This window comes from Quercus lobata, chromosome 4 (assembly GCF_001633185.2).
Source record: "Quercus lobata isolate SW786 chromosome 4, ValleyOak3.0 Primary Assembly, whole genome shotgun sequence".
Lineage (NCBI taxonomy): Eukaryota > Viridiplantae > Streptophyta > Magnoliopsida > Fagales > Fagaceae > Quercus > Quercus lobata.
In genome coordinates this window covers 18,855,061-18,927,149 of record NC_044907.1, presented here as the reverse complement: position 1 = coordinate 18,927,149, position 72,089 = coordinate 18,855,061, and the positions used below count along the sequence as shown (strand labels likewise).

At 33.8% G+C, this 72,089-nt stretch overlaps 4 protein-coding genes across 9 annotated transcripts; 2 read left to right on the top strand and 2 right to left on the bottom strand.

The window, feature by feature from the left end:
* Positions 1–19,991: 19,991 nt before the first annotated feature.
* On the top strand, positions 19,992–23,461 carry LOC115987736 (MDIS1-interacting receptor like kinase 2-like). The gene is made up of 3 exons (XM_031111328.1): positions 19,992–20,563; positions 20,708–22,894; positions 22,975–23,461. The coding sequence occupies exons 1-3, from the start codon at positions 20,011–20,013 to the stop codon at positions 23,265–23,267; spliced, it is 3,033 nt and encodes a 1,010-aa protein (XP_030967188.1). The 5' UTR covers positions 19,992–20,010; the 3' UTR covers positions 23,268–23,461.
* Positions 23,462–36,258: 12,797 nt separating this feature from the next.
* Positions 36,259–41,247, top strand: LOC115983872 (leucine-rich repeat protein FLOR 1-like). Of its 4 annotated transcripts, none has more exons than XR_004090282.1 (7): positions 36,259–36,731; positions 37,374–37,638; positions 39,000–39,071; positions 39,179–39,322; positions 39,417–39,479; positions 40,929–40,965; positions 41,176–41,247. XR_004090282.1 is itself a non-coding variant. In XM_031106712.1 (4 exons), the coding sequence occupies exons 1-4, from the start codon at positions 36,685–36,687 to the stop codon at positions 39,469–39,471; spliced, it is 318 nt and encodes a 105-aa protein (XP_030962572.1). In that variant the 5' UTR covers positions 36,259–36,684; the 3' UTR covers positions 39,472–39,706. The 4 variants fall into 4 exon arrangements, 1 of the variants encoding a protein (XP_030962572.1); XR_004090283.1 differs by having other exon boundaries at positions 38,983–39,071; XR_004090284.1 differs by lacking the exon at positions 39,000–39,071.
* Positions 41,248–50,496: 9,249 nt separating this feature from the next.
* LOC115987165 (F-box protein CPR1-like) lies at positions 50,497–54,962 on the bottom strand. 2 transcript variants are annotated; one of them, XM_031110663.1, is made up of 2 exons: positions 53,749–54,962; positions 50,497–50,707 (listed from the first exon to the last, which is right to left on the bottom strand). In XM_031110663.1, exon 1 carries the CDS (start codon positions 54,926–54,928, stop codon positions 53,768–53,770), a length of 1,161 nt encoding a protein of 386 aa, XP_030966523.1. In that variant the 5' UTR covers positions 54,929–54,962; the 3' UTR covers positions 50,497–50,707; positions 53,749–53,767. The 2 variants fall into 2 exon arrangements, with proteins under 2 accessions (XP_030966523.1, XP_030966522.1); XM_031110662.1 differs by having other exon boundaries at positions 50,497–50,710; positions 53,769–54,962.
* Positions 54,963–57,251: 2,289 nt separating this feature from the next.
* LOC115987166 (F-box/kelch-repeat protein At3g06240-like) lies at positions 57,252–63,503 on the bottom strand. 2 transcript variants are annotated; one of them, XM_031110664.1, is made up of 2 exons: positions 62,224–63,503; positions 57,252–57,492 (listed from the first exon to the last, which is right to left on the bottom strand). In XM_031110664.1, the coding sequence occupies exon 1, from the start codon at positions 63,353–63,355 to the stop codon at positions 62,261–62,263; it is 1,095 nt and encodes a 364-aa protein (XP_030966524.1). In that variant the 5' UTR covers positions 63,356–63,503; the 3' UTR covers positions 57,252–57,492; positions 62,224–62,260. The 2 variants fall into 2 exon arrangements, with proteins under 2 accessions (XP_030966524.1, XP_030966525.1); XM_031110665.1 differs by lacking the exon at positions 57,252–57,492 and adding an exon at positions 61,286–62,014.
* Between the last annotated feature and the right edge of the window lie 8,586 nt (positions 63,504–72,089).

Below are 72,089 nucleotides of genomic sequence, written 5' to 3'. Positions count from 1 at the left end.
TTAAGTTTCCAATAGAGACAATAGGACTTTATATATATATATATATATATATATACACACACACAATAAGATTTGAACCTATGAAATCTAAAATATGCCTATTTTATAACTATTGATCTTTACATTAGGCTCAAAAACCAATTGATATTTTTGTGCAGGCAAGATATTAACTTAGGTCTCTTATGAGATGACAATAGATTTTACAAATTATTGATGTTAAGCTAATTGACACCCATAATATTAGGTTTATGATAAATAAAAAATTATGTTAATATTCTATATTAAAGAATTGAATAACATAATCTATAATCTATAATTGCCAAGAGCCTTGTAACTCCACTAATTGGTTCCTCCCACTGAATCCAATGAAGACATTTAGGGCACGTTTGGTTCATTAAATGAGGATTGCAACAAGAATGGTAATCTTTATTACTAGGGAACTTCAATGTGAATAAACTCTCATGTTGAATAATAATGACAAAGGTAGATGGGTAAAATAACTTTGATTTTTATCCATACTAAGTGAAATCATACAAAACAATAAGAACTATATTCTCAAGAATATCTTCAAGCGAAACTTGTAAATATGAAACAAAAAAATAAAAATAGTCTTCCTCGCTAGAGCATGAGCAACGGTATTGCCATTGCATTTTGAAAGCTCAAATAGTGTAAAACACTATAGCCAATTTAGACCCCCAATTTTAAAATACTGCTTAATTACTTTTACTTTAACTAAGTGCAGAACAAGTGTAAATGAATCGTAATATAACTGGAACACTACTCTAAGGCATAAGCATGTACAATAAACAATAAATGTAAAGCTTAAAGAGTAGTGAGAAGAGATACAAATACAAGATAACACCGAGACGTGTTATCAAATAGGAAACCAAAGTACTCGGCAACAAACCTCTCCGTAGCCCTCTAAGCCGAAATCAGGAGAAAATTGGCTTTTGCCCTTATTTTTAAAATTGTCTAGCACAATGTCCTTGTTTTGAAACTATTTAGCAAAATGCCCCTCTTTTTGTTAACTCAATTTTATTAAAATCGAGTTATGTATAAAACTCCAGTGAAACTTGACATTAACAATGTCGAGTTTCACTTAAATTTCCAAAAAATATTAAGTGGCAAAATATGCATAGAACTTTATATTGCTAATATCAAGTTCCACTTGTAACTCAATTTAAAAAAAGAAAAAAAAAATCAAGTTTCAAAATAGGGACACAGTGCTTAATAGTTTCAAAATAGGGACATTGTGTTAGATATTTTAAAAAATAAGGGCAAAAGGCCATTTTCTTTACCGAAATTGATCTATTAGTGAATAAATTTGGAGTACACGAATATCAAAAAAACCCTCCAAACCTAATCTACCCAATGTACTTGAACCCTCCAATTCCAGCTACCAACGGGCTTCACGAAGCCATGTTTTCACTCGTTATCTGAATCTCGCAATTAGCTCCAAATTGCATCTGTTAATGAATGGCTTCTTCCAATACTTCCCATATGCACCAAAACTTCTTTTGACACTTAGATTGGGTGAGGTAAATGTTTAGGCTAAGAACCTCTCAAGGATACGTAGATTGAGAGGTAGGAGTAGAGGAAAACTTTAGAGAAATAGTGTAGATGATTTTGGGTATACAATCCCTAACTCTTAAGTGCATAGTTAGGGTTTTCTCTCTCAGAATTTCTTTGAAAAAACTCCTTCCAATTTTGTACCTAATGAGGGCTTATATAGTGTTGGTAAAGGTATGAGATAAGCACACTTAAAAAGCCCCTAGTAGTGAGTTTCGCTGTTCACTCATGACTTGGCTTGAGTCGCGAGTGACTCACAAAATCCATCCTTGCATGAGACTTTTTAGATTTAAGCATGTGCTTCTCACGTGGCCTTTCGCGGTTTGTCACTCGCAAGCCAATCATGAGCCAATCGCGAAATCTCCTTCTTCACAAATGTTAATCAAACTCTCAATCACAACCCTTACATTAAATCTCATAATAAATATAGGGAAATGATTGAACATAAATACAATCAAATTTGACATGGAATTAAAGTTAACAAAAAAACATAGTTGTAAATCACAATTTACACATTTTACATGAGAAAAAGTGTTGTAATATCTCTGATGCCATCCCCAAGGTGTGGCTTCAAGCACATGATTGTAGGGGTGCAAAAATTGGATCATTTTGCTGTAATTTAAAGCTTGAGCTTTTGGATTAAGTGGTTTTCCTATATGTTAATTCGAATCTTATATACGTAAGTATTTTTCTTTAAAGTCATATTTGTTTGAATTTTTGAGCACTTTTTCCCTAATCTAGAGGTTCTGAAATCACGTCCAATTAATATACAACACATTCTAATCTAGAATTCTACAAATAATGAATCAGGAAAATCATGTGAATTCCTTTTATATGGTGTGACAAATCTCTAAGAGAGAGAGAGAGAGAGAGAGAGAGAGAGAGAGAGAGTAAAATTGAATATGGATGTAATTAACATCCCCAAACAATTTATTGGAAGCTCATAATCCAGAGTTTAGACCAACTATGCACATGGACTCTCAACTGAACCCCAAATGCACTTTCCTAGTGCCACAATCTCTCACAGGGACAAGCAAGGATATAGTGAATTGTTTGGAATGCAATATAATCTGTTAAATTTATGTCGCTAAAGGCAATTGTTCGTTTAAGATTATGTAATGCCTAGAGTACAATTGGATCTTTAAATGCAAGTATTAATAAATTGCTGCTAGTAACTATTAGGTTCTAAGACTTTAGGAACTAAATGGATTAGAACTTCAATGTATAATGTGTTGGCGAACCATAATAAAAAATTAGAGCCTAGATTTAGGCTGCTCAAAGTTTGTTTATGTGTAAAGTTATAATCGGGTGATTGCAGAATTTACTAGACTAAATCTGCAAGGCTTGATCGATTGAAAATTAGACTCGATTGATTGAATCTCGTGCAGATTGTTTTTTCTGCAGAATTTCCAACTCAACCCAAGCTCATATGACGTGTAGGGTTTTATGTTTTGCTTCAAGTATAAAAGGAAAAACCCTAGCTACGTTTTAGAAGTTGTTGATATGTTGTGTGTGAGAATTTTCTGTGAGATCTAGAGGTGTTTAACTTCATACACACTTAGAGTTGTCAAGATCAAGATTGACGTCAAGAACTTGGTGATCTCTTCAGTTGCTATTTCAAGAGCTTAAAAAAAAAAAAAAAAAAAAAAAAAAACCAGTAGAAGAATTTGTGGTTGTTGTGAAACAAAGAAAGAAGTAGTCCGTGAACTCGGAACTGTCACGTGGTCATGGTAGTAAGTTTTCTACTTGAGGTAACAAAAGGATGTTAGTGGTCTAAGTCTTATTGTACAAACTTCAATTCTTTCATAGTGGATTTATTTTACCTTGAGGATAGTTAGGTTAAATCCTCCCCAGGTTTTTTACCGGTTTGGTTTTCCTGGGTTATCATATCGTGTGGTCTTTATATTTTTGCACTATTTACATAATATGATTTGAATGTGTTTAACCTAGATCTTAATAATGAACTTGTTAATCAACTTGGCTTAATATTAGGTTAAATAACTTGTGTTTTAAGGGGTCTAAAAACGTATGGTAACACAGGTCACTGTACATGTATGATTGGTTTTTTTAGTATGCATTATAAAGATTTCTCTTACCAAAAAAAGAAAAAAAAATTTATAAAGATTTCGAATGTTAAATAAATATAGGGACGTATTATAGAGATCTTTGGTTTTATTCATTTATATTCCAACTGAATTAGTTAAGGCGTATTTAAAATAAATTTTAAAAAAAGTATTCAGGAAGTTTTTAGTTTCAATATGCTCTGTATATTCCTGTTGTGAAAATCACATATTTGGATGCCAAACCAATCCCTTCCAGGCCAATGATGGTAACATTTCTTGTCTGCAAGATTTCATTAAGGAATCCAAGCAATCCAAATATTCAATACCACCGCTCCCCCCCCCCCCCCCCCCCCCCTTTTTTAAGAAAAGCAATCCAATTCCTAGAGCTAACTTTTCACCCTAAAAATAATAATAATAAGTGGCGTAGATAAAATTTATTATTTGAATAAATTTACTAATATACCTTACTAGTTGTTACATAAAAATAAGATAGAAAATATAATAATAATAAAGGATAAATTAGAATATTCCATGTAAAAAAAAAAAAACCCTCTACGTTTTCCTCGTGTGAATCCAAGTACAAGGGTCAAGGTGAAATTTTGAATTAAAAGTAAAACTTCTGCATTCCTGCACACCTTCCAAGTCTTTTGACCTATCCTATATTTTATAAAGTAATGTTATAGTAACAATAATTTTTATAATAGTTGAATTGACAAAATTCTCACTAGTTTTTATATGACTATCTTTGTCTCATTTTTTTCACCCTAATAACAACTTAATATTTAGAGAGTTTATTAAATTTTTATGTTTTTAAAAAAAAAAAAAAATTCTAGATTACTTGTTGATAGTTGTCCCAAAAATTAGAGAGGAAATTAACTACTAATTTTCCATGCGAATCCGAGCAGAGAGTCAAGGTGAAGTAGAATTACATAAAAGTTAAAACTGAATCAATTTCCTGTACATGTGTAGTAACTTCCAAGTTCCAAGTCTTGCCTACTTTTCTTCACGTTCAAATGTCCAATGACCCATATTCAAAGCTTTTTTTTTTTTTTTTTTTGAGCACCAACTAAATGTCTAGGTAATTTGTGGGCCATTTGGAATAATAGCAAATGCACCAATTTTTCCAGCCACCTCTTACCAAATGTTCCACATTCAAAGCTATTCTCTTATTTTTATTGTGTCTAGGAGAAAACATAAAAGGCTCTTTTTGGAGAAAAACTTCCAATTTTGACTTATTTTTTGTACACAGTTAGAAAAATCCAATCTTAAATTAAGTGATTTGATTGATAATTTAGGGTTTGATTAATAGATACCTTTAAGACATTTGTTAATGGATCATTTTTAAAAAGTTTTAATATCACTTTTTATAGAAAATATAAAAATTTATTAAAAAAATCAACTATTTTCTTTTTTCTCTTAAAAATTTCTAAAAATATTTCTTAAATCAATGTCTAGGTAATTTGAGGGCCATTTGAAATAACTGCAAATGCACCAATTTTTCCAGCTGCCTCTTACCAAATGTTTCACATTCAAAGCTATTCTCTTATTTTCATTGTGTCCAGGAGAAAACATCATTATGTTCGAGAAAAAATAAAAGGCTTTTTTTGGAAAAAAACTTCCAATTTTGACTTGATTTTTTGTACACAGTTAGAAAAATCCAATCTTAAAGTAAGTAATTTGATTGATAATTTAGGGTCTGATTAATAGATACCTTTAAGACATTTGTTAATTGATCATTTAAAAAAAGTTTTAATATCACTTTTTATAGAAAATATAAAAAGTTATTAAAAAAATCAACTATTTTCTCTTTTCTCTTAAAAATTTCTAAAAATATCTCTTAAATCAATATCTTTAGTGTATCCATCAACTTTTTCCATTTAAAATAATTGTAAATGCAAATATTCCTTGAGTTAGGCACCTCTCTTACCAAATGTCTGACATTTAAAGCTTTTCTCTAATTTTTCTCTTGAGTACTAACTAAATGTCTAGATAATTGGATTGGTCATTTAGAATAATTGCAACTGCACTGATTTCTCGAGTCAAACCTCTTTAAACTCTTACCAAATGTTTGGTATATTCTTCTATGACTCAATTTTTGTACTTTTGTCACAAGTTATTGTTAGGACATATGTGGAACTCATTAGAACATATGTCATGTAGAATTAGCTAATCCTTTGACAAAATACACTTTACTTGTAATTGGATAGATCTAGAATGTGTTTAATACTTCAAGGAATAAAAGTTCAAGTCCAGTATTAAAGCCATGCAAGTCTGTCCAAGAATTAAGTGAAGAAATGTTGATCATTAAATCTCAACAGATGTATCTATCAAGATTTAATGTTTAATTCTCAACAGCTCTCGTTAGAAGCTGTATCTATCAAGAATTACAAAATTCAAAGAGGGGAAACTAGGTTGCCCATATTTTGGCCAAATACGCTAGAAATGTTGATAATGAATTGCATTGGATGGAGGATTCTCCTCCCCCAGTTATAGAAGCCTTGTATCAAGATTGTTTAAACATGAATGAATGAATATTTGATTTGCTTTCCAATATATATATATATATATAAGGTGTGATTTAATCCGTTTTGAAGAATAGGTGAGGATGATAGGAACATGCTTTTTTTTTCTAGATCCAACCCTTTAGATCAGACATAAAGGACCGTGGACTCAGCAATGGCAGTGATGGAGGCACTATGCAAAGGAGCGTGGACAACGTGGTACATCTCTTTGACAACAACAAGAACCAACGATTGTAGAGAGGTTTTGCATGAACTACTAGTTGATAGTTGAGAGAGTATGATAGGTGACAAAGTAACAAAGTTTCTCTCCAAATTAGTTTGGAGAAAAACTCTTCAAACTTCTTATATATATATATATATTTGGATGTGAGTTTTGAAAATCTAATTGTTGAATTTCATGTTCTTTATGTTCTTAATATGCATATCAACTTTCATTCAAATAAGAAATTATTTACTATTTGATCAATAAGCTTATTTTTTATACACGATTTTGGATCATAAAAACTTGAAATTTTAACATTTATTTAATGACATAGTAATTGATCTTTGTTTTCTTTAAACTTTGCAAGCATGAAGTATATAATAAGAACACACAATCAAACAAATAAATTTTCAAAATTCACACTCAATATAACATATTTGAAGTGTTTGAAAGGTTTCTCTCCAAACAAAATTTGTTCAAGACAAATTGAACAAATGTGAAACACCTGGTGATTGTTTGTGTTTTGGCCCTTTTGGGTGCTTCTTGCACTTATCATTAGGCTTAGGCCTACCCGTCACCTCTTTTAATACATCACTTAACAATACATTTTACATCACATATTTTATTCTTTTATCACTTTATTTAAATATAATCTCTTTATTTCTTTTAATTCTTGTTTTATTCTTTCTTTTTTATTGCAAACGTCATAGAAGGGAAAAAAAGTTAAAATTAAAAAAAAAATACCAAATATTAATAGCACGTCTTATTGTACCCTTTTATAATTCACCATTATTGTAGTTTATGCCAAATTGATTTAGTATTTGGCACATTTCATGGAGGTGATTTTTTGTGTTTGATATGCTAAATGCTAAAAATTTAGCATTTAACACATCTTATGCTAGTGCTCTAGGCTTGCCATTTGAGTCTTTGATCATTGTCTCACTAATTTGTTTGGTTTTAGCTCATGAGCTCAGCTTTAAGCTTTTAGCTTATATGTTAATTTTTGTTTTAAACTTCAATTTTCTCACTCTTTCAAAGTACAAGTATATTTTAATACATTTTCAGCAAAATATTTTCAGTAAAAAGCTAAATAAACTATTCTTAAACAGACACATGTGTACATTGTAAGCACAAAATGTAGCTGTAAAGTTGTGATTTCCAACTACGTTGTGTTGGCTTTAATTCCGTGCCAAATTTGATTGTAATTTCTTCAATCATTTTCCCTGTATGTATATGGAATTAATTGTAAGGGATGAGTGTGAGAGATCGGTGAAGAATCAAGCTTCAAAAGTTGATCAAGTGGATTTCGCGACTAGATCGCAAATGTCTTGCAAGAAGCTTACCCGCGAAAAGAGCCACATGTAAAGCACATGATTGGAAGGTGAAGAGTTATGCCAGGTTGGATTTTTCGCAACTGTCTTGCAAGTAAGGCCAACCCGCGAAGGACCCACGAAACTCTTTGTTTGGCAAAAAGTTGTGTTTTGCTTTATCAAGTCTTTACATACACTATATATACCCTCATTACCCATAAATTATAAGGAGTGCTTTTTAGAGTGAAAATCCTAGAAAATACACTTAAGAGTTGGAGATTATTATACCCACAATTATCTACACATTTTCTTGTGGTTTTCCTTAACTCTTACCTCTCCATCTCTATTTCTTTGAGAGGTTGCTATCCCAAACACTTACCACACCTATTCTGAGTGTAAAGTGAGATTTTGGTGCTGCTGGGAAGCATTGGAATGAGCTATTTATTGGCGGATGCAATCGAGCTAAATTGTGGGATCTGGAAAGCTAGAGAAGATAAGGTTTTGAAAGGTCAGTTGGTAGCAGGAGCTTGGATGGCTTAAGTACATGGGGTAGACTAGGCTTGGAGGGTCTTTTGTTATTTGTGTACTCCAACTTTATTCTCTAGTGGATCAATTTCGACTTGGAGGGTCACAGAGAGGTTTTCCGCCTAGTTCTTCGGTTTCTTCTTCGATCTTCTATTTGCATCTCTCTTCCCTACTCTTTAAGTTTTCCTTTTATTGTTGATAATGGATGAATATGGCTTAAAGTAGTGATAGCGGTTATTTGTGCTTATTTACTCTTGTTTCGCACAAAGTATAAGTTAGAGTAAAAGCTATCTAGGCGTAATTTTTAATTAGGGGTCTGAACAAGCTCTTGTGTTTTTTGCATAAATCCGAGCTTTCAGTAGCAACTATTACCCACTTTCTCCCAAAGTTACAAATATAAGCCACATTTTTAGATATTTTATTTTTATTTTAATGATTTATTATGTATCTATTTTAATAATTATATAATTATTAATTAATATTTATAATGTCAGTAATTTGACCACTGGTCCAACCATAATCAAATAAAAAACCGAGAACAATTTCTCTTTTTGGTTTTTATTTGGCCTAGTTATTAAAATTGTAACAACCTAAGGAAAAAGGGTTAGTCACATTTGTGCTATATCTCAAAATTCACTACAAAAAAACTGATCTACAACCGCATTTAAAAACACGACTGTAGCTCCTAAAAACACGATTATAGGTCCATTTGGTCTATAGCCATGTTTTCTATAACTGTGTTTTTAAGTGTGACCTATACACGGTGACAATAGCCGCGTTTGAAAGTTGTAGACCTATAGCCGTATAACATGGCTATAGGTTTACATTAGTTGCATTAAATAAACGTGGCTATAGGTCCTCAACCTATAGTCATGTTTTTATGGGCAAATCATTGATATTGTAAAGTTGTGATTTACAAATATATTTTATGTTGGCTTTATTTCATGACAAAAAGTGTTGTAATTGCATTAATTTTGTTCTTTGTATTTTGTGGGATTTTATTGTATTGGATTTAGTATTAAATTGGTGAAGAATCAAGCATGCAGTGAAGATTAGTGCAGTTTCATGACTAGCTTGCCAGAAGCTCATGAGTAAAGGTTCCTGTGAAAAGGGCACATGAGAAGCACATGCTGGAAGTTGAAGAGTCAAGTGCCAGGTTGCATTTCGCAAGTACTTCGCGAGACAGGCCATCTCGTGAGGTATCCACGAAACTCTTTGCCTAGAGGATTTTAAGTGTGACTTTCATATCCTTCACCCATACTATATATACCCTCAGTACCCAAAAAGGTAAAAGAGGCTCTTTAGAGAGAAAACTTTAGAGAGGTTTCTACAACACAACACACCCGTCTTTTAGAAAGAGAGCTACTCATCCTTAGTGAGAAATTATTATAATCACTTTTTCTTCCCTCTCCCATTGTCATACCTTGAGAGGAGATTTGTACCCAAACATAACCCACACATTTCAAAGTGTAGATAGTGTTTTGGAGCTTAGGAAGCTTTGGGGATTTGCCAAAAGAAGCTGGTGAGACTTGATGGATGCAATTGGACGTATTACGGGATCCGGAAAGCTAGTGAAGATAAAATTCTGAGAAGATCATTGGTAACAAGAGCTTGGAGAGCTCAAGTACATTGGGTAGACTAGGCTTGGATGATCTTTTATTATTCGTGTACTCCAACTTATTCACTAGTGGACCGATTTCGAATTGGAGGGTTGTAGAGAGGTTTTTTGCCAAGTTCTTTGGTTTCCTCTTCGATAACTTGTCTTAGTGTTATCTTGTGTTTGTATCTCTCTTCCCTTACTCTTTAAGCATTATATTTATAATTGCTTGTTTGCTTATGGCTTAGAGAGTAGATTCGGTGATTGTGCTTCATTTATTCTTATTCCACACTTAGCTAAGTTAGAGTAAAAGCAATTAAGCCATAATTTTTAATTAGGGCTCTAAACAAGCTCTTGTATTTTAGCACAAATCCGAGCTTTCAGATATCATTTATATATTTATACAAGTACACTTTTTAGCAAGGAACTACTTTCTCTACATACTATAGTACATTGTACTACAACTCTTAAGGCTGGATCTCTAATAATAAGGCATTAAAATTGTTCAAATATAAAAAAAACTTGAGTGTTGTCAGAAGTAGTTTAAACATTTGTGAAATAAAAATTGAGTGTATGTATTAGTACTATTTTAGAACTAGGTAAAGATAAGTGTAAAAAAAAACAAAAAAAAAAAAACACAGTTTCTCAAATTTAGCTTTTAGTGCCTCAAAAAACTAATTTATTTATTTTACCACCTCACTTTATAATACACCCAACATCAAATGTTCTATTTTGTTTTTTATTTTTTATCACTTCATCTAAATTAGTATAAATAACTCATTAAAATAATAAAGGAAAAGAGAAAATTTGAGTTTTTTAATTGAAGGTAGAGATATAATCTTAATAAAATGTTGTATTTTATTTTAACAACTTGCTATAGTTAACTGGTATTTATACCAGTTTACTGTAATTGCCAAAAATTTAGTTTTAACTTCTCCAATAACATATGGTTTTTTGGAGGTAAAATAGTTTTTTTTTTACTAAAATAAATTCATTATTGTGAATGTTTTTATTGTTTTTGTGAAGTTTTTGGGTTGGATATTTGCAAGTTGGGTGAGGCCTAAAATTTTGGAAAGAGGACAACTACAAAAATAATATATATATATATATATATATATATATATATATATAATAAGTATAAAAAAAAAAAAAATTGATCAAGGGGGCCCAGGCCCCCACTTGGGACTGTCCCTAATATAAGTTGAGTTCAAAATACACTTAGTGTAACTCTAAACAATATTACATTACTCAATAACTTGTTATAGATTTCATATTTTTGAAAATCTCACCATTAAATTACATGTTCTTTGTGCTCTTAACATTCAAACTAATTTTTATGTCAATTGGATGTTATTTACCATTCGATTCATAAACTCATCCTTTATGCATTTTTTTTAACCTACAAAAACTTGAATTTAGATAATTAATTGATGATATAACTATTAATTTTTGGTCACCTTGAAATTTTGCTAGTATGGAGAATATACAAAGATAATGTAATCTAAAGGTGGATTTGTCAAATTTTACATACAATTAAAAATTATTGAGTGATGTAATTTTACTTAAACCTAAACCCTAAAATATTTGTCAATCCCCTTTATTTATATATATATATATATATATATATATATAGACCCTATGCAGGTATGGCTTCTAACCCTTACAATTCTTTGCATTATATAATTTTTTTTTGTTTATTAAATTTCCATATACTAACATACTAAATTTTGATGATGTAGGTTAATTACGAGAAGCATGCTTTGAAGTGATGACTATAAAGATGTGATAGGTTGAAATATGATAAAAATGCACGACAGGATTAGAACTTAGCATGCTGAAATATGAGCATGAATGTTTAGTAAGAAGATGGAAAATGCGGTGACAGTAATATGTGTATGTGGTCATTAAATTTTAGAAAGAAAGGTAATATATCTACAATATTTTCATGACAAATTATAGGTAATTTGCTGTTATTGATTCTAATTTGAACATCTACCAATGAAATTAATTTTCTATCCCACTATAACAACAACCCGTATCAACTTGTTATATAGGATTTGTTGTGAAAATATTGTAAATATAATATTTCTCTTTAAGAAAACTGGTTTTTAAATTGAATGGACTGTGTGTCTTAGCATCTTCCTTAACATCTTTCCATTCCATAAACTAACCTCAATTGGTGCTTATATTTGGGGTTCTAAAACTATGTAATTTTCCATGTAATCTATCTTTAGATTATTACCAAGACCAAAAGCCTTGTAATCTTTCAGTAAATTCAAGTTTTCAATGAATAAAGCTGTACGTATTTTCAAAGGTTTTATTAAGTTTCATTTTCATTAAATTAATTGACAACTACATTTGTTAAACCGTCGATTTAAGCGGCATGGCATTGTCAGTTAGCTATTTTGAGGACCTGTACCTGTTAGACCCTTCACCCTTAGGTTGTGGTTCTCGCAACAGTGTACTACTCTGATCTATGCGCTCCTATATAATCATCTTTTTATGTTTATTGTGTTAAAAATGATAATGATATGTTTAGACACACTGAAACCATTAATCCAAAGTTGATTTCCTTTATTTATGATTAATTCAAAACCAAACAAAACCAGTTTCTCTATAATCAAACCTTGGCTTTTGGAGAAAAATCTTGACTCTACCACCGGTGGTGTTTAAGAAAAGATATTCTTATTTTTTTGGCCTGAAGGAATCACGTTATTCTTATTAGAATAATGTTTGATTCCTTACAAAAAAAAATTAACAAAAAGAAGAATAATAACGTGTTTGACTTCCATTGAATTGACTTGGAGAATAGACAGAGCTGTCCTATTTAGATTATATATATCACAGAAGTAATGATGTGTTAATTATTCATGCCTCTTGTAGCTAGCAAAAATGGGTCCCAAGACTTCCGTTAGGATTATCAAAATTCCGATGCTTATTGTCTTTTTGTTTCTCTCATCTACGTACACGATAGTGGTTGCCGAATCCAACAATGTTGTCCCACGAGCAAGTCCCTTGTTTTCCCATTGTTGCATGCAGATGCTAGACTAATTTGTAACACCCCAAACCCATAACAAGGATTTAGATGCACAACCTGTCTTAGAAATAATCAACAATAATATAATGGAACAGAGCATAATTAAACATCCACAAATAAACTTCAAATCCATCAATATCTTTCCTATGAAATCCATAGAAACAAAAACTTTAACAATAGTCTCCAAATACAATCTCAAAGAGTTCCACAATTGTCAAACTCACTATCCAAAACAAAAAAAAAAAACAAAAAAAATACTAAAACAGTTCCCCAACTAACAAAGCTCCAAAAGAAGTCTTCAATCTAAGGCTCCATTGATCTACCATCAAAAGACATACCACTGCTCTAATCTGAAAGGGTGGAAAAAAGGGGGGGGGGGGGGGGGTTGAGCTAGAAGCCCAATAAGAGACTACATAACATGAGGATGTCTCTCAAAACAAAATAATAGTATTTATGACAAAATATAATCTTTACAAAACACTTGCACAAAGATTTAATAGTAATATAATAAATTCTATAAACTGTCTGGAGTAAGACATTTTACTATAACACTGTAATCAATAAACAAAATAATAACCACTTTAGTTAGCCAAAATACACTAAATAGGTAGAAACAATATATTATAGTAATAAACAATTTTTCTACTTATACAGGTCAATAACACTAAAACAGTAGTTCGATATGGAAAACACTAGGCAGACAAAGACATAAGCTGCTAAACACTCGGTGGGTGATTCCCATGGGGAACAATAACACTAACCTCAAATAGGCAACGCTGGCTCCAAAGAGCAAACAATAACACTAGACCACACCACAATAACACTACATCGGTCGAAGACCAACACTTAACCCTGTGTTGGCAAAGGTTGTAGACTGTTTAGCTAATTGTTTGAAAACATTCTTACTTTATTACAATAGTTTCAATACAAATCATATACCATATAATAAATACTTTCTCAAAAATATAGTTTTAGTCATTCTTAACATATACAGTTTCAAAGTAATATAAAATAAATAATAAAATTTAGGTGCATAAAGCATTAACAATGATATAAGTTTTTGGAAACTTTACTTTTGCAATTATGTGTGTGTATATATAGATACATATATATTTATTTTTACCAATATATATATATATATATATGTAAATATATACTTCTTGAGAGACGTTATGTTTTGAAGTCCACTTCCCTCTAGTTGCAAATACTCGTAGTCTAGATCCAAAATCAAATGAGCTTTTCCTCCACACCTAAAAGTAAAGGAGTAATATAATTATATAATTAATCCACCTATACATATACCATAAGGATGTAAGGGACACTTCCTAATAATTTACTAGTCTTTAAACATCTCTACAATCCTCTATAACATATTACTTCTCCGTACTACTATTATGTCTTTGAGGCTAATAGAGGTGTTACAACCCGTAAGGATACCATCTAATGAGAATATGCATGCTGGTGGTTCACCAAGATTTTCATCAAGTCCTAACAGGTTAATACCAATACCACCATTGTCTAGTTAAGTGTTAGATTTATATTTTCTTTAAGATTTCATATAACACTTCAACACCACCATGAAATACTCTATAAGATCCAAATATATGTATAGCATCCATAAAAATCTCTACCCGTATAGCAATCTATTGCATGTACTGACTATTAGAAATTTAATCTAATAGTTATATCAACCTTTGTTAGACCAAAGGCCTGCAAATCCAACAGGTAATCAATATGATACGGCCCTCAGTACATGCTAAACATGTTTATTGAAACCCAAGAAAAGTTCAATGTACTATTCAATTGAATTAAATTAATGGGACATGGACCCATTATGATATTCCCTAACAATCATCCACCTTAGCCGATTGAGTACATTATCTATCTATTTTAAAATGCTATAATAGACTGAAAGATCAAGATCAACGTATAAAGGATTACCTCTACAGTTTCGTCCTTCCTCGTGAAGCTTAATGATTAGGGAAATAGCAAGCCGTTGCTCTCAAAATAAATAAAAGAAAAATCCCTTTCACATGGCTGACTTAAAAAGATCCAGTATGTATACCTCTAAAATAACACTCCAATTCAGTCTAGGGGTATCAATCCCACTCCAATTAGAATTCTTGAATAACACTCCTACTTGGGCTAGAGTTTAAGACCCACTAAACCTCAAATAAGCTTCCAAGACTTTAATTCACAATTAAACTCAAATTAAGGCTGTTTAGATTGGCTAGGACTCTAAAGAATTCCAGTAACACTTAAACTCCTAATCCAAATAGGTTTTAGTCTCTTATCATTGTCCTTAAACAATAAGGAGACTAAATAAATATGAATAATCCACACAAAAATAACTATACACGTTACCCCTTTTCTTTTTTTTTTAGAATATCATAATACTAAATAATATAACTTCCAAAATAAATTAAATAATTCATCAACTCCACTCTAAAAGCAATTAAAATAAATTTAAGTGAGGCGGGTGTTACAAATTAAATGTTTTCATGCACAGTTATATTTTATATTCATGCAATATCTTTTCATGTTTGCAGAGAAAAACAGTATCCAGCGAGCAACCATTGTCCAAATGAAAGTTAATGGGCGTTCCGGGGCGAAACCTTCCGCGCCTGACGGCCACCACTATTATTCACCCATTTAATGTCACAACTCACAAGCAATAACACGATAGCCTGACTCCCAGGAGTTCTCCCACCATTGGCTACATGATTCCCGGAAAGTATCATATATAGGTTTCCTTTCACGTTGCACATAGCTTGTCTTTGTTTATGTGCATCGCTTGTAATATGTTAACATGGAAAACTTGTAATAATACTACGCAATGTGAGACATTGATGTGGAAATCTCCTCGAACAAATTGAAAAGATTGGGTGCATAACAGAAGGGTAATAAATATTTGAGATTAAGATTTGACTACATTTCCTTGTGAATTTCCATTGTTCATGCTTGAAATTCATTTTGCTTTTCTTCATTTTCATTGGATATGGGTTCATACATGATATTCAATTTGCCTCTGTTTTTTTTTATTTTCATTAGATTGGGGAAAGTATTCATACCTGAAATTCAATTTGCTTGTTTTGAGGATCTCATCTCACGAATGAGAGGGAATTAAGTGCATCTTTTGGTACATTGAATGAGAATTGCAACATGAATGATAATCTTTCTTACTAGAAATAAATTGTAATTAAAGGACTAAACATATTCCCATGTTTGGTTTTGAGTCATAACATCTGAATAAAACTTGTGATCTATATTAAGGAAATACTTGACATATATAGTGTCCTAAAAATAAATCTTTTATAAATTTGAGAGAATGAAGTAATTTTATGATTTTTTTAATATAATTATTATGTGCATATGGATAGTTTATATGTTTTAAAATATATTAACTTTAGGGATTAATACACTTACTAAGGGATAATCATTACAATCTTGTTAAAGAAGAATAATTATTCTTTATTTTAAAGAATTGTTATTCATAAAAAATGATTATTCATGTAATAAAAAATATAACCAAATTAAATAATAATTAAATCATATATAGGAATAACTATTACATTACAATATCTATTACAATTTACCAAACATGCCCTTCAAGTCTCAGTGTACCCCTCTCCTCAATGGCCACTTAGGCATTACTCCTTTTGTTAAAGATATTTAGTTGTTTAGTTTATTATTTTGTTACCCAAGATGCCCAATTTAGTTTATTATTGCACTGCTCTTATATAAATTATACTAGGGCTTTTTGTATTTTGTACTCCACTTTTACATTAAAGATGTAACCATTAAACACTAAGCAATCTTTGTGTGCTCCTTGTGTTACTCTTTTTTGCTTCCTCTTTCTCTATCTCTTAAAATTAAATTAATACCTTTAAAAGGAATAAATTATAAAGAAAAATTAAAAAAAAAAAAAAAAAGAGGAGAGAGAGAAGCATTTATGGTTGTAACTACATCAATCCTAAGGAGGTGATGCTTTATTGTATTTTTTATCTTAAGAAATTTATAATCTAGTCACAATTTTAAACGTTGTTATTCTCATATGTATTTTTTAATTTAATTTAAATTCTATTCCATAATTAAATCATCCATTAGAATCCTTTACATTATTTTTTTTAATAGTAGAATATATAATTCCATATAAAAACATAATCATTGTAAATTCCTAATGATATTCATATATAAACACAATCATAATAAGTGTCTATTAATAATTATCATATTTCATATTATATTTCATATTTAGACCAAAAATTAAAAGAAAGAAAGAAAAATAATCATATTATGTTAAACTTTTGCAATTATCAACTAGTTATGCATGTTTTCAATGACATTATTAATAGTTTAGAAATGGGATCATTTTCATAAGTGTGCGTGCACATGATTAAATTTGATAGGCTTTAATGAACACCCATCCTTATAAGTGGGATGGTACTTTCCATGCACAAAGTGCTTGAAGGATTAGAGGGTCGGAGATTGGTTTGAGCTACAGAGTCAAATCAAAGACAAAAAACTTAGAAAAAAAAAAATCAAGAGGATACAAATCATTTGTCTCACTTTTTGTGTATGTTTGATGATGTAGAATAGACAGCATATGCCTTCCTAGAGAAGTAGGGGCATAGGAAGTCAAGACGCGCGCAAGATCTATGGGGGGTGCTAGTAGAGTCCATTGGGACGATGGTGTCTAAATTGCATAAAATTTGGCATGTTAAAGGGAAATGGCATTCTGATCCAGACACATAAAACACCATGAGCGTTACCAAAATTTAGACAAATTCCTTCGTTAAGGCCCCGAAAACAGTATTTTTGCTATTTATAGTAATATTTGTTTTTCTTTAATAACTTTTAGTTCAAAAGTCAGAATAAGGTCTTATCTGTTTTGGGACGATTTTAAAGGTCAGTAGTTTATGATTCTACATTTAATTCAATTTTGCCATTTTTGGTATATTTTGGTATTTTCTTACCTAATCACATAATTAGTGCGAATTAGGGTTTTAGATGTTTTTTCACAGTATTTATATGTTTTGTAGCTGTCAAAGGCAAATCAAACTATTATTAATAAACACAAACGTTTTGTCAAATTTTCTTTTGGTGGATTCTAGTTTTTATCTCCTTGTGGATTCAGGAAAATCTCTCATGGATTTAAGGTTTACTACCAGAAACTAACAGTTTAGTTTGTGTTCTATCAAGAGAGTAGTGTGTTTGCTTTCTTCAGGCTTCCATGACATCATTTGAGAACATCTTATTAGCTTTTTGCTGATTTTTTTTTTTTTTTTTTTTGCTAAAAGTATGCTAAAGTATACTTGTACTTTGAATAAATTTGAAAACATGAGAAAAGACATTAAAAAGTGAAATTTTAAAAAGCTGTACATAAAAGCTAAAAAATAAGCTTATAGACTGATACCAAAAAAATACTTAACCAGTAAATTTAGGCATGCTCATTTGAATGCATTTTTTTCAATGTTCAAAGTACATAGAATTGCTCCTCAATTTCCTTCCAATGTAGTACCATTTATTTTTCTTGGAATTTATGTTCGTGGATCTAGAATATGGAAAATTCTATCCACATGAATAGCCAAAGTTCCTATGAATAAAGTATTTAAGGGTTTAGGAGGGATTGATTCGAACTGCAAATTAATAGCCAAAAAATTAGAAAAAAAAATCAGGACCAGTAAAAATTTTGTCTCACTTTTTTTATTTTACTTTATGCTCCATTAGGACTATATATAACGCGTAAATTTAGGCGCGCTCTTCTGAATACATTTTTTTCAACGTTCAAAATGCATAGAATTGCAAATTTTCCACCAAATAAAAAGAAAAAGTGCTCCTCAATTTCCTTCCTCAATTTTTTTTTTTTTTTTTTTTTTTTTTTATATTCATGGATTTTTTTTTTTCTTTTGACTTTTTCTTGATTGAGAATATGGAAAATTCTTTCCACATGAATTGCCAAAGTCCCAATGCACAAAGTACTAGGAGGGATTAAAGGGATTGGTTCGAGCTACACAGTCAAAGTAATGGTCAAGAAAATTAGAAGCATAATTAAGATGAATACAAATCTTCTATCTCATTTTTTGTATTCTACTTTATGCTACATCTACTTATCGTATGTTTAATTAATGTATCGTAATGAAAATTACATAAGAAAAAGAATCAATATTATAAGGAATACAAGAGATAGTAAAGGAATAATTATTGTTATTCATCTGGATGACATGAGAATAAAACTCTAAATCTCTAGTTGGAATTTGAAATTTCCTAAATTACTCTTATTTATAAAACTATATTTTCACTTTTTGTGAGTCTAGATTGACATCATTTTATATATAAATTAAAAAAAAAAATTGTGACTAATATTATTGTTTTTTTTTTCAATATTAATAACCCTATAAAGAATATATAGCCATATCAATTTTTTTCTTCCTTCCTTGATCTATAAGTTTCCATTCTTTTTTCTTTTTTCTTTTTTTCTTTTTTCTTTTGTTTTCTTTTTCCCCCTTAAACATGAAGCTGCAATTCTTGATATCCAAAGAATGTGGTAAAAAATAATAGAAAATTTTTCTTGCATTAGCAAGAACTGCAAGGATTCTAAACTGCTTGGGCTTGTTGATGGACAAGCTTGGATATATATCGTATGGTCTTGACAAGACTATCAATGAAAAACATGAGAGAGAGAGAGAGAGAGACCTATAGATCAAGTGAAAAAAAAAAAAAAAAAGACAGAGAGGAACCTATAGATCAAGCGGAAAAAATTGGCAGGGGGAAATGTTAGTTATGCTTTCATTACAAGGAATAACTGGTACCAAATATGCCTTTAATGCGCTTACTAGCTTGAATACCTTTTTTTCAATGTTCAAACTTCAAAGTAATTGTTCCCATCAATAGAATTGCAACTTTTCCAACAATAAAAACAAAAATTGCTCCTCAATTTTCTTCTTGATGTATTATCTATTTATTGAGCGTGGAATGTATGTCCATGGGTCCTTTTTTCTTTGCAATTTATGTTCATGGGTCTTTTTTTCCACATGAGAATAGCCAAAGTCAATGATCATGTGGAAATACCTATTCCCTTTCCCATTAATGACCAAACTTGATTTGTATTTAAAGAAAATGAATGATGAAAATTAAATAATGGAGATACTGAATCAGATCCTCTTCACTAGCTTCCAAAAACCCATGGCATTCACTAGCTTCAAAACAATATTTTGTCCCGTTTCTCTATTTGTGTTGGCCATGTTACATTTTTCCTTTGTTGCTGATTCTGTTTCTGTGGACAACAAAACCGAGATAGATGTTCTTCTCAATTGGAAAGCCAGTCTTAAAAATGAAAACCAGTCACTCCTGCCTTCATGGACTCTCCTTCCTAATAATGCAACCAATGCTTCCAACAATCAAAATGTAAGCTCAAATCCATGCAGTTGGTTTGGCGTTTCTTGCAACCATGCAGGAAGTGTTATTAGATTAAACCTGACTAACTCAGGCTTGAAAGGTACGCTCCATGAATTTTCATTCTCGTCACTTCCAAACCTTTCATTTGTTGACCTCAGCATGAATGAACTCTTTGGTACATTCCCTATTGATATTAGTCATCTATCCAAACTCATATATCTTGATCTATCCTATAATAACTTATCGGGGAAAATCCCACCCCAGATTGGCCTACTGATCAACCTTGAGGTCTTGCATCTAGCTAAAAATCAGTTGAGTGACTCAATTCCTCCAGAAATAGGTCATTTAAAGTCTCTTAATGACCTTTCTTTGTATGCCAACCGTTTCCATGGATGCATTCCTGCTTCATTAGGTAATTTGAGCTATCTGACTGACTTTTCACTTGATAGTAATTTACTTTCGTGTTCCATTCCTGTATCTTTAGGTAATTTAAGCAACTTGGCTTATTTGTACCTCTATGATAATCAACTTTCCGGTCCCATTCCTCCACAAATTGGAAACCTTACCAATTTAGTTGAACTTGACATTAGTAACAACAGTTTAAAAGGTCTCATCCCTTACAGTATTGGAAAATTTGAAAAGCTAACGTTGTTACATATGAACCAAAATCAGCTCTCCGGTTCCATCCCCCTAGAAATTGGAAATCTGAAGTCTCTCATATTCTTAAGCCTTCATACAAATCACCTCTCTGGCTTAATCCCCACATCTTTGGGTTCTCTTAGAAACTTGACTGTTTTACACCTATACAACAATCAACTTTCTGGTATCATTCCTGAAGAATTAGGAAACTTGACATCCATAACTGATCTTGAACTGAGTAGAAATCAGTTGAATGGTACTATTCCAATTTCCTTTGGTAGGTTGAGTGGCTTAAAAGCTTTGTACCTCCGTGATAACCAACTTTCTGGTCCTATTCCACAAGGGATCGGAAACTTAATGAAGTTGACTGCTCTATTGCTAGATGCCAACCACTTCACTAGCTTTTTGCCTCAAAACTTATGCCAAAGTGGGTCTCTCCAATTACTAAGGGCAGACAACAACCATCTCACAGGTCCAATACCAAAAACCTTGAGAAATTGCACAAACTTAATTAGAGTCCACCTGGAAAGAAACCAACTCTTTGGAAATATATCTGAAGATTTTGGTGTCTACAGAAACTTGCAGTACATGGACCTAAGTTTCAATCGATTTTATGGTGAAATCTCACATAACTGGGGCAAGTGCACACAACTAACCAGTCTAAAGATTGCTGGGAACAATATTTCTGGTGGCATACCACTTGAAATTGGAGACTTAGTTCAACTCCAATTACTTGATCTTTCTTCTAATCGTTTGGTAGGGGAGGTTCCAAAGGAATTTGGAAAGTTGACTTCCATGTTGAATCTCTTGTTGAATGGAAATAAACTTTATGGTGGTTTACCCTTGGAGCTTGGGTCATTAATAAAACTCGAGTATCTAGATCTATCCGCTAATAGGTTTGGCAAATCAATTCCGAGAGATATAGGGAACCTTTTGAAATTACATTACTTGAATATGAGCAACAACGAGTTCATCCTCAACATTCCAGTTCAAATGTGTGAATTAACTCATTTGTCCCAGCTAGATTTGAGCCTTAACTCACTTGAAGGAGAGATACCTTCACAAATCAACAATATGCAAAGCTTGGAGCTGTTCAATTTATCTCACAATAATTTCTCAGGTTTTATTCCAGCTGCTTTCGAAAAGATGCGTGGCTTGTCATTTGTCGACATATCCTACAATGAGTTGGAGGGTCCTCTTCCGAATAGCCGAGCATTTCAAGATGCTCACATTGAAGCACTACAAGGTAATAAAGGAATATGTGGAAATGTTATGGGATTGCAACCTTGTAAGGTAGAACATATTTCAAAGAAGGGTCTTAAAATCATTTTCCCTCTCTTGGGAACACTTTCACTTGTATTAGTATTCTTGGGAATTTACTTCACTTTAAAAGGAAAAAGGCGAAATCCACAAACAAAGCGAACAAAAGACATGGACAAGGAAGAAGTGTTTACTCTATCAAATTTTGATGGAAGAAAATTGTACCAAGAAATCATTGACGCAACCCAGGGTTTTGATGCTAATTTTTGCATTGGGGAGGGAGGATATGGAACCGTCTATAAAGCCAAGCTAATATCAGGAGACATAGTTGCAGTGAAGAAACTCCCATCTTTGCGTGACAGTGAGACTTCACAGCATAAAGAGTTCTTAAATGAGATCAACGCATTATTAGAAATCCGACATCGAAATATTGTAAAATTGCATGGCTTTTGTTCACATTCACAATTCTCAATTTTGATTTATGAGTACCTTGAAAAGGGTAACTTGGCCTCAATTTTGAGCAATGATAGAGGAGCTAAAGAATTGGATTGGAATAAGAGGGTGAATATCATCAAGGGTGTGGCTCACGCGTTGTCTTACATGCACCATGATTGCTCTCTGCCAATTGTTCATAGGGACATATCAAGCAAAAATGTTTTGCTAGATTCAGAGTACGAGGCTCATGTTTCAGACTTTGGCACTGCTAAGATTCTTCACCAAGACTCATCCAATTGGACTTCACTTGCTGGCACATATGGATATGTTGCACCAGGTAATGTACTTATTTGTTCAATCAATATAGAACATATAGATCATATGAATAAATTGGCATAATATTCTTCTTTTTTTTAGAGCTTGCTTATACAATGAAGATAACTGAGAAATGCGACATGTTTAGCTTTGGAGTTTTGGCTATTGAAGTGATCAAAGGTAGGCATCCTGGTGAAATCATCTCCATTCTATCTACTTCATTCGTGGGGGAGAATTTGTTGTTGAATGATTTGTTAGACGTACGCCTTCCTCCTCCCACTCTTGAGGTTGAGAATCAATTGATACTCATCATAAAGTTGGCAATTGGATGCTTGCATGCTAATCCAGAATCTAGACCAACTATGCACATGGTCTCTCAGGTTTTATCAAGTTGAAGTGCACTTTCCTAGAGCGATCACAGTCTGACTAGGACAGGCAAGGATATGTAATAAGACACTATATTCTGTCAAATTCATGCTACTGAAGGAAGTTGTTTGTTTAAGATTATGTAATGCCTAGAGTACCACTAGATGTTTAATTGCAAGTATTAATAATGTGCATTTGGTAAAACAAATTTCAAGGCACTGTGATTGTACACATTTGATTGCCTATGGTTAGGGTTTTAGGCTTTGTTTGTAACAAAGTTAATCAATTCTTAACCAAGTAATTAATTATATTAATTATTCTTTCGATTTGAATTAAATAACAACACATAAACATGATCACATAAATACACCAAAACAATGACCCAAAAAAAACCAATGAAATAAGCAATTTTACTGTAAAAACTTGGGGGATTTAATCTTCAATTTCCATTGTAATAAATCCACTAGAATAGAATTGAATACTGATGTGACCACACTAAGCTTTGAGACCACAAACTCTTCTATTCTAAACTTGTTGCACATGAATGTCCCCTCACAACTTCAAGAACACCTCTCAAAGATTTTTACCAGTAACTTGGATGTAAACTAGATGCATAAACTTCACTTTTATCATTGGATATTTTGTATAAACATAGGTCTTTGGTTAATGCTTCAAGAAAGCCTGGAAAATTGCAGATTTGTGTGCAATACATTGCTTTCTCGTAGTCTTAGAAAATGTGCTCTAAGGCTTACTTATATAGTGTACTTGAGATGCAAGTAGCCCTAGATCAAATGGCTAAAGAAAAATTTTGAGAATCCAATCAACACAATTCTTGATCAATTAAGCTATGCAGTTCAACTAATCAACTTAAGTAACTCCCAACAAGTCAAGCTTGTAGTACCCTGATTTTTATGATCATCATACCATCATTATTATTATTATAGGGTTGTGGTGCTATACTCGTGCAAAGTAAGATGGGAGTAGACAATTTTGTGATGCTACATAATTTGTGAGAAAATTAAAGTTCTATAGCATACAATTTTGTACGGCTTTTTAAAATAAAAATGAAGATGTAACGTGGTGGGCTACTTTTCGGGTTATGCATATAATACCTTTAAATTTCATTCTTTTCAGTTAGTGAAAAGATAAGAGAATAAAACTTATTTGGAGAAGAAGTTTAAGAGTTATTAAAGATCCTTGGAGCTCCAGCTTATTTAAACAAATCAATAGTTAATAAACCTTAAATTAAGGTTAATTAGAAACTATAAAATCAGAGAAGTATATTAAGCTAAAAGGGTAGGAGGTAGAATTTTTCCCTCAGAGTTTAGAAGGAATACAATTGAAGAAGCAACCAATTGGTTCAAGGTATGATTTCTCATTGTTAGAAACAAAGAATTAAAAAGGTTATAATTTTATCATGGAATTAGTTAGTGATGACAGATTGTTTAAAGGGTAATTTCAGTCGTAGAATCTTGTTTACACTATTACTTTTTTTCTTTTTCTTTTTTTGGGAGGTAAAAGATAGAAGTGTTATTGATAAAAGCCAATACAAAATACAACGTATATACCCTATTCAAGCAGTCCGAAAACAAGGGAGAAAAGGAAAATTAGTACAAGTTTAAAACTCCAATTTCTTCAAAGACTCCTTATACCCTATGTGGTCCCACTCCACCCAAAGCTCCAAGTAGCCATCTCGTGGCTTTAGATGTGTTGTTGTGCTGCCATCAACATCTGGTGTTCCTGCAGGAAGTCGAGAGCCCACTCAAAATTTCTTTTGGATGGGTTTGGGTTTTTTCAAAGTAGTATTTGTTCCTTGCATTCCAGATTGCCCAAGTTGTCACTACCCACCTTTCAAACTCCACCAAAGGTAGCTTTTCCACCAACACCTAAAAAAGTAGGAAGAAGTCGCAAAAACTGTTTGCACATTTTTGGAGTCCACCTTTGCAAAGTGTCCACACGTTCCTTGCAAGAGCGCATGCCCGCAACAGATGGCCTACTGATTCTAGTCACTGGTAGCAAATTACACAATGAGGATCCACTTGCACTCTTCACTTATGGAGGTTTTCCCTAGTTGGAAGTGCATTTGATCATGCACGCCAGAGAAACATGCAGACTTTGGTGGGGGAGACATTTAGTCGCCATATCTTCCTTCATAGGGGTTGTTCTGTGCTTGCTGTGGAGTGTTCATTTTGTGTGTTTGCATTCATCCTAAAGGCCACTTGATAGGCAGATTTTATTGTGAACAATTACAACTTATTCTCCTTCCAAATCAGCACATCCCGAGTCTTATTTCGTTGCAATGGAATAGACATAATTTCCATGCTAGTCTTGTATGCAAATAGATTGGAAATTTTCTCTCTATCCCATTGTCCCGTATCTCCATCTATTAAGTCCTTTAACAACAATTCCGACTGTTCTCCCAGGAAAATTGGCTTATGAGAGTGCCACTTATGCATGGTCACACTAATGGTTCTACCATCACCCATACCCCATTTCAATCCTTCACAAATAATCTCCCTGGTTGCCAATAAACTCCTCCATACATATGATGGGTTATTCCCCAATTCAACATCCATAAAAGAACAATTAGGAAAATACCTTGACTTGTACACCCAGAAAAATAATGAATGAGTATTATGAAGGAGTCTCCATGCTTGCTTTGCCAACAAAGCCAAGTTGAAATCTTGTATATCCCTAAAACACATACCTCCTCTTCCTTTTGGGCTGCAAATTTTCTTCCATTTGATCTAGTGAATTTTCTTCTCATCCTTTGTCTGGCCCTACCAATACTTGGCTAGTGTAGAGTTTAGTGTGTCACATAAGGCCTTTGGGATTTTAAAAATCCCCATAGTGTACGTAGGGATGGCTTGAGCAACTGATTTAATAAGAATCTCCCTCCCCTCCTTTGAGATAAATTTTTCCTTCCAACCCATCGCTTTCTTTGTTATTCTCTCATGTAGGCCTTTAAACATGTTCAACTTTGATTTTCCACCAACCATAGGCAAGCCAAGATAAGTTTCACAATTCTCCAAAACGCTAGCCCCAAAGAGTGCCTAGATATCCATTTTAACTATTTGCCTTGTGTTATGGCTAAAGAAAATGGATGTTTTTTGTCTATTGATGGCTTGACTAGAAGTGGCTTCGTATCTTCCAAGAATATCTAGTAGGTGTTGACTCTCCTCCACCATTGCTTGGTAGAAAATGAAGCTGTCATCTGCAAATAATAAATGGGATATACACACTCCATTGGTACAAGATAGGATGCCACACAATTGCTTCCTTTCCATAGCCTTCTTGATTAGAGAAGAGAGGCCTTCTGCAAACAAAAGGAATAGATATGGAGAGAGGGGATCTCCTTGTTTTATCCCACGTGATGGATTCATGTACCCATTTGATTCTCCATTGATAAGCACCGAGTATGTAGCTGTGTGTACCGTCTCCATGGCTAAGTGAACCTACCGTTCATCAAATCCTAGCTTCAGCATGATGTTCTGTAGGAAAACCACTCCACTCTGTCATAGGCCTTGTTGATGTCTAGTTTAATTGCTATTTGTCCCTTTCTTTCCTATTCTTTTGTTTCTCATCCGGTGTAAAACCTCAAAAGCTAAATTTGTATTATCTGTAATCAATCGGTTAGGAACAAAAGCACTCTGTAAGTCCAGTATTATATTTGGCAGAATTAGTTTGAACTAATTAGCTAAAACTTTGGATACAATTCTTGATACAACATTTCCTAAACGAATTGGTCGATAATCAAAAACAGATTTAGGTTCATTTATTTTTGGAATGAGTACAATATGGGTATAGCTCACCTTGTGCAAAAGGTGGCAAGATTGCAGTATAGATAATATAGCATTTGTAACGTCAGTGCCTACAATATGCCATAATTTTTGGAAAAAGAAAGGGGACATACCATTAGGCCCAGGCGATTTGGATGGATGCATACTGAACAATGCCATTTTCACCTCTTCCGAAGTGAACTGCTGTAGTAGCATACGGTTCATATCTAGAGTTACCACTATGTCCACCACATCCAATACTTCTTCCAGGTTTTTTGGATTTGACGAGGTAAACAAATTTTGAAAGTAGGATTCTGCCACTCTATCAATGTCAAGTTTAGATGTGCACCACCTACCATCATCATCCATAAAACCTTGTATATGATTCTTTCGTCGTCTTTGGCTCGTCTTTGGTGTAAGTATTTTGTGTTTTAATCCCCTCCAGGTAACCAAATGGATCGTGACCTTTGCCTCCAAAATAGTTCATCTTGGAATAATAAGGAATTGATCTCATCTCTCACCCTTTGAATCCCCTCTTGATTTTTGGTCAAGTTCATAGACGACAAAGCTTCCAATTCTTTGTGTTTTTTCTTAAGCTTATCCTTTTTTTTACCCAAATTTCTACTCCATGCCACCAAGGCCATTCGGCAATTTTTTATTTTGTCAAACAAGTGATACATAGGGCTACCCATGGGAGCCACTGCGTTCCATGCCACTCAGATGACCCCTTCACATTCTGGATGTGCTACTCATCTCTCTTCAAATCGCCTTGGCTTTCTTTTCCCTTTGTCAACTATTCCATCTACTTGAGTGGTGAGTAATATTGGGTCATGATCAGAATAGGCAACTTTAAGATGGTGTACCTTGGCATGTGGGAATATGTCTCGCTATCCAGTATTTGCACTAGCTCGGTCTAGCCTCTCTTGAACGAAGGCACTCCCCAGTCTACCATTTCTCCAAGTAAAGATATTTCCAGTGAAGCCAAGGTCTATTAACCCACAATGTAGTAGTGCACTCCAAAACTCCTCTATACACCAAAGTGATCTCAAGATTCACCCTTGTTTCTCATCCAATGATATAATTTCATTGTAATTACCTATACATATCCAAGGTAGCAAGTCTTGTGAGTGAAGATGTCTCAAATACTCCCAAGACTCATGTTTTCGGTGCTCCTCCAGTTGCCCATAAAATCCCGTAAGTCTCCATGGTGAAGAGGAATCAGTCATTATTTGTGCATCAATATGGTTTTGAAAGTATGTTTGCACATCTAATTCTACGTCTACCTTCCATAGCATAGCAAGACCACTAGCTTTGTGGACTCCATAGCATAGCAAGACCACTAGCTCTGTGGACACATGGAACTGCTCTCATGGAATCATAATGTAAGTCTGCTTGAATCTTCTTCATCTCGTCCACTGTTTGTTTTGTCCCCATGAGAAACAAATCTTTGGGAACTTTTTCCCTCACCAAGTGAAAGAGTATAGTGCCTGAGGTTCCCAAGCCTCTGGTAGTTCCAACTTAGGGTGATCATTGTGCTTGGCAAGGCTGGGTATCAGCCTCCACCATTGAGTTTGTTTTGTTTTTGGTATCCCCCTTTAAGCGTTTCCTATCACCACCCTCCTCCTTCTTCCCATGTCCACATTTTTTCCCAACAGTCCCACTGTTATTTTCTGTTGCCTTGCTTATCGTGGCCCCCCTTGTGATTTTGGTCCACTTTGGGACCTTTGCATATGTGCCTTTAGTTCTTTCACGTGACTGCCCATTAAGAGTTAGGCGAGCTAGGTTTTTATTTTCAAAGGAGTGCACCTGGCTGACCTCATTGTCCACATACATGATAGGTACATTAACAAACAACCCAACATGATTTTCGGGATTTATTCCAACATTAAATTCTGAGATTTGCTCCTCATTAATCCCGATCCCATTAATTTCCCTGCGTTCAGCAATCTCCGTAATTTCCGGATTTCCTTCCGTATTTATTGTCCCTGAATGATGGGAGTGTCCGTTTCTCTCATTAACATTCTCCTGTAGATTCGTTTCTGCACCATCAATGCCGTGACTGTTGGGCTTACCGTTCTGGTGAGCTTGTGTCGTTGGAGAATCATTGGATTATGGCCAAACTCCCTCCGTCTTCTTCTGCCATGGTGGACATGGTGTGTCGCTGCCTGGCATTGCTTTTGGCTTCCGAAATCCAGCTCGCAACCATTTGCTGTATAGACTTTGCTCCCTCTCCTCCAGTGTTGTGTTTGTGCAGTTTTTTGCGTCATGCCCAAGGCGGCCACAGTGGAAACATAGGCCTCATAAGCGTTCATACTGGAAAGCCACCCACACTTTATCACCCTCCGGACTGAGTATTGGGGCTCCCCGTTTGTCTAAAGGCACGTCCACTCTAACCCGGAGAAACCTTGCCTAGTCTGAGGCAATGGCTTTGCAATCAACCTCAGTGACTCTGCCAATTCCCTGTCCAATATCTCTCCCTGCTTCCTCGTTGATCAAATCAAAGAGTAGACCCCAAACTTGCACCCATATTGGAATGGTTAGGAACTTAACCGAAAGGCCATCATTCCTTTCTCCCACCGTCGAAGTAGTAGGATGTGATTATCGAAACTCCAAGGGCCATTGTTAATAACCCACTTCAATTGACTTTCCATTGGGAATTTAAACCGAAACAGCTTGCCACCAACATCTGTGATTTTTAAATCATTTCCAATCTTCCAAATAGAGCGTAAGTGGTTTTTAGCTGCTCTGAAGTTGATGAGTTTGGTCATATGGAACCTTCCTAGTAAACTGAAGGACCAGTCTTCGAAGGTTTTCTCATGGTGCGCCGACCGAACCATGATCACCTCATCCTCCTCCGCCGTCAAACTGACCCTTCTTAGCTGTTCTATAAAGTCTGAGTCCATGCTGAACAAGTAATTTTCTGTGAAAAGTAGGATACCTACACCTAAGGTTGACGCAAAGAGCTCCTGGGAGTCAACAATAATTTTAATTGGGGATATATTAAATCCTATGTCTAGAAAATATCGGCTACTGCCTCTTTGATAGTAATATGAGATTCGACCCAGTGTAAGGAAACATTTTTGGTTAGAGAAACTTTGCATTAGTGTCAAGTACTATTAGTCTAGCAAAATCCTAGTAAGTCAGTTTGTATAATTCGATAAGCTTTATCTTTTGTGGAGGAAATTAAGTAATTTTCATGGATGATTATAGGTCCTATTTAAGAGTTTTTTAAGCCTTTTTGAAGGATGTTTTAGCAGGACTTTCAAAGGAATTCAAGTGCTGTAAGTAATTATGCATAATATGCACAAGCTTCCTCATCTTTATGCTCCATTGGCAATTGTATTGTATATTTTTCTTGGAATTTCTTCCCAGTTATTGGGATATAATGAAAGACTTAGGAGACTTTCCACGTTGGATCTTCCTTCTATTTTCTTGACTAAGAAAATGACAAAGTCTTTCCACATCAAAACAGTCAAAAAGTAAGTCATCCATTATGTCAAATCCCTATTTCTATTCGCCATTAAAAATGGAAATTGACCTCAGAGACTTACCAAATCTTAGATCCATTATGTCAGGAGCTTTAATATACAACGGTATGGGTATGTATGCTGGTGAAACCAAAAATCGTCAGTTGAGTAACTCGTCTAATTCAGAGCTTTTGACAGGCTTCTAAGATCTAGAAGAGAAATAAAGCTGGTCGAAGAGACCACTGGGGTGAGCCCTGGTGGAGGAGCCTCTAATGCTTAAGTCAGTATTTGCTTATATATTTTGTATATAAATAGCATTTTGTAGTCTTTTTGACATCCCTTCACAAGTGAGACAAATTGTCGGTTTTATAGGTGATTTGGATAGTTGTTGTACATAATTGGAGGTGATTACTACCCATGTGTAACGGTTATCATATTGATGGGCATTTAGGACTGATGAGTAACAGTTGCCATTAATGCGTTGAATGTGCTTGAGCGGTTACATCTTTTGGTCTGCTAATGATGCAAAGTCATCCATATTAATGGACAACCTTAATGGTTTTTCTGGACTCATCAGTTGCCCCCCATTCCCAAGTCTGATTTTGTGTTGGTCAGGCTTAGGGAATTTCCTTGACTTGTTTAGATTTAGACTTCTTTGTCTTTCAATCAATTTCTTCATTGGGGATGGTAGTTTATGACGTCTTCTTAGTGTTTGCCTTTTGAAGGTCCTTTTGGATGTTCGAAGGAGGCTTGATCTTGTGAGTAAGCTAATTTCTTTGGACGACTATTTTTTATCATTGCTGAAAAGCAAGGTGATTTCTTTGGACAACCATTTTTTATAACTACTGAAGAGCAAGCTTTTTTTTTTTTTTTTTTTTTTTTTTGGAAAACCATTTTTTATCACTGCTGAAGAGCAGAGTGATTTCTTTGGACAACCATTTTTTTTATCACTACTAAAAAGCAAGGCGATTTATTTGGACAACCATTCTGGATGCCCTCTACTGTAGATGACGATCATTTGGATTGATCATTTCCTTGGACGATCCCTTTCCATCAAAATTATTCTTGTATAAAAAATTTTATCCTTATTGTTTTGGATGATTTAATTCTTGCACAAAGAATTAACCGTTGAACACTTTTACTCTTGCATGAAGAATTTATCGTTGAACGATATTACTCTTGCATGAAGAGTTTATTGTTATGATTTGATTCTTATATGAAGAATTTTATCATTATTATTTTGGACAATTTAATTCTTGCACAAAGAATTTACCGTTGAATTACGATTTTACTCTTGCATGAAGAATATATCGTTGAACACTTCTACTCTTGCATGAAGAATTTATCGTTGAACGATTTTTCTCTTGCATGAAGAGTTTATCGTTAAATAATTTGATTCTTATATGAAGAATTTTATCATTATTATTTTGGATGATTTAATTTTTACACAAAGAATATACCGTTGAATGATTTTACTCTTTCATGAAGAATTTATTGTTGAACGATTTTACTCTTGCATGAAGAGTTTATTGTTAAATGATTTGATTCTTATTTGAAGAATTTTATCATTATTATTTTGGAAAATTTAATTCTTGCACAAAGAATTTACCATTGAATGATTTTACTCTTGCATGAAGAATATATCGTTGAACAATTTTATCATTTTTATTTTGGACAATTTAATTTTTGCACAAAGAATTTATCGTTGGACAATTTTACTCTTGCATGAAGAATTTATCATTGAACGATTTTACTCTTATATGAAGAATTTTATCGTTGTTACTTTGGATGATTTAATTCTTACACAAAGAATTTACAATTGGATGATTTTACTCTTGCATGAAGAATTTATCATTGAACGATTTTACTCTTGCATGAAGAGTTTTATCGTTGAATTTTTTGGGACGGTTACTTCTTGAGTAGACTGATGATCACGTGGATCGGTCTTGTAGCTTCTTCAGATATTTTGTAGCTTTAGGCTTCCTTGGGATAATGCCACTTTGGACCTTCTTGAGGTCATGCTATTGTTTACAGTAAGTAGCATATGTGCTTGCCAAAATTTGTTTAAATAAGAATTTTAGAACAATCCATACATGAATAATGAACTATCACTGTAAGTTTCTTTAAAAAACCTTCTCCCCTCTCCTTCTGTGTGTGTGTTAAAAATACTTAGTATTCTAAAAAGAAAAAACAGTGGGTTAATCCCACATTGGAAAATGAGTGTGAGTTAAAGAAGTTTAAAACTTGTGCTGTGTATCCAAAAGTTAGGTCATTTTGGATATACGCCACTAAAAGTTTCTTTAAAAAGACCTTCTCCCCTCTCCCTGTGTGTGTGTGTTAAAAATACTTAGTATTCTCAAAAAAAAAAAAAAAAAAAAGGAGGGGTTAATCCCACATTTGAAAATGAGTGTGAGTTAAAGAGGTTTAAAGTCTGTGCTATGTATTCAAAGGTTAGGTTCTTTTGGATATACACCACTGTAAGTTTCTTTAAAAAACCTTCTCCTCTCTCCCTCTGTGTGTGTGTTAAAAATACTTAGTATTCTCAAAAGAAAAAACAGTTGATTAATCCCACATTAGAAAATGAGTGTGAGTTAAAGAGGTTTAAAGTCTATGTTGTGTATCCAAGAATTAGGTCCTTTTGGATAAACATCACTGTCAAAAAACTTTCTCCCCTCTTCCTCTGTGTGTGTTAAAAATAATTAGTATTCTAAAAATTAAAAAAAAAAAAAAAAAAAAAAAAAAGGCCTAGTTGGACTTTTTTTCTTATTGTGCAAATATTCTGATTGGATCAAACATTCTCTTGTAATCCTATAACTTTACCTCTTTTGTAATTTGTCTCATAGTTCATACATTTTTGCATGAAACCTTATGACATTTACAAAAATAAGCTTTGTGACTATAATATTTCATGTGAATAGTTAGTTGTAAAATGATAGGGGGTAAGAGTTACACAGTTGCTAATCAGTGCATAAACATTATCAAGAGAATAATTAACATACTATAATATGTTTCCTCTTGTTGCTTCCCATTTAATTCATTCAAAACTGGACTTTTTGACAATTAATTCTAATCATCATTATTCAAAGAATATTGATAATCTTAAATATTCAAGTATAACATTCATCACAATTGCTGTGCTTTATGCATTTGATGAGTTTTCTGAAAATTTCATGAATTTTGCAAACCCAAAAAAACTATATACCTTTTTTATTTATTTATGCAAGATTGGTTCGTACTTGATTTTAATAAGATAATCATTCGCATTTCTAACTAGGTGCACATGAATAAATAAATGTGCTACCTTATGCATCACTAAAATGTGCATATAGAATCTGGCTCTCCCTTTTGGTTGAGAACAAGTTGATGATTATAACTTGTGACCAAAAGTGGCTTTTGCTCATTATTATTTTTTTACATTTTTAAAACAAACCCTAAGGTTGTCACTAGGGTCACGTCAGATCGATGCAACTCCCACACTCAATACAACATAGCACATTTAATCAATAAAAACCTCTAACAAAACACGACTCCACCTACAGTTACATAGTTATAGCAACTTATGTTTGGCATAATGCTATACTCTATTGACTTTACATTGATGCAAAACAATATATCAGTTACACAACACAGTATTAGAAGGCAACAACTGATCACAGCAGAAAAATCTAAGCATGCCTAATGAAATGGAAAATGAAACAAATTTTCATACAGAATATGGATTGGATGTGACACTTTCAGGCTCAGCATATAGAAAAAGATAATAACATAAGTCTTCATTTACATTTACCATTTCGTACTTGCGAATGACTCATCCTGTCATCAGCCAAAACCACAAAATCATATTTAACAATTTTGAACACTCTTTAAAACATCTTCTTCAACTACAATGGGGATTTTGGCGATCATCATTCCAATATTATTTGGGGAGATATCCCTCCATGTTTAATGTGGACTATTTGGCAAGAAATAGGCAGACTTTTGAGAGAACAGAACGTACATCATTGTAGTTGAAACTGTTTTTGCTTTGATTGTTGTATGATTGGAACAGGCTGTCTTTTTTCTCTTTCAAGGAGTTTGTGGACTCGTGTTATTTTTATTAGACTCTAAGACTCTCTCTAGTATACTACCTGTGTACATTGGGTTTTTTTTTTTTTTTTTTTTTTTTTTTTTTTCTTTCTCTAAATTGATAAAATTTTACTACATTACCTATAAAAAAAAATTTTAAAAATTATGATTACTCTTTAGTCTTTATATCCATTCAAGAACAAATTAAATCCAAAAGCCATATATTGAGGTTTGAAACTTAATATTTAAGTATAGCAACACAAAAATATCTAGTATATACCAAGAATAAGATAGAACTGAGGAATGTAAATGCTGAAATTTTGAGTTGAATACTTGAATCAAGCCTTTTTACCTGCACTTCCTCTTCTTACTCACTTTCCTCCTTGGAAACTACATCATTTGGTTTGTCGAGTAAGACAAGGTTCTCCACCTTATTATCAGCATAAGAACAACATGTGCTTTCACAAAACCCCAAATCCTTCACTTGTTGGCTCTCAGGGTCATATGAAAAGCGCATCAAACCACCTGATTGCATTTTCTACACTAATACATGATCATTCTTCCAGAAACCTAACACTTTCCAATCTTGCATATTGAGGTTGATAGTGAACTGTTTAGTCCAAGAATCCACAATGCCGTACTCTTTCATCACCCAAATAGAACAACTATAATGCTCGCCCATATGCCGACCCTCATAACATATTAGAGAAAGCAATCCATTGAATACTGAGGTACCAACATCGGCATCCAATCCAAATTTACCATTTGGCAAGGATATCACGTGGAAAACCTCATCACCCAAATCAAATGACAAAACTATTGAACTCGGATCTCCCCAATCAATTGCCACAAAACCCGCATCTCTCCCCAATCGATCGCCGCAAAACAAACAGCTCCATTTAAATAAGCTGCTTGTGTGTGCCAATAACTAAAAGTAATCCTAGGCGGATTTAAGTCACCACCACTAGTTACTCTCCAAGATCCCTCGCTAACAGAGTAAACCTCAACCAGAGGTGGTTTGGCACCTTCGTACCCAATATTTACACATTGAAAGGCAATTTTCACCACCTTATAATCATTGGTCTTCGAATCAAACCCAAACGCTAGATAACAAGCACTACAACAAAATGTATTTTTAGTGACGAAAATTAGTGAGGAAATATTTTTCGTCGCTAAAAATACAGCTTTAGTGACGAAATATGAATTTCGTCACTAATAATGAAAAAAATTATAACATTTAGTGACGAAAAATAAATTTCGTCACTATTGTGATTTGAAAAATGGGCACCAGTGGAGGGAAACTTTGGCGCGAGTTTAATTAATCTATAGTGACGAAATATTTCGTTGCTAAAAGTTGAAATTTTTAGTGACGAAATATTTCATCACTATAGGTATTACTATGGATAGTATTAGTGACGAAAATCCTTTCGTCACTATAAGGAAGAATTAGTGACGAAAAATATTTATTACTAAAAATAATAATAGTTTTGCACTTATATATTTTTAGTGACGAAATTACAATTCGTCACTAAAAATATGATTTAGTGACGAAATATGAATTTCGTCTCTAAAAATTTTAACAAAGCCCGGTCTTTAGTGACGAAACCGGAATTCGTCACTAAAGACTTAAAAGCCTAATTTCAATACCCAGCCCACCCAAAAAAAACCAAGAGCCACAAATATTTCAATACGCCATTTCGGTCAAAAAAAAAAAAACATAGAGCCAACCAAAAAAACCCAAACCACCGTCTCCGTTGAGCTCCCACCGTCGCCGATTAAGCTCAGCCGTCGCCGATGAAGCTCAAACCGTCGCCGATGAAGCTCCGTTAAGAGCCAACCGTCGCCAATTAAGCTCAACGGCGACGCTTCAGCTCGCCGTTGCAAATAAACACTCCGATACCCACTCCAAATCGCACCGGTGACCCTTCGACTTCCCAGTGACCCTTCGCCTTCCCGGCGACCTTTCCGGCAACCCTTCGCCTTCACGGCACTCTCTCACTTCTTCTTCGTCCTTTAAAATTGAAACAGCTGAAAGAAAGAAGACGACGATGCCTCGCAGCTGACTGCGAACACGTCTGCCGCGTTGGATTCGGAGCAGAGACTGATTCGCACTGGTCCACGCATCGACTCCTTCGATGTCGAGGCCCTCGAGGTCCCTGGCGCAGTCAGAAATGAATATGAGGTACTGAATTCTTATTCCTTTTTGGAACTATTGTGAATCACTGTGTGTGTGTTTGATTTTAAGTGTTTTTGTCATAGTTACTGTTTGGTTCATGAGAAATTTCTGATGAGATAAGTAAAGTTTGATTTTACTTTACTAGAACTTAGTGTGTGTTGAACTCAATTTAAATGGAGTTTGGTATGTCTTAGCGATTTGCAAACGTGATTCTGTGATTTGTATGAATCTTTCTTAGCGTTATATGCACTTTAAGGTGGGACTGATATTTGGGATTTTAAGATTTGTCTAAATTATTACTCTATGGAAGAATAATGAGAAATAGCTAAGGAATTGGTACCACCTTATTTTCAATTCTTCATTTTTTTTTTTGTTGAAGATCATTATATGGGACTTGGATCGGGGCTTTTTGGTAACAGTTCAGAGGAATAAAATAATCCCATTATTACAATTTCTTATACTCTATACTTCTCCTCTCTTGATGATTAATTAATTTTTTTAGTTGGAAGAAAATTTATATTTTTATTAGTGCAAACTTGCTTTGATCTTGTACTTTAGTGAAGGAGGAAAGGATTGATTATATAGCAGTTGATTTTTTTTTAAAAAGGGCCAGTACTTATCGTCTTGGTTATGTAAATATAATTGCAGGACTTTAGTATGGGAAGAAGAATTTCACTTGCTTTCCAGACCCTTGGGGTTGTCTTTGGTGATGTTGGAACAAGTCCATTATATACCTTCAGTGTGATGTTTAGCAAGGCACCTATTAATGGAAAAGAAGATGTTATTGGAGCATTATCACTAGTCCTATACACCTTAATCTTGATCCCTCTGGTCAAGTAAGTCCTGGTTGTCCTTTGGGCTAATGACGATGGTGAAGAGTCTTCAGTAGCATTTCAAAAGTATGGGGAAAATGGTACGCCTTCAATCACACGACTGGTTTTTTTTATAAAGCAAGCCATCTTCACTTATTTTGCTGAAAAGTCATCTTTCGCCTGGTCACGATGGGTCATGGGTCACATTTTGGTGGTGGATCGGATTTGGTGGTAGCTGAAATTTTGTGATGGCTGGCTTTTGTGTTTGTGATGGTAGTTGTTTTGTGATTTGGAGGAGGAAGGTTGAAGGTGGTGGCTAGGTTGTGGTTTTGTTTTTTTTAGTTGTGGGTGGGTATGGTTTGTGGTGGTGGTGGTGGTGGCTAATGGTGGGTTGATTTTGGGTTGGGGTTTACGGTGGTGGCAGGTGGGTGGGTGAGTGGGTTTTTGTGATTGGGAGTGGTTTGAAGCTATCGACGGAAGAGATTGAGATGGGTTTGATTAAGCCAAGGCAGTATTTTGTACATCATACTCTTTGTTCCTTTTTCTTTTTGTGGGTAGTGTAGTTTGCACTGTGGTCAGAATTAGTTCCATTTTGCATAGATCAAGAAAGCTTCAGTTTTGTTGTACCGTTGAATTGGTCGGTATTGTTTCTAATTGAGCTTTGACTTTTTAAAAAAAATAAAAATAAAAAATCTAAAAGAGGGTGGTAATATTGGAAAAAGTAAAATACAATTGCTTTAATGAGGATATGCATTAAAATCAAAATATCAACCAAAAAAAAAAAGTTTCCAGTACAGCATATATGGTGCAAATCGAAAGCTGTTTTAGCAAGTATTGCAGTTTTGGAGAAATTTCATCTTCCAACTCTTCTTTTTGTGGTAAAAGCTCCACGTTAGCACTTCCATTGTTTTATAGGGTCTTTGCTAGGAAGTAGGAACTGTCTTGTCTTGCAAAGTTATACCAGTAGAGCAGTAATTTGAAAAACAGAAGGATTATACACTTACACTAGCAGTTAAAGGGTTCTTTGTGTTTGATTGAATGAATGCAATCGTCTTTTCTTGGAAATTGTTTTTACTGCTAGAGTTGATTTCTAGTTTGCTTGATGTATGTATGTTACAATTTTAGTTATTTCAAGTAAAAACAGCTAGATTCTAACTTCTTCAATCAATTTTTATTTAAAGAGACTTTGTGATTTAGAAATCTATGGTTAGGGTGGAATAGGATCCTCTCCATTTCAAGCTGGTTAAGATTTAATTGTACAAGTTAAATACTTTTAACTCTAAATATCCTGTTTAATACCATGGATACTGCAATATATCATTCAATACACAAACCCATGGCTTAATTAATGGACATATAGTTAAATAGTAATGCTGTCATGACATATGGTACTTAAAGCATGTTAGTTTTCTGGTTGTGTCCTCTAATCATATTTTAAAGGTTAGATGTATAAGATGTGCAGGAACTTGAAAGATCTTTATCTTGGAGGAACATTGCCAACTGATCTTACAAAGCTAGTTCACATAAAGTCTATGTAAGCATTTATATGTTCATTACCTAGTTGTGTAATAATTTCTAGACTGTGCTGTTTATGATTTTATGTTCTTATGTGTATTATTATCATTTTACATTTCCCTGCAGTGTTTTGCGCAATAATTCTTTTACCGGAATTATTCCTGAAGGAATTGGTGAGCTAAAAGAGTTGGAGGTGTTAGATTTGGGATACAATAATTTCACTGGACCAGTCCCAGCTGAACTTGGCAGTAATCTTTCACTGACAATCCTGTAGGTTTTATACTGTTCAATTTTCATTAACTTCATCTTTTCTCTTGTTCTCCTCCTATGCATATGCTAAATCTTTTTACTGCCTACTTTGCAGCCTAGTGGACTATAACAAGCTTCTTGGTAGCTTATCTATTGAGATTCAATTTTAATCTTCAAGGTTTGTTGATGCTTTTACAGCCTTATACTTTTAAATCCTCATAGAATTTCGACTTTTTATGACCATTTGGCTCTCTGGGTCTTCTTTAAAATGTGCTAGTTTTGTTGGGTTTTGATGGATTTGCACTTGTACAGTTATCAAACAATAGGATTTGCATTTTCTGGATTGTTATCAAAGTATATGATGCTTGCCTTTAAATCTGAATTATGATGTTTCTTTATGTTTAACAGATTTTTTTTTAATAGTTTTGATTGCTTTGTTTTATTTTATTGAGTTTACCATTGGTTTGAGCTTTAGGAGGACAAAAGTTTTGTAGGAGTAGGGAGTATTTTAAGTGAATAATGCCCTTATTAGGTTGAGTTTTATCGATTTTGGCAGTGGTTTAAATCTTGACTTGGCCCCTAAAGAAGATGGAAGCTATAATGATATAAGGAGTCTGTTATTGTTTGGCATATTTTGTTGTTGCCATTAGAAAATAATTGGAATGTTGTGTATTTTGAGATGTATTCCTTCTGTAAAGACAAAACGCATTTGTATTTTATGATGTTTTCTGAGTAAATTTTTTTCTTAAAAAAAAAATCCAAATACTTAATTGTTTTAACCAATAAAACACAGTAAATCTTAATGTATTGCATTTAAAGAATTATATCTAAATTTTATCCATAATTTATATATAATATTACATTATATTGGTTAGTGGCTGTATGAGGGTAAAGTGAGTCATTACCTCCCATTAAAAAAAAAAAAAAGTGAGTTATTACCGAATGTAGTTGGTGTGTTATTATTATTATGGACAAACAAATTAGTGTTGTGAACCTTTACATAAAAAGAGGAATATAAAACAACACGACTTTATTACAAAGAGAGAGAAAAAACAGAGAACGAATGAAAGTTTTTACCGTGAGTTTGAAGTTTTGAAAGCTTCTAGAAAATGTGTTATAGCTTATAGGTAGAAGGAAGATGAGAGGATGTGGCCTTATATATATAGTAGTGTACGATAAATACAAGTAATGCTGTTTTGGGCAGATGGTGGATATTTTAAAAAGTACAAAAATATCCCCATTGGCCCAATAAAAATTGATGTAATAGTTTAATTTTAATGGCCCTTTTGATCAGGCCCTAAAGTGAAATAAAATAACAGTTCAAAAAAAAAAAGTGAAATAAAAAAAATAAAAAAGGGAAAAAAAAGAAGAGAGTATTTGAATGGATTTAATGCTGCTGGGCCCAAAAATGCCGTGCTTTATGGATTGAAATTCAATAATTATGGGCTTAAATTCTTTTTTTTTTTTTTTTTTTTTTTTTTGGGCCTCTTGGGTCAGATATGAAAACATTGTCTTTAAAAAAAACAATTATTTATTGTGTGTACACACTACAAATAGTAAGTGAATAAGTCAGTACTAGGTAGGCAGTGATTGTTCATGGTTTCTAACACATCAGATGTTTTGACAGGTTTCCAAGAGTGGCCCTCTTTTCATATCTTCAAAAGGTCGGTAGAGAAATATTTTTTTTTTTGCTTTTTCTTTCATTAATTTTATTTGTTTAGGTTCTCCAGCATATATATTTGTTGTGATTGTTATCACATATATTTGTTGAAATTTCTAACACTTTTGACAAGTCTTGACTTTGACTCCCATTACTCACATGTATCACTATTTGCAAGATTGAAGTACTTATAAATTTAACTTTTCTTTTGCAGGCTAATACACATTGTTTGCAATAACTTTGGATTTTTTCTGAAAGTTGTAAGCTTAGCTTGAGGAAAGTAAGTAAATTTTAGTTAAAAGCTTATAAAACTCTATACTGGATTTTTGGTTAGTACTTTATTTTAGCAATTGACCCACACTACATGGTGTGACATACTCTTAATGCATTGTTAGAAATATTACTTATAACATAATTAATGTTTTTACTTTACGATTTTAATGTAGTATTGTTTTTATATTTGTGCAAATTTTTTATTGGTGGCTTTTAGGAGATTTACTTTTGGCATTACTTGAAGACATATGAGGACATTTTCCGTTAGTTCTAATTATATTATGCTACACTTTTTGTATTGTTATAAAACATCTTGAGTTATTGTATATGTTGCAAACAATTATTGTATGGAAGGAGTTTGAATTTGATACTTGTTTTATTTTTTACTTGTGGAATGTATGGATCTTTTTTTTATAAATGTGTTGTTAAAATAAATATATTATTCAAATGTGAGGTTTTAATAATGTAATGACAGGTTACAGGTTAATATCAAAGCCATGAAAAAAATAAAAACATAAAATAAGTTTTAGTGACGAATTTTTTCGTCACAAATATAGCAACAAAAAATTGTTTTAGTGACGAAAATTTCGTCACTAAATATAGCAAAAATTTGTAAGAAATGGTTTTAGTGACGAAAATTTTCGTCACTATATGTGCTTGGATTTTCTTAAAAATAGTTTTAGTGACGAATTTTTTCGTCACTATATGTACCCGAACATAGTTTTAGTGACGAAATTATTCGTCACTAAATATGATTTAGTAAACTAAAGTGTTTTTAGTGACGAAATGTTTTTGTCACTGAATAATGTTTTTAGTGAGGAAAACATTTAGTGACGAAATGTTTTCGTCACTAAAAGTTTTTAAAAAAAAAATCAAATCGGACTTTTAGTGACGAAGTTTTTCGTCACAAGGACTTTTAGTGACGGGGCTACAGTGACGAAATGGGTTTCGTCACTAAAAGTCCAATTTCGTCACTAAAGGTCCTTAGTGACGAAAAATTGGACTTTTAGTGACGAATTTTTTCGTCACTGAAAATACATTTTGTTGTGGTGAAGGAAAGAAGCCAGTAACGGAAGGGTTGGGAAGGGTAATAAATTTTCTAATACAAGGATTCCAAAGAATAAAACGGTTTTCATCATAAAGACAAAACAATCCATTCGCGGAACCGACTAATTGAAAATAATCGCATATAAGACGGCTCCTTAATGGTAACTTAAGGTCTTGAATTTGTTCAGATGAGGAGTCATTATTGTCATTGTCTTCGTGAATTAATTTGTAGCGCTCTACATGGGGTGTAACATCCAAATACCTAACAATTAATTTGTTGGAATCGGAGTGTGATCGAGTGAGATTGGAATTGATGAAGGCAGGACTTGTGATTAAAGAGTTCCATGATTTGGAAACGCACCTGAATCGGATTAGGGATTTCACGGGTAGTCAATGCAGGATATCCGGCAACACATCGTATGGCAGATACTCCAGGTCCAACATTTGGAATTTTTTTTTTTTTTTTTTTTCGGCTTTACCAAATTCGACGTAGTGGGAATTTTTCTATTTAAAGCACTTGCGTGGGCCTTGTGATAGACTATCAAGTAATACTAGCAAAAGGTAAAAATATAAATTGACCATCTAACTTTTAGTTTTTGTCATTTTGGTCCTCTAGTTTTCTGTTTTGCCATTTCAATCCTCTAAGTTTCAATTTTTGTCAATGTAGTATTTTGTTAGGTTTCAATTACGGCTACCGTTAAGTTTGACCTTTTTTAAAAAATAATTTTTATAATTAAAAGAAAATTAAAAAAAGCTTTAAAAAAAAAATTATATCTAGAAGGTCCCCTTTAGTCTTCATCCTTAGCCTCCATCATTTAACACAAGCACACGCTATACAACAACAAGATTTTCATTCTTCTTTTTCTCTCCCTGAAACGATGTCGTAGTGAGAATATGAGCGACGATGAGTGGGTCAAGGAGGCCATGACCAACGACACGATGGTGGTGGATTTTCTGTTGAGGCTCTTCCAAGCTCAGCCTCCTCTGCCAAAGCCTATTTAGGCTATTCTCTGCCTCGGCTGGACTATCCACTAGCGCCATTCCAAGTCGACACCCAAACACGGTGACTCCACCATGAAGAAGAAGGCCAAGCCTATGCGAGCTAGTCCTACCATGCCGCTGTCATGGAGCGGCGCCACATCTACCAGTAGCGGCGCTCTCGATGGCTTTGAGGAGTCAAGCTGTCTTTCCAAACCGACTGAAAGCCCGAGATCTAAGGTTTGTTGCTCTGATTTTTCTGAGCAACAAAAAAAAAGTTCCATGTGAGGCGGAGAACTTTATTCACTCGAGTAAGGTTTCCACATGATAATTGGCACATGAATCATTCAATAGAAGAGTTACACCTTGCTTTATATGCATATTTAATGAAAATGTTTTAATCAATTCAATCATGGATATTCAATTAGATGGGAAAAATAGAGTTAGAATGTGAGATTTATTAAAAGGTTTTCAAGTTTAGAAATTAGAGTTAATGAATTTTTTTTAAAATCTTCTCTACTCAAATATTCTAAAGAGGTTAGCAATCAATAGGATGAGATAGAGGGTAGTCTTTAGAGATTTGGGATATGGTTGTTACTGGGGAAGGTAGATTGGAGGAATTAATTCGAAAAGTACCCCTTAAATATTTGAAATTATGTCTTGGTATATTTTATGTGGCTATCATTAGAATTAATTATATTTTTTACTATACATAAAAAAATATTTTCTGATCTTTAGTTGGAATCATTAATGATTTGAACTAATTTTAATTGGTCTCCTATGTGGTGTCTTACTAGTTGCGTTTCTATTTAGATTTTATAGAATCACTTCATTCATGTGCAATTCTTTTGGGTTACTGTGTTTATCATCATGAACACGAAGTAATCTTGTCTTTTAATAAAATATCTTTGTTTATAAAAAAAATAAAAATAAAAAAATAAATAAAAACTATCCTAGAGTTAGAAAGACACTTCACATTTTTTTCTAAAATTTTAAATGATCCTTTTCAAACAAAGAAGGCTTGACAAAGATCCATAGGCCAAACAACAAATATGGACAAAAATAAAAAACAGCTGCCACATTACACGAATGCATCCTTCAGTCCTATGTATTGTTGTTATCTGCAACACAAATGACAATAATAAAAAATATTAATCTTCAATTTATAAAATCATTAGGAAAAAAAAAATCTTCTATTACCAACCATACTCTAAAATCACCTACCAACAACAATCACATTACCAATACAACAATAATAGACAAGAATTGTGTCACATTACAAGCCATATAAAATAATCCTGAAATTCTTTTCTTTTCCCTGACTTTTCCCTGATTATCCATGAAACAAACATAGCCAAAGTACAGTGATAATATATCTATATATATATATATATATATATAGTTATTTATGAATAAAAATGAATTAAAAAAAAACACAAAAGAAAGATCTACAGTGAAGTCCAAAACACCAAACCAGCAGCAAACAAACTGCAAACCCCATTTTAAAGACTAAACAGAACTAACTCCCCCAAACTAGCAAATTACACCAAGAAAGGGGTGCATACAAACTCTCCAACAAATATATTACACTCCACCTAGAGGATTAGTCAAATAACCTACTAGTAGCAAACAACATCTAGGCACAAGACCAGAACAGCAAACTAGAACAGAAGTTGCAACACTTTGATGGCAGTAAGCAGGGGATAAGTGATTCACCAGCCCCACTTTCTATTTGCAAAATATTCTTGTTTTTTTTTTTTTTTTTAACCACTAGCACATGATTACTAGCTCAACCATCACCAAACCAATCAACCATGCTACAAAAAAATTGTCTAACAAGTAATCTTTCACATTTACTTTTGTCAATTGTTGTGATCCTTTTTTTTTTTTTTTTTTTTTATAGGTAATAAAAGTTTATTGATAGCAAAAATGCAATGTGTTTACAAATGTAAACACATGGCTAGGGGTGTCCACAGAACCCGTTCACCCACTCAACCCGCCGGACCCACCCAAACCCAAACCGTAACCACCCGAACCGACCAATCCGACGATCGGTGGCGGGTTGTCACCCACAGAACCTGATCCCTTTGGGTCGGCCAGCGGGTTTCCTCCCCAAAAACCCGAGCCACCCGACCCAACCATAAAATCAACAAAATCCAGTGAGATTGAAAGGTTTTCTGACAAAGAGTTACTTGAAATCCACCAGATCTAGCAATATTTTTTATTTTTTGACGAAGATCTACTTGAAATACACCAGATCCGGCGAGATCTCGTCAAGATCTACTCCAGATTCGACAGATCCAGCCAAATATTGGCAAGATCTAGAACGATTTGGCGAAATATTGGCACCGACGGAGAAATATCGAAACCGACGGTGAAACCCGAAACCGAACCAACACTAACCCGAAATCCGACAGACCCGAATCGGATGACCCGACCATTAAAACGGGTCGGTTTTGGTTTCAATTTTTACCCACTCGAAAAATTCGAGTTGGGTCTGGGTCAGGCACAAACCCAACTCGGCCCAACCTGTGGACACCCCTACACATGGCAAAGAAAGAATACAAACAAAATCAAATTGCAGATCTAGGAGAAATAAGGAAACCAGACAAGGAAATAAAATGCGTGAGACCCCAAATACGAGACCACTCAAACAAAGTCCTAACAAGCAATGTCTTTAACAGTTCAATAGGTCTCTTAATGTACTCAAAAGTTCGGGCATTGTGTTCCTTCCATACTAACTACATAAGACATGCCGATACCATATTCCAAACATTTGGAGAATAATTCCCCAAACAATTCCTCCAAGCGAAAAGAAGAGAGACAACTGTATATTGCATCACCCACTAAACCCCAAACATAAGGAAAACCTCACTTCACAAAGCATGAGCAAACTTATAATCGAGTAAAAGGTGATCCACAGTTTCCTCATCACACCAACAAAGACAACACCAATTAACAAGAGGCAAGTTCTTCTTAACAAGGTTATCTATAGTAAGAATCTCATCCCTAGTAGCAATCCATAAAAAGAAAGACACCCTTTTAGGTACCTTAATACACCAAATGCTCAACCAAGGGAAAGAAACAAAAGGGGATTTTAATAAAGAATTATAAAAGGAGCGCACATCAAAAATACCACTACAATTCAACTGCTAAATCAAAACATCATCACCCTCCCCCCTTGGTATTCTAGTAGAAACATTCTTAAAAAAAGAGTAAAATCTCCCCATTTCCTAGTCATTAAATGCACAACGGAAAATTAAGTTTCAACTCCTACCACCCTTATCTGGAGCATAAAAAATCAATGCTTCTTGAGCCACAACATAGACAAATAGTTCCAGATATAACTCTTTCAAAGAACTAGGACCGCTCTAAGGGTCATGCCAAAATTGAATGCGACTACCCTCTCCCGCTGCATACACCACATGACTAAATAAACTGTAACAACCCAAGGAAAAGCGCTAGCCACATCTGCGCTATACCTCAAAAGGATTAGTCACAATTGAGACTCTTTGTAGTTGTTAATAAAGCTCAGATCGATCCAGTAAATACCCGACGTGGGACTCATCACACACCCTTACACATCACACAATCAATCAAATTGGGGCATCACAATCTCCCCCACTTAAATCCTTCACGTCCTTGTTAGGGCCCACTTTGTGGGGTAGTGTCTCCAAGCCCACACGGGGTTACCAGGCCGACTCTGATACCATTTGTAACGACCCAAGAAAAAGCACTAGCCACATCTGCGCTATACCTCAAAAGGACTAGTCACAATTGAGGCTCTTTATAGTTGTTAATAAAGCCCAGATCTACCCAGTAAATACCTGATATGGGACTTATCACACACCCACACACATCACACAATCAATCAAATTGGGGCATCACAGAAACTATCTGCATCTTCTCTAATTCTCTTCCTCTACAACCCACAGCCATCCCTCTAACAACTCTAGTGCACTAACCTCCACTACCCTTCCCATATTTGGTGGCAATAACCTGATGCCATAAATGGGTAACTTCCTTCCCAAAGTGCCATAGCCACATCCCAAGCAAAGCTTGGTTAAAAATCCCAATCCTCAGAATCCCCAAATCACTTGCCTCCACCGGCCAAACAACCTTATCCCAAGCAACAAGCAAATATTTAAAAACTTCATCAGATCTCCCCAAAGGAAATTCCTCTGAATCCTCTCTAATCTGTCTGCTACATGTTGTGGAATGGTAAACAAAGAAAGATAATAAGTTGGAAGGCTCGACAAAGTGCTCTTCAATAAAGTAAGCCTACCCCCTTTTGATAAAAATAATCACTTCCAATTTGAAAGCCTTTTCTCCATCCTTTCCATAATAGGGTTCCAAATCAAAGCATCCTTGAAATGAACCCCAAGAGGCATTCCCAAGTAAGACATAGGCAAACAACCAATCTTACAACATAAAACGCAAGCCAAAGCGTCCAAGTTCCCAACCTCACCCACTAGCATAATCTCACTCTTACCAACATTCACTTTCAAGCCTATAATGCTTCAAAGAATATCAACACCATCCGAATATAATAATTGTTCCCTAGATGCATCATAAAAAAGAATAGCAAAAAAGAATAGTATCATCAGCAGACAAAGATGAGAAATATGCAAACCACCATTATGACTAGCTTGGAAACCCCTATGAAAATCTCCCTCCTTTGTTCTCTCCACTAGCCTACTCAACACCTCCATCACCAACAAGAACAATAATGGAGACAAAGGATCCCTTTGACAAAGACCATGAGAGCTACCAAAAAAACCAACTAGGTACCTATTAATAAGCACTAAGAAACGTAATGTGAAGATGCACCCCTTCATCCATCTCCCCCACTTCTCCCCAAAACCCATCCTTTCCATAAGGTAAAGCAAAGCATTCCAATTTACATCATCATAAGCCTTCTCACTATCTAACTTAACAATAACACCCAGATACCACTCTTCAATCTACTATCCAAGCATTCATTTACTATGAGAACAGAGTCAAGAATTTTTCTTCCCCCAACAAAAGAGTTATGTGAGTTGGAAATAAGTTTATCCAACACACATCGAAGTCTGTGAGCCAACACCTTAGACAAAAGTTTGTACAAACTACCCACAAGGCTAATTGGAAGATAATCTTTAATGTTAACAGCATTGATCTTCTTAGGAATCAAACACAGAAAAGTAGAATTAAGAGACTTCTCAAAGATAAATTGTCTATGAAAGTCCACAAAGAAAGCCAAAATGTCCCTCTCAATCACACACCAACACTTTTGAAAGAATGCTATGGTAAAAGCCATTAGGACCAAGGGCTTTATCACCCTCAGCCTCCCGAAGAGGTGCAATGATCCCCTCCCTTTCAAATCCGTTTCAAGAGAAAACCATTCAGAATCATCCAACCTCGCAAATTCTAATCCATCAACAATGGGCCTCCAAGATTCAGGTTCCTGATATAAATTCTTATAAAAACCTACCACCTGATCCTAAATATCTAACTCATCCTCATATATAGTGCCCTCAACCTCCTCGCCTCTTATAGTATTAGCTCGTCTATTTGAATTGGCAAGCCTATGAAAGAACCCAGTATTATTGTCCCCCTCTTTTAAGAACAGGGCCTTTGATTTCTACCTCCAAGAAATCTCCTCCATGGCAGCAAAAGTCTCAATATCTGCCTTGATCTCAAATCTTCTAGTTTTGTCTACTTGAGACAAAACCTGTAAACCTTCTCTCAAATCTAGCTCCAAGAGCTCAACCAACAAACATTTTTTTTTTCTTCTAAAAGACAAATCACCAAAAACATGTTTATTCCAAAGCTTCAAAACATGTTGTGATTCTTTTAGACACAAAGGCCACTATTCTCCATTTTATTTCCAAAAAAAAAAAAAAAATCTTTTAACCATTTGTTCTTCAGTAAACATAATTTTTGAAAATTTACAAGTGTTCCTCGGCCTCCAGATATGATATACCGCAGCTGCTACGGCCATTTTCCCCACTCTTGATTGTATACTTCTACTTGTAAAATTTTCCCCCCAATCAATTACTACTCCACAGTGATCACGCACCTGCTGCCATAAACATTCTCACACTACTTGCTGCCACATCCTGCTTGAAAGGGAACATTCAAAGAAAGATGATCCCTGGATTCACACTTGTTTCTACAAAATCCACACAACAAATTTCCTTGCCAGCCCCACTTAACTGATCTATCAAAGGTGGGAAGCCTATCCTGAATAGCCAACCAAAAAATAAATACATGTTTTGGCATGATGGTAGCATCCCAAACCAATTTATCCCAATCAACTTCATTGCTTCTATATCTAAGAGCTTCCCAAGCAGATTTACAAGAAAATATACAATTTCTAGTTAAGAGTCCATACTAAAGCGTCTTCTCCATGAATAGGAACCAACATTCCTGCTGTAAAAGTGTCCAACATTCCGGATTTTTTTTTTTTTCTCAACTTTACCAAATTTGGATTGTTGGAAATTTTTTCAATTTAAAGCACTTGCTGTGGGCCTTGTGACAGACAATAAATTTTACTAACAAAAATTACTTTTTTCTATTTTGTGTGTATATATATATAATTTTAAAAAAATAAAAAAATAAAAAAAGGAAGAAGAAGAGTAGATTGGAATAACTTTATTCACTCGAGTAACGTTTCCACATGATAATTGGCACATGAATCATACTATAGAAGAGTTGCACCCTGATTTATATGTATATTCAATGAACAAAAATGTTTCAATCAATTCAATCATGGATAGTCAATTAGATGGGGTGAAATAGAGTTGAAATGTGAGATTTATTAAAAGGTCTTCATGTTTAGAAATTGGAGTCAATGAAATTATTTTTAGATCTTCTCTACTCAAATATCCCCAAGAGGTTAGCAACCGATTGGATGAAATAGAGGGTAGTCTTTAGAGCCTTTTGGGATCCAATGGGTATTACCAGGAAAGGTAGATTGGAGGAATTAATCCTAAAAGCACCCCTTAAATATTTGAAATTATGCCTCATTATATCTTATGTGGCTATCATTAGAAATAATTATATTTTTTACTATACATTTTAAAAAAAAAAAAAAAAAAAAAATCTAATCTTAAGTTGGAATCATTGATGATTTGAACTAATTTTAATCGGTCTCTTGTGTGGCGTCTTTCTAGTTGCATTTCCATTTAGATTTTATAGAATCGTTTCATTCATGTGCAATTCTTTTGGGTTACTATGTTTATCATCATGAACACGAAGTAATCTTGTCTTTTAATAAAATATCATTGTTTATAAAATAAATTAAAACTATCCTAGACTTAGAAAGACACTTAACATTTTTGTCTAAAATTCCAAACAAAGAAGGCTTGACAAAGATCCATAGGCCAAAAAACAAATCTGGACAAAAGAAAAAACAGCTGCCACATTACGTGAATGCATCCTTCAGTCCTATGTATTGTTGTTATCTGCAACACAAATGACAATCATAAAAAATATTAATCTTCAATTTATAAAATCGTTAGGAAAAAAAAAAAACTCTTATTACCAACCATACTCTAAAATCACCTACAAACAACAATCACATTACCAATACAACAATAATAGACAAGAATTGTGTCACATTACAAACCATATAAACTAAACCATAACGAACCCTAAATCAAGTGTTGTCCAAGCATCCAACCAACTAATGAATTCCAATCACTTCCCCCTTTTTAAATATTTGTATTTGCAGTCTCTGTTTTTCTTTTTTTTCTTTTTCTTTTTTATTTATTTATTTATTTTTTTATTGGTAGTAATAATAAAGATAATCAACAAATAAATACATAACAAACACCAAAATCAAATCAATAAACAGTAAAGGCAAATTTCCTTGTATTATCAACCATACTAGAAATAATCCTGTAATTCATTTCTTTCCCCTGATTATCCATGAAACAAACATAGCCAAAGTACAATGATAATATATATATATATATATATATAAATGTATAAAAAAATAATAAAAAAAAAAAAAACAAAAAAAAGATATAGAGTGAAGTGCAAAACACCAAACCAGCAGCAAATAAACTGCAAACCAAACTGCAAACCCCATTTTGAAAACTAAACAGAACCACCTCTCCCAAACTAGCAAATTATACCAAGAAAGGGGTGCATACAAACTCTCCAGAAAACATACTACACTCCACCAGGAGGATTAGTCAAATAACCAACTAGCAGCAAACAGCATCTAGGCACAAGACCAAAACAGCAAACTAGAACAGAAGGCGCAACAATTTGAAGGATGCAAGTAGGGGATGAGTGATTCACCAGCTCCACTTCCAATTTGCAAAATCTTCTTGTTTTTTTTTTTTTTTTTACCACTGGCACATGACTACTAGCTCAACCATCACCAAACCAGTCACAACCATGCTACAAAAAATTTCCTAACACCTAATCTTTCACATATACTTCTGTCAATTGTTGTGATCATTTTAGGCACAAAGCCCCCTATTCTCCATTTAATTTCCAGAAAAAAATTCTTTTAACCATTTGTTCTTCAATCAACATAATTTTTGAAAATTTACAAGTGTTCCTCGGCCTCCAGATATGATATACAGCAGCTGCTATGGCCATTTTCCCCACTCTTGATTGTATACTTCTGACTGTTAAATTTTTCCCCCAATCAATTCCTGCTTCCCAGTGATCAGGCACCTGCTGCCATAAACATTCCCACACTACTTGCTGCCACATCCTGCTTGAAAAGGAACATTCAAAGAAAATGTGATCCCTGGATTCACACTTGTTTCTGCAGAATCCACACAACAAATTTCCTTGCCAGCCACATTTAACTAATCTATCAAAAGTGAAAAGCCCATCCTGAATAGCCAACCAAAAAATAAATGCACATTCCTGCTGTAAAAGACTTTGCTCCATAGATCAAGGAGGCCTCCACTGCCAATGACCATTAACAATAATACCGGACACCCTAGCTGAAGGATAGCTGCCTGCAGCAAATATGGCTTCAGTATCAAATTTGTGACTAAGGACCCCTTGAGGAAGCCAATTATCATGCCAGAGACCCCATTCCCATTCCCATCTCCAATTTTTCATTTAAAAAAACCTCTCACAGATTCCCTAAGCTTCAGTTTCTCCATCCCCAAGAGCAGTACTGGGGGGGTTTTACCTCCCAAAAACTTTGCCTTCTAAGAAGTATTTGTGTATCCAAGCCACCCACAAGGAGCCAGCTTGCACAAGCAAAATCCAAATGCACAAGCAAGAAATATTACCGGTGTAATATTTCTAAACCACTTAGAACCTTTTTTAAAAAAAAATCATAAACGTGCCCAATCACATGAAATGTCAGTGTCCAGATTAGCATGTAGACCAAATTATGTCATTCTAAAAAATTTATGGACTCCATTACTATTTTAGAAAATCTAGCTAAATAGGAAAAATGAGGCAAACTTTAATGACCAAAAATGGCTTTTGCTCGATATATATATATATATATATATATATATTTTTTTTTACACTTTAAAATAAACCCTAAGGTTGTCACTAGAGTCACCTCAGATCGATCCAACTCCCACACTCAACACAACATAACAGATTTAATCAATAAAAACCCCTAACAAAACACGATTCTTCCTACAGTTACATGGTTAAAGCAACTTATGTTTGGCCTAATCCTATACCCTATTGACTTTACACTGATGTAAAACAATATGTCAGGTACACAACACAGTATCAGAAGGCAACGGCTGATCATAGCAGAAAAATCTAAGCATGCCTAATGAAATGGAAAGTGAAACATATTTTCATACAGAATATGGATTGGATGTGACACTTTCAGCATATAGAAAAAGATAATAACATAAGTCTTCATTTAGATTTACCATTTCATGCTTGCGAATGACTCATCCCATCATCAACCAAAACCACAAAATCATATTTAACAATTTTGAACACTCTTTAGAGCATCTTCTTCTACCACAATGGGGATTTTTTTCCATCATCAGTCCAATATTATTTGGGGGGATATCCCTCCATGTTTAATGTGGACTATTTGACAAGAAATAGGCATACTTTTTAGGGGACAGAATGTACATCATTGTAGTTGAAACTGTTTTTGCTGTGACTGTTGTATGATTGGATGGCTGCGTTGAACAGGCTGTCTTTTTTCTCTCTCAAGGAGTTTGTGGACTTGTGTTATTTTTGTTAGACTCTAAGACTCTCTCTCGTATACTACCTGTGTACATTGGATCTTTTTTTTCTTTTTTTTTCCCCTCTAAATTGATAAAATTTTGCTACATTACCTATAAAAAAATTTTAAAAATTATGACTACTCTTTTGTCTTTATATCCATTCAAGAAAAAATTAAATCCAAAAGCCATATATTGAGGTTTGACACTTAATATTTACTAATAGCAACACAAAAATATCTGGTATATACCAAGAATAAGATAGAACTGAGGAATTTAAATGCTGAAATTTTTAGTTGAATGCTTGAATCGAGCCTTTTTACCTGCACTTCCTCTTCTTGCTCACTTCCTCTTGGAAACTACATCATTTGGTTTGTCAAGTAAGGTAAGATTCCTCACATAATTAGCAGCATAAGAATAACGAGCGCTTATAGAAAACCCCAAATTCTTCACTTGTTGTTGGCTCTCTGGGTCATATAACAAGAGCATCGTACCATATGCTTGTATTTTCTCCACTAATACATGATCATTATTCAAGAAACCTAACACTTTCCAATCAACACAATGTAGCATATTGAAGTCAATAGTGAACTGTTTAGTCCAAGAATCCACAACACCATACTCTTTCATAACCCAAACAGAACAACTCTTGACGCTGCTCAGAAACTGACGCCCATAACATATTAGAGAAAGCAATCCATTGAATACTGAGGTACGAATATCAGCATCCAATCCAAATTTACCATTTGGCAAGGATATCAAGCGGAAAACCTCATCACCCAAATCAAATGACAAAACTATTGAACTCTGGGCATCACCCCAATCTTCCGCCGTAAAATAAACAGCTCCATTTAAAGAAGCTGCTTGACAGTGCCAATTACGAATAGTAATTCTATGCGGATATGAGTCACCACCACTAGTTACTCTCCAAGATCCCTCGCTAACAGAGTAAACCTCAACCAGAGGTGGTTTGGCACCTTCGCACCTAACATTTACACTTTGATAGGCAATTCTCACCACCTTATAATCATCGGTCCTCAAATCAAACCCAATTGCTAGATAACAATGAAAGACGTCAATAATAGAAGGGTTGGGAAGGGTAATAAATTTTCTAATACAAGGATTCCAAAGAATAAAGCGGTTTCCTTCATGAAGGCAAAACAATCCATTCGCGGAACCGACTAATTGAAAATAGTCCCATCTACTACACCTTAGTGGGAACTCAAGATCTTGAATTTGTTCAGATGAGGAGGAGTCATTATTGTCATTGTCTTCGTAAATTAATTTGTAGCGCTCTACTTGGTATTTGACATCCAAATACCTAACAATTAATTTGTTGGAATCGGAGTGCGATCGAGTGAGATTGGAATTGATGAAGGCAGGACTTGTGATTAGAGAATTCCATGATTTGGAAACGCACCTGAATCGGATTAGGGATTTCACGGGCAGTCCATGCAGGATATCCTGCAACACATCGTATGGCAGATACTCCAGGTCCAACATTCCGGATTTTCTTCTTCTTTTTTTTTTTTTTTTCGGCTTTACCAAATTCGGCGTATTGGGAATTTTTCTATTTAAAGCACTTGCGTGGGCCGTGTGATAGACAATCAAGTTATACTAACAGAAATTACCTTTTTCTACTTTGTATAAAAATATATATATTAAAAAAAAAAATAGATTGGGATAACTTTATTCACTCGGTAAGCAGTGGCGGATCCAGAAATTTTTCTCAAAGTGTTTCTTAAGAAGTTCATTTGAAATACTAATAAAATTATTAATTATTGTTATTTAGTTGTTTCATTAATTTGTTTGTCTTTTATAAATTATAATTTGTTATATTGTTATTTCATTAATTATAAAATTATTAATTGTTGTTTAGCCTAACATAATTTAATTTGTTTGTCTTTTATAATGTATTGGTTAATTAAATTATTAATTATTGTTTATTAGTTGCTTCATTATTTTTCTTGACTAACTATTAGCACACACCCCATAATTTAATTTTGTCTTTTATTGGTAAGCTACTGCCTCTGCTCTTAATGCCTTTACTTCCCCCAATTCAAATATCCCACCCAACCCCATGGCCCCATCCACCCCTCACTCAACAGACATGCCCTATGGCCCAAATCGCAGGAGCTAATCAGATGAATTCACACGTCACAATACACTAAAAGACAAACTCAGTAACTCACCCACACCAACACCAACACCAACGGAGAAAGCCAAAACAAACAGCAACTGATAGGGTGAGATGTAATTATACAATACTCTCAGGATACCATAAATACATACCCCTCCATCTCACATAATTGTGAATCTCACTAATTAAATTTATAGTAGGACCCACAATTCGTGTGAGAAAGGAGAGTATGCATTTATGGTATACTCGGAGTATACAATAATTTTCCAATAAAGGATAGTCTTTAGAGCCTTTTGGGATCCAATGGCTGTTATCAAGGAAGGTAGATTGGAGGAATTAATTCAAAAAGCACCCCTTAAATATTTGAAATTATGTCTCGGTATATCTTATGTGGCTATCATTAGAAACAACTAATAGGTTTCCCATGCGATACACATAATTTTGTGATATTTTATATAAGACGGTTTTGAATAATGTTGTGCATATATTATTAAAAAAAAAAAGTAAAGTAAATTAGAGTAAATAAATATATACATTTTGAGATATTAAAAATTAATTTAGTAGTTTCACAATATATTTATAGCCTTCTCAAGGTAAGATTTAAAAAAAAAAAAAAAAAAAATCATGAAACCAAAGATAAATGCAAAAAGTAATAGGACCATGAAAATCAACCAATTTATGTTGTGTTCACATATTTCATACCATGAAATGAAAATATGCCCAACTCTCTCACGGTCTTCTACTCATCGATAGTGCGACATTAAGACATGATGTGGGCAAATGTATATTCATATATCTTATAGATGATTTAAAATTAAACCATGATAGAATATGACTTTACATTGCACACCAAATAATCTCTCTACTTATATAATCAAAACAAAAACTATCTAACCAAAATATCTAAATCTAAATCATATTTTAAACCCCTAAATTTAAAAAGAAAAAAGAAAAAAAATTTACCCATAAGGGTTTCGGTGTCTTAAAGGTGATGGAAAGCCAATATAACAAAGGTGGTGACCCGTCAAATTCCCCCCTCTCTATTTTTCAAATGTTTTGTCAGTCTCAAGTCTTTTATTATAGTAATATATGGTGAAACAACACCTTTTTTTTTTTTTTTTAAACAATTCACAATATTTTTGGTTCTTTCTATCTCTCTTCAAAGCCTTATGTAGTTAGTTATTACCATTAGTCCTTAATTAATTATTATTTTTTTTTTTTGCTTTAAAAAAAATACTAAAACAGTGGATACGCTAAAAGACATGAAGAGTAGAGAAAGGTGTAGCGTAAGCTTAAACAATTAATGAAATATTAATAAGATAACAATAAAATAAGTTAATCTAATCTTTTGAGTAACAGTAAAAATAACTTAATGAAAGAAGTAAAAAAAAGGCTTAATACAAAATTAGAGTACCACTTAGCAGGATCTCATGCTTTTCCACATAAAGTCTTTACTTTTATATATATATATATATATATATATATATATATATATATATTGATTACATGTTTTACAATACTTAAAAAAAAAAAAAAAAAAAAAAAAAAAATCTAATTTTAAGTTGGAATCTTAATGATTTGAACTAATTTTAATTGGTCTCCTGTGTGGTGTCGTATTAGTTGCATTTCCATTTAGATTTTATAGGATTGCTTCATTTATGTGCAATTGTTTTGGGTTACAGTGTTTATCATCATGAACTAGAAGCAATCTTGTCTTTCAATAAAATAACTTTGTTTATAAAAAAAAATTCAAACTATTCTAGACTTAGAAAGACACTTTACATTTTTGTCTAAAATTTTAAATGATCCTTTCCAAACAAAGAAGGCTTGACAATGATCCATAGACCAAAAAACAAATTTGGACAAAAAGAAAAAATTGCTGCCACATCACGCGAATTCATCCTTCAGTCCTATGTATTGTTGTTATCTGCAACACAAATGAAAAAAAAAAATATATATATATATATATTATTTATCTTCAATTTATAAAATCATTCGCAAAAAAAAAAAAAAAAAAAAAAAAAAAAAAAAAAAAAACTCCTATTACCAACTATACCCTGAAATCACCTACTAACAACAATCACATTACCAATACAACAATAATAGACAAGAATTGTGTCACATTACAAACCATATAAAATAAACTATAACGAACCCATAACCAAGTGCTATCCAAGGACTGCCAATTCTACCGTACAAAGAATCCATTATTGTTGATTATCTTTATTATCACGACCAATTAAAAAAAATAAATAAATAAATAAATTCATATAAAACACCAAAATCAAATCAATAAACAGTAAAGGCAAATTTCCTTGTATTATCAACCATACTAGAAAATAATCCTGAAATTCATTTCTTTCCCTTGATTATCCATGAAACAAACATAGCCAAAGTACAATGATAATATATATATATATATATATATACACATACATATATATAGTTATTTATGAATAAAAATGTATTAAAAAAAAAAAAAAACAAAAGAAGATCTACAGTGAAGTCCAAAACACCAAACCAGCAACAAACAAACTGCAAACCCCATTTTGAAAACTAAACAAAACTAACTCCCCCAGACTAGCAATTTACACCAAGATAGGGGTGCATACAAACTCTCCAGCAAATATATTACACTCCACCTAGAGGATTAGTCAAATAAACTACTAGCAGCAAACAGCATCTAGGCACAAGACCAAAACAGTAAACTAGAACAGAAGTTGCAACACTTTGATGGCAGCAAGCAGGGGATAAGTGATTCGCCAACCCCACTTTCTATTTGCAAAATATTCTTGTTATATTTTTTTTAACCACTAGCACATGATTACTAGCTCAACCATCACCAAACCAGTCAACCATGCTACAAAAAAATTGTCTAACAAGTAATCTTTCACATTTACTTCTGTCAATTGTTGTGACCCTTTTTTTTTTTTTTTTTGCTAGGTAATAAAAGTTTTATTGATAGCAAAATGCAATGTGTTTACGATTGTAAACACAGCAAAGAAAGAGAATACAAACAAAATCAAATAGCAAATCTAAGAGAAATAAGGAAACCAGACAAGGAAATACAATGCGTGAGGCCCCAAATACGAGACCACTCAAACAAAGTCCTAGCTAGCGATGTCTTTAACAGTTCAATAGGTCTCTCAATGCTCCCAAAAGTTCGGGTATTGCGTTCTTTCCATACTAACCACATAAGACATGCCAGTACCATATTCCAAACATTTGAAGAATAATTCCCCAAACAATTCCTCCAAGCGAAAAGAAGAGAGAACTGTATACTGCATCACCCACTGAACCCCAAACATAAGGAAAACCTCACTCCACAAAGCATGAGCAAACTTACAATGGAGTAAAAGGTGATCCACGGTTTCCTCATCACACCAAGAGGCAATTTCTTCTTAACAAGGTTATCTATGGTAAGAATCTCATCCCTAGCAGCAGACCATAAAAAGAAAGACACCCTTTTAGGTACCTTAATACACCAAATGCTCAGCCAAGGGAAAGAAACAGAAGGGGATTTTAATAAAGAATTATAAAAGGAGCGCACATGAAAAATACCACTACAATTCAATTGCTAAATCAAAACATCATCACCCTCCCCCCCTGGTATTCTGGTAGAAACATGCTAAAAAAAAAGAGTAAAATCTCCCCGTTTCCTTGTCATTAAATGCACGACAGAAAAGTAAGTTTCAACTCCTACCACCCCTATCTGGTGCATAAAAAATCAAATCAAAATTCAAAGCTTCTTAAGCCATAGCACAAACAAATAGTTCCAAATATAACTCTTTCAAAGAAGTAGGACCGTTCTAAGGGTCATGCTAGAATTGAATGCGACTACCATCTCCCGCTGCATACACCACATGACTAAAGAAACTATCTGCATCTTTGCTAATTCTCTTCCTCTACAACCCACAACCATGTGTCCCTCAGACAACTCTAGTGCACCAACCTCCACTACCCTCCCCTTATTTGGTGGCAATAACCTGACGCCATAAATGGGTAACTTCCTTCCTAAAGTGCCATAGCCAATTCCCAAGCAAAGCTTGGTTAAAAAGCCCAATCCTCAGAATCCCCAAACCACTTGCCTCCACCGGCCAAACAACCTTATCCCAAGCAACAAGAAAATATTTAAAAACTTCATCAGATCTCCCCCAAAGGAAAATCCTCTAAATCCTCTCTAATCTGTCTGCTACATGTTGTGGAATGGTAAACAAAGAAAGATAATAAGTTGGAAGGCTCGACAAAGTGCTCTTCAATAAAGTAAGCCTACCCCCTTTCGGTAAAAATAACCGCTTCCAATTCGAAAGCCTTTTCTCCATCCTTTCTATAATAGGGTTCCAATTCAAAGCATCCTTGAAATTAGCCCCAAGAGGCATTCCCAAGTAAGACATGGGCAAACAACCAACCTTACAACATAAAACGCAAGCCAAAGCATCCAAGTTCCCAACCTCACCCACTAGCATAATCTCACTTTTACCAACATTCACTTTCAAGCCTATAATAGCTTCAAAGAATATCAACACCATCCGAATATATAATAATTGTTCCCTGGATGCATCATAAAAAAGAATAACAAAAAAGAATAGTATCATAAATAGACAGAAGATGAGAAATATGCAAACCACCATTGTGACTAGCTTGGAAACCCCTAATAAAATCTCCCTCCTCTGTCCTCTTCACTGTGAATTGGGGATTTCTTTAGGCAATTCCTCTAGAAGTTGAATGAAAGAGTCCAACAGCTTTGGTTATTTTTAAGGTTATGATTACCTTCTTTTACTAAGTCCAATTGCCTAAAGAAACCTAGGCTGTGATTGCTTACACTTACATCATTTTCCTTCTAATTTCTATATAATATACCATAAACATAGATATAATTTTCTCCCTACAGCAAACCGGGCCATTTAATAATCAAATAATACTATACAATATTTGTTTGATCAATAAAATAAAACTTCTATGGAAAAAAAAGGTCCCAATTACAATCCTATTCTATACTCATAATTCAATTCCAAAGTCCTCTTTGTAAAACCCTAATTAACTTTCCATAGAAAAGCCAATAAAATTACTGGAGAAGTAATACAAGGTCCAATTTACCCTCCTTGCCCCATTAATGTCAATAATCTGTCCACATCAACTAACAACCAAAGTGAATCAATAGACTGCAGTCTACTTCATATAGTTCAGCTAAACAAAACAATACTTATTTTTTGGGCAAACACCACTTATGGTCCTTAGAGTTTCTCCCATTTTTCAGTTTCGACCTTAGAGTTTCAAAATAGTTAAAAATTTGTAAAATAATCCAATTTGTATTTTCCCAACAGTAGAATAGAGAACTATACAACAAATTCAAGTTCAGAAAAGTGGACAATCTTATCCTCTTTTTTTGTTTCATGTCAATACCACGAAGCAATTATAAGCCATCTTGGTAGTCACATTGCACTTGTAATCCACCTAGATTACTAGTGTACAATTTCTAAACCATTTAGAACCTTTTTTTTAATCATAAACGTGCCCAATCACATGAAATGTCAGTGTCCAGATTAGAATGTAGACCAAATTATATCATTCTAAAAATTTAAGGATTCGATTACTACTTTAGAAACCCTAGTTAAATAGGAAAAATGAGGCAAAATTTAATGACCAAAAGTGGTTTTTCCTCATTATTATTATTTTTTTTTACATTTTTAAAACAAACCCTAAGGTTGTCACTAGGGTCACGTCAGATCAATGCAACTCCCACACTCAATACAACATAACTCATTGAATCAATAAAAACCCCTAACAAAACACGACTCTACCTACAGTTACATGGCTACAGCAACATATGTTTGGCCTAATGCTATACTCTATTGACTTTACATTGATGCAAAACAATATGTCAGTTACACAACACAGTATCAGAAGGCAAAGGCTGATCATAGCAGAAAAATCTAAGCATGCCTAATGAAATGGAAAGTGAAACAAATTTTCATACAGAATATGGATTGGATGTGATTCTTTCAGCATATAGAAAAAGATTATAATGTAAGTCTTCATTTACATTTACCATTTCGTGCTTGCAAATGACTCATCCCGTCATCAGCCAAAACCACAAAATCGTATTTAACAATTTTGAACACTCTTTAGAGCATCTTCTTCAACTACAATGGGGATTTTGGCCATCATCAGTCCAATATTATTTGGGGGGATATCCCTCCATGTTTAATGTGGACTATTTGGCAAGAAATAGGCATACTTTTGAGGTGACAGAACGTACATCATTGTGGTTGAAACTGTTTTTGCTGTGATTGTTGTATGATTGGAACAGGCTGTATTTTTCCTCTTTCCAGGAGCTTGTGGACTTGTGTTATTTTTGTTAGACTCTAAGACTCTCTCTTGTATACTACCTGTGTACATTGGGTCTTTTTTCTTTTCCCTTCTAAATTGATAAAATTTTGCTACAATGCCTACAAAAAAATTTAAAAAATTATGACTACTCTTTAGTCTTTATATCCATTCAAGAACAAATTAAATCCAGGAGCCATATATTGAGGTTTGAAACTTAATATTTAAGTATAGCAACACAAAAATATCTAGAATATACCAAGAATAAGATAGAACTGAGGAATGTAAATGCTGAAATTTTGAGTTGAATACTTGAATCAAGCCTTCTTACCTGCACTTCCTCTTCTTGCTCACTTTCCTCTTGGAAACTACATCATTTGGTTTGTCAAGAAGTTAAGATTCCTCACATAATTATCAGCATAAGAATAATGTGTGCTTCTATAAAACCCCAAGTTCTTCACTTGTTCGCTCTCAGGGTCATATGACAAGAGCTTCGAACCACGTGATTCTACTTTCTGCACTAATACATTATCATTCTTCAAGAAACCTAACACTTTCCAATGTAGCATATTGAATTCAATAATGAACTGTTTAGTCCAAGAATCCACATCATCATACTTATTCATAACCCAAACCGAACAACACTGGACTCTCCTCCTATGCTGACACTCATACTTATAAGATAGTAGAGAAAGCGATCCATTGAATACTGAGATACCAATATCAGCACCCGATCCAAAGTTGCCATTTGGCAAGGATATCACACGGAAAACCTCATCACCCAAATCAAATGACAAAACTACTAAACTCTGGGCACCGCCCCAATCATTCGCCACAAAATGAAGAGCTCCATTTAAAGAAGCTGGTTGTGGGTGCAAAACACTACAAGTAATCCTAGCCGGACATAAGTCACCACCACTAGCTACTCTCCAAGCTCTCTCGCTAACAGAGCAAACCTCAACCAGAGAAAGTTTGGCACTTTTGGCAATTCTCACCAACTTATAATCATTGTTCCTCGAATCAAACCCAAACCCTAGAAAACAAGGAAAGAGGCAAGGGGTGGGAAGGGTAATAAATTTTCTAATACAAGGATTCCAAAGAATAAAGCGGTTTCCTTCATGAAGGCAAAACAATCCATTCGCAGAACCGACTAATTGAAAATAGGCCCAACTACTCCTAAGTGGAAACTCAAAATCTTGAATTTGTTCAGATGAGAAGGAATCATTATTGTCATTGTCTTCGACAATTAATTTGTAGCGCTCTACATGGTATTCGACATCCAAATACCTAACAATTAATTTGTTGGAATCGGGGTGGGATCGAGTGAAACTGAAATTGATGAAGGCAGGACTTGTAATTAGAGAGTTGAATGATTTGGAAACGCACCTTAATTGAATTAGGGATTTCAAGGGTAGTTTATGCAGGATCTCGTACAAAACTTCGTTTGGCAGATCCTCAAACATTCCTTATCTTTCTTTCTTTCTTTCGGCTTTACCAATTTCAGACTGTTGGGAAAATCTTCAATTTGAAGCACTTGTTGAGTTGTTGTGGAATTTTGGCATTCCGCAGACAATTATATCCTTCTCTTCTTTTCTTTTCTTTTTCGATTTCAATAAAAATGAAATTATTACTATTTCATAAAAATAAAAATCTTATTGAAATTTAAAAGGCCTTTCGTCAAAAACACACTTGAGGCAAAATTCATTTTAGTGAATATGAGATGTGATTAGAGATGCAGAATTTAATGGCCACGTAATGTAACTAATAAAATGGACAAAATATGGGAGGCAATTTACAGGCCAGCATGCATTTGGGAGATAATAGCGTTAGTTAGCATGCGCTAAAAACAATTCAATAAAGTAGCATCTCAAGTTTTATTGGCTGAAACTCAAGTCTCAAAGACTCAAGTTCCACTTGTTGATCTGGAGGTTTTTGGCCATATAGATCTCAGTCTTATAGACTCAAGTTTGTAAAAAGTAAACCCAAGTCTATAGGACTCGATTTCTATAGATGAAGATCTAAAAGACAAAAGAAGAAGAATAGAGGAACAGATCAAATCCAAAACTGAGGACCAAATTGGGAAGGAAGAAGAGGAAAGGAAGAAGAATATAGGACCAGATTGAGTAGGAAGAAAAAGAATCAGATCTGGAAGGAAGAAGAAAAGAATTGAGGAAGAAGAAGAAGAGGTCTATCCGTGGAATGTGGAGAATGGGGAACATGAGTTTTAAATACTCGATTTCCACATGAATTTTTTTCCACATCAAACCGCCATCACATGCAACTCGAGTTCAACCTTTGAACTCGAGTTTTAGAGTCTTGGGATGCTAGTTTGCTACATAGTTTTGCAAACATGACAACTAATTAAAATATTTCAAAAACAATGTTAGATGCCAAAAAAAAAAAAAAAAAACTAAAATATGGACATTAAATTGATTTCAAATGTTAGGATTAATGTCTAGAATTGTAAACTTCAGACTTCAATGGGGAGGTTAGATTTCAAAATCAGTTAGAGGGAAGCATGGGTGTAACCTATGATGGAGGATTATGGTAGGTTGGGATAACTTTATTCACTCGAGTAAGGTTACCACATGATAATTAGTGCGAGAATCATTCTATACATAGTTTTGCAAACATGATAACTAATTAAAATATTTCAAAAATAATGTTAAATGCAAAAAAATTTTGAAATATGGACATTAAAATTGATTTCAAACATTAGGATTAATGTCCAGAATTGTAAACTTCAGATGTCAATGGGGAGGATAGATTTCAAAATCAGTTAGAGGGAGGCATGGGTGTAACCTATGATGGAGGATTATGGTAGGTTGGGATAACTTTATTCACTTGAGTAAGGTTTCCACATGATAATTAGCGCGAGAATCATTCTATAAAAGAGTTGCAGCATGATTTATATGCATATTCAATGGACAAGGATGTTTCAATTAATTCAATTATGGATAGTCGATTAGATGGGGGTGAAATGAAGTTGGAATGTGAGATTTATTAAAAGGTTTTCATGTTTAGAAATTGGAGTCAATGAATTTTTTTTTAGATCTTCTCTACTCAAATATCCCCAAGAGTTTAGCAATCTGATAAGATGAGATGAAAAGTCAAGGAGGGTCGTTTTGATGTTCATTCTTAGTATGAGGTTGTTTGAAGTAGGCTAAAAATACAAAACTGACCATCTAAGTTTCTTCAAATTTCATTTCAGTCCTCTAACTTTGTTTTTGTTAATTTCAGTCTTCTAACTTTCAAGTTTATTCAATTAGGGTTTTTCTATCAACTTTTGCTATATGTTGTGGTTAATTTTTCAATTTTTTAAATTAAAAAAATTCAATTAATGATTGAATTTTTTTTTCCAAAATATTTTAGCAAAAGTTAATGGAAAAGTCTTAATTGAATAAATCTGAAACTTAGAGGACCCAAAAATGAACAAAAGCAAAGTTAGAGGACTGAAATGAAATTTGAAGAAACTTAAAAGATTAGTTTTACATTTTAGCTTTTAAAGTAAGATAGAATAGTCTTTAGTGAATTAAGGCCACAAGGAGGGCCTCATCTTTCATTTGGAAAGTAGTATGGGAGGTATTGTATGCACTTGTATAAATGGGGAGACTATGGACTATTTGTTGATCCATTTCATATGTTTTACAGAGGAGGGCAGTCTTTAGAGTCTTTTGGGATTTGATGGCTATTACTAGGGAAGGTATGCAAATTGAAGGGAATAATTCAAAAAACACCCCTAAAATTTTTAGAATTTTGTCGCTTTATATCTTATGTGGCTATCATTAGAAATAGTTATATTTATTACTATACATAACAAATAAATAAATAAATAAATTCTGATCTTAAGTTGGAATCATTGATGATTTGAACTAAGTTTAATTGGTCTCATGTGCGGCGTCTTACTAGTTGCATTTCCATTTAGATTTTATAGAATCACTTCATTCATGTGCAAATCTTTTGGGTAATTGTGTTTATCATCTTGAACATGAAGTAATATTGTCTTCTAATAAAATATCTTTGTTTATAAAAAAAAATTTAAAACTATTCTAGACTTAAGTGTACTTTACATTTTTGTCTAAAATTTAAAATGATCCTTTCCAAACAAAGAAGGCTTGACAAAGATCCATAGGGCAAAACACAAATCTAGACAAAAAGAAAAACTGTTGCCACATTACGTGAATGCATCCTTCAGTCCTCTTATGTATTGTTGTTATCTGCAACTCAAATGACAATCATAAAAAATATTAATCTTCAATTTATAAAATCCTTAGCAAAAAAAATTTCTCCTATTACCAACCAGAGTCTAAAATCACCTACTAATAACAATCACCTTATCAATACAACAATAATAGACAAGAATTGTCACAATACAAAACATATCTCATAAACACTTCAAAACCATAGCCGCATTGCCAATATTGTAATAAACTAAATTATAACGACTATTAACCAAGTGCTATCCAAGGACTGTCAATTCTACGGTACAAAGAATCCAACCAACTAATGAATTCCCCTTTTTAAATATTTGTATTTGCAGTCTTTGTTTTTTAATTTTTTATTTGGTAGTAATAGTAAAGATAATCAACAAATAAAGACATATAAAACATCAAAATCATAATCAACAAACAGTATAGGAAAATTTCCTTGTATTATCAACCATACTAAAAAATAATCCTGAAATTCATTTCTTTCCCCTGATTATCTGTGAAACAAACATAACCAAAGTACAATGATAATATATAAATATAAATATATATATATATATATATGTGTGTGTGTGTGTGTATTAAAAAAACAAAAGAAAGATCTACAGTAAAGTCCAAAACAGCAAACCAGAAGCAAACAAACTGCAAACCCCATTTTGAAAACTAAATAGAACCACCTCCCCCAAACTAGCAAATTATACCGAGAAAACCTACTACATTCCACCGAGAGGATTAGTCAAGTAACCTACTAGCAGCAAACAGCATTTAGGCACAAGACCAGAATAGCAAACTAGAACAGAAGCCGCAAAACTTTGAAGGCAGCAAGCAAGGGATAAGTGATTCACCAGCTCCACTTCCTATTTGCAAAATCTTTTTTTTTTTTTTTTTTTTTTTTTTTTTTTAACAACTAGAACATGACTACTAGCTCAACCATCACCAAACCAGTCACAACCATGCCACAAAAAATTTGTCTTTCACATATACTTTTGTCAATTGTTGTGATCCTTCTAGGCACAAAGGCCCCTATTCTCCATTTTATTTCCAAAAAAAAAAAAATTCTTTTAACCATTTGTTCTTCAGTCAACATAATTTTTGAAAATTTATAAGTGTTCCTCGGCCTCCATATATGATATACAGCAGCTGCTATGGCCATTTCCCCACTCTTGATTGTATACTTCTACCTGTTAAATATAACCCCCAATCAATTATTGCTCCCCAGTGATCAGGCACCTGCTGCAATAAACATTCCCACACTACTCACTGCCACATCCTGCTTGAAAAGGAACATTCAAAGAAAATATGATCCCTGGATTCACACTTGTTTCTGCAGAAACAAAAGTGGAAAGCCTATCCTGAATAGCCAACCAACAAATAAATGCATGTTTTGGCATGATGGCAGCATCCCAAACCAATTTATCCCAATCAACTTCATTGCTTCTATATCTAAGGGCTTCCCAAGAAGATTCACAAGAAAATATACAATTTTTAGTTAAGTCCATACTTGTCTTCTCCATGAATAGGAACCAACTGACATTCCTTCTGTAAAAGACTTTGATCCATAGATTGAGGAGGCCTCCACTGCCAGTGACCATTAACAATAATACACACCCTAGCTGAAGGATAGCTGCCTACTGCAAATATGGCTTTAGTAGCAAATTTATGACTAAAGACCCCTTGAGGATGCCAATTATCATGCTAGAGACCCTACTCCCATCTCCAATTTTCCGTTAAAAAAACCTTTCACAGATTCCCTAAGCTTCAGAATCTTTCTCCATCCCCAAGAGCAGTTTTGGGGGGGGGGGGGGGGGGGGGGGTTGGTGTTTACCTCCTAAAAACTTTGCCCTTTCAAGAGGTATTTGTGTATCCAAGCCACCCACAAGGAGCCAGATTGCACAAGCAAAATCCAAATGTGCTTCGTTATTGCAGCCCTATTTCAGTCCCTCCCTAACCCTTTTCAGCCCCAAGCCACCCTCCTTTGTTGGCAAACAAACTTGAGTCCAAGCTACTTTAGCCATATGAACAGCCTGATCAGAGCCACTCCATAAAAAGGAACTGAAAAGCTTCTCAATGTCCTTAATGAGCTTAGCATGAAAAATGAAATAGCTTGTCCAATAAACTTGAATCCCAAACAAAACATGTTGAATAAGTTGGACTCTACCAGCAAAAGATAGCTTTTTAGTTGTCCAAGAATTTATTCTAGCAGTTATCTTCTCCGAAAGCAACTTTCAATCCTTCAAAGACAGTTTCCCTGGTATGAGAGGTAATCCAAGATATTTGACAAGGAGAATCCCTTTCTTAAAAGGTAAGACATGAAGAATTTGTTGTCACTAATTTAGGGACAGCAGATATGAAAATTTCACTCTTCGAAGCTAGGAACTCAAGGACCAATGAACAATTAGAAAAAACCCAACACCTTGACCAATCAAAAAGAGTGTGATGAAACACATTTTAATTTGAAGATAAAGAGTCTACATCATACATTCAGTCAAACAAAACAGTACTTATTCGGACAAACACTACTTTTGGTCCTTATTTTTGCTACTTTTGGTCCTTAAAGTGAAAATTGGGAGAAACTTTAAGGACCAAAAGTGGTGTGTGCCCAAAATTCAGTACTGCTTTAAGGATTTGATTACTAATTCAGAAACTCTAGACTAAATAGGAAAATGAGGAAAACTCTAATGACCAAAAGTGGTGTTTGCCAATTATTTTTTACGTTATTAAAATAAATCCTAGGATTGTCAGTAGGGTCAACTTGATTGATGCAGCTCCCACACTTAATACAACACAACACATTTGATCAACCAAAACCCCTAACAAAATTCATGACTCTACCTAAGGTTACACAGTTGATAGTTACAGAAAAATTTTAAATGTTTGGCCTCATCCAATGCTTTGTTGAATTTAAACGTACAAAACACAGTATTAGAAGGAAACAACTGAACATAGCAGAAAAATCTTAGCAAGCATAATGAAGTGGAAAGTGTAAACAAATTTTAATATTGAGGGCCTCTTTGAGATCCGCTTATTTTGTTGAAACTGAAAATTTTTTGTTGAAAGTATTGTAGATAAATGTAAATATCAGTTGAAATAGTATAGTGAGACTCATAAATATTACCAAAAAGTACAGTAGGGCTCATGAATAGTAACAAAAATAAACTAAATAGTAAAATAAGTTGGCAAAAAATAAGTTAACCAAACGGACACTGAATATGGATTAGATGTGACAAATCAGCATATAGAAAAAGATAACAACATCAGTCTTTAATTACTATATACAAATTCCTGCTTGCAATGTGTAATCAAATCATCATTCTCAACCACAAAATCATATTCAACAAAATAAATATAGTATATTCAGGTTTGAAACTTAAATTTACTTATAGCCACACCACAATATCTAGTATATACTAAGAATAAGTAGAATTGAGGAACGTAAATTCTGAAATTTTTAATTGAATCATGCTTTTACCTGCATTTCCTCTTTCTCTTTTTGTGCACTCTCCTTTTGGAAACTGCATCATTTGGCTTGTCCAGTAAAACAAGGTTCTCCACATAATTATCAACGACTCGAAATAAGTGTGGCACGCCACAAATCCCCAAATCCTTAACTTGTTGGCTCTCAGGGTCATATGAAGAGAGTTCAGAAGAAAATGGTTTTTTACTTGCCTTTCCACTAATATATGACCATACTTCTGGAGACCTACTATCCTTCTTATTCCTTCATTGCGATCAATAGTGAACTGTTTAGTCCAAGAATCAAAAGCGCCATAGCTTTTCATCCCCCACACGGAGCACTTAATTGTTTGTAAAATCACAACATACTAGAGAAAGTGATCCCCTGATTTCTAAAGTATCAATCTCAAGATTAGCTCTGAATTCATCATTTGGCAAGAATATAACGCGAAAAGCCTCATCATGCAAATCAAATGACAAGAATAACGGATGACCGTCATTGGCAAAATCATTCGCCACAACTCCATTTAAAGAAGCAGCCGATTTCAACCAATATTTAAAACTAACCCCAGTTGGAAACGAGGCGCCAGCACTTAGAGAGTATACCTCAACCAGAACTGACTTATCCTCTTGCTCTTCCTCTTCAGTTCTACATGGAAGTGCAATCATTACCACCTTGGTCCTTGGATCAAACCCGAAAACTGAACGAATCCACGTTTTTGAAATTGATTAAATGAGTAATTGTCATTTTCCTTGCCAACGTGAATTAATTTTTTAAAGTGCTTCAGACGTGCAGTTCTTAACAATTTAATGCATTGGAGTTGGAAAGAAACGAACGTGATTGAGTGAGGTGGGAATTGATGAACGCATGGCTTGTGAATAGAGAGTTCCATGATTTTGAAACGCACCTTAATCGGATTATGGATTTGACGGGTTGTTTTTGTAGTATCCCAAGCAACAGTTCTTCTGGGAGATGGTTAAGAGTTAGAGAGAAACCAGGAAGCTTCCCTCCTATTTTATAGTCAACTAATTACCAACCCTTTTATCTCTCCTTTGACTCCTATACCGATCCCCAAAACTTAAAAAAACCGAAAAACCGGAAAACATGTGTACTCCAACTCACGTGCAGAGTTATTCAACCAGATATTGCCCAGGTCCGTGAGTTCAGCTAGTGAGTCACTGATCAAATGGCAAAGTCATACAAAATTTTAAAAAAAAATATATATATAAAAATAAGTTTGAGATATCATTACATAAATATTTAAATTAAAAAATAGGCATATGCCTACATTAAACTAGCCATTATACTTCAAAATTAAGGTTTCATAGTAATATATTAGTCTTTTGATAGGATAGAAATCTTTTTTTTTTTTTTTTTTTGAGAATGGGATAGAAGTCTTGGAGGTAAGTAGATAGATAGAAAAGTGCATTTTAAAAAAAAAAAAAATCTTTAGGTTTTTTTATTTTTAAATTATCATATTATAACTCATTAAACAGTGAAGAAGTTACTAAAGTGGACTTATAAATATAGCTTTTCAAACTTCACAAACCTAGCCAAGTGATAAAAAGTAAATCCCATCTTGGTTAAACAGGTCGTCACAAACCCTTTGGATTTGACTAGGTCTTTTGTAGAAACGGTTCATTTAAATACTCAAATCGATTTAGGTGCCAAGTCATTAGAATGAAATTTTCTCACATGTACAACCTTCATGGTTATAATAATACTGGCCAATATAAAATTGTTTAGTAAAGAACTCAAACATTTTAAATTGTTTAGTAATTTAGTGCTTATTTGCATGTTAGACCTCATTGCTTTGAGATAATCTTATCAAGGTTTCTATGGTGATTGAAGGGATCTAATTAGTTTTAGTCATATTACTTTTTTAATGAGTAAGTCGTGACTTTCTTAAGTTATATAAATGGATATATAGTTTTATAAAACATCAAGTAGAAACATGAGGAAAATCCTCCAAACTTGTTTGGAGCTTAACTTTATCCTCTCAAAATTTTTTCTAGCTATGTCTAATGCAGTTATCATGTAAAGAGCAAGCAAAATACCCTTTTTTTTTTATATGGATTTAGCTTACATCCAATACTTTTTTAATTGAACATGTCATTTTATTTTAAATATACAATGGCAAGCAATAATTTCTCATTTAAACAAATGGATAGTTTTATAAAACATCAAGTAGTAGCATGAGGAAAATCCTCCAAACTTGTTTGGAGCTTAACTTTATCCCCTCATATATTTGAAATTTTTTCTAGCTCTGTCTAATGCAGTTATCATGTAAAGAGCAAGCAAAATACTTTTTAATTTTTTTTTATTTTCTTTTTTTATGAATTTGACTTACCTCCAATACTTTTTTAACTAAACATGTCCTTTTGTTTTAAATATACAATGACAAGTAATAATTTCTCATTTAAATAAAAGGAGATTTCAGTTAAAAAAGTATTGGAAGTAAACCAAACTCATATGTTACCATACATAAAAATCATAAGCTTAGTTGGAGTTAGGGATATTTCAAACTTTGTTTGA

Excerpts from the sequence above, each read along its gene's own strand:
- LOC115987736 (XM_031111328.1), top strand. The coding sequence starts at position 20,011 with ATGGCATTCACTAGCTTCAAAACAATATTTTGTCCCGTTTCTCTATTT. Across the intron at positions 20,564-20,707 it reads CTCAATTCCTCCAGAAATAG|GTAATTTAAGCAACTTGGCT; the intron begins GTCATTTAAAGT and ends CTGTATCTTTAG. Across the intron at positions 22,895-22,974 it reads ATATGGATATGTTGCACCAG|AGCTTGCTTATACAATGAAG; the intron begins GTAATGTACTTA and ends TCTTTTTTTTAG.
- LOC115983872 (XM_031106712.1), top strand. The coding sequence starts at position 36,685 with ATGTCGAGGCCCTCGAGGTCCCTGGCGCAGTCAGAAATGAATATGAG. Across the intron at positions 36,732-38,999 it reads CAGTCAGAAATGAATATGAG|GAACTTGAAAGATCTTTATC; the intron begins GTACTGAATTCT and ends TAAGATGTGCAG. Across the intron at positions 39,323-39,416 it reads AATCTTTCACTGACAATCCT|CCTAGTGGACTATAACAAGC; the intron begins GTAGGTTTTATA and ends CCTACTTTGCAG.
- LOC115987165 (XM_031110662.1), bottom strand. The coding sequence starts at position 54,928 with ATGTTGGACCTGGAGTATCTGCCATACGATGTGTTGCAGGATATCCTG.
- LOC115987166 (XM_031110664.1), bottom strand. The coding sequence starts at position 63,355 with ATGTTTGAGGATCTGCCAAACGAAGTTTTGTACGAGATCCTGCATAAA.